Below are 72,089 nucleotides of genomic sequence, written 5' to 3' on the forward strand. Positions count from 1 at the left end.
CTAGCCTCTCCCACAAGGGGAAACAACCATTCTACACCTACCCTGTCAAGTTGCCTAAGAATCTTGTCTATGTCAATAAGGCTGCCTCTCATTCTTCCATATTCCATTGAGTGCAGACCAATCTATTCAAGCTTTCCTCATAAGGTAGACCCTCCATTCTTGGTAGGAGAAAATTACTGCAGATGCTGGAATCTGTACTGAAAACAAAAATTGCTGGAAATCACAGTGGGTCAGGCAACATCTACGGAGAGACAGCAAGCTGTTTCGAGTCTAGATGACTCTTCATCAGAGCGGACCACGAAGAGTCATCTAGACTCGAAACGTTAGCTTGTTCTCTCCCCATGGATGCTGCCTGACCTACTGTGATTTCTAGCAGTTTTGTTCGTCGCCCTCCATTCTTGGTATCAGCCTAGTGAACTATCTCCAAACTGCCCATTCATTTAACCTGTCTATAGCACTCCTCATACAATTAATACCATTTGCCTATCAACCTATTTTTGTGCCATCCACAAACTTGGCTATATTACATTCACTATCCAAATCATTAATGTATATATTGTAAATTATTGTAATCCCAGTACAGATCTAAGGAATATTACTAGTTACCATTCTGAAAATGCACTCCTTATCCCAACTCTGTCTATTAGTTAGCCAATCCTCTATGCATGCTAATATTCTACCTTGAACACCATAGATTCTTATTTTAATAAATAGCCTATTGTGTACTACCTTATCAACTGGCTTCTGAAAATCCAAATATATTACATCCACTCGTTCCACTTTATCTATCCTGCCAACTTCTCAAGAAATTCTAGTAAATTTGTTAGGCATGATTTCCCCTTCATGGAACCATTCTGACTGTGCTTGATCATTTTATGTATTGCTAACTGTTCTGTTATTACATTCTTAGTAATAGCAGACTCTAACAATTTCCCCCATAAGAAAAATAAAGCTAACTGGCCAAGAGTTTTGACATTTTCCCTTCATAAATAAAAGGTGCCACATTGGTAGTTTTCCAATAATCTGGATCTTTTCCTAAATCTAAAGGATTCCTGGAAGATTATTACTCTCACAGCCACTATCTCTGTAGCGAATTCCTTCAATATTCTATGATGCAACCCATCAGGTCCAGGGGACTTATCACTTTTTAGCCCCATCAGTTTTTCCAGGCACTTTTTCCTCTGATGATACTTATTATATTTATTTTCTCTCCTTGATTAGTAATTTTCGAATGCAATGCATGTCTTCTACTGTGAAAACTGGTGTAAAGTATTTATTCAACTTCTCTGCCATTTCTTCTTGTCAGGCTTTTGCTTGACTAGCCTGTGGACCAGTTCACCCAATTTTGGCACAAGTCCCAGCTGTTAAAAAGGATACTTTCCAGGGTCAATAGGGCGAGATTTGCTGTTGTCACTTCCCGTGCCTGGGTTGATGGTGGCCTGTCAGTTTAGTTCCTTTTATAAGACTTAGCACATAGATCCTTCAGAGTTTCTTGCTGGGCTTTTCAGAGGACACTTAAGAGCGAAGAAATTGCTGTGGATCCACAGTCATAAGCAGATGACACTGGGAGATTTTCATTCCTTATAGGATATTAGTGAACCAAATTAATTCTCACAATAACTAACAATGGTAATATGGTCACCATTAGATCAGCCTTTAATCCCAGATTTCATTTCATCATCGGCCATGGTGGGATTCAAATACATATCCCTAGAGCATTAATTTGAATCTGTTCAATGACAATACAGTATACCATTGTATCCCCTTGACATTTTATAATAAAATGGTTTGCATTTATGTGGAACTCTTTCATGACTTCAGGATTACCCTTGATGGGTAGTTATTACTTTCTGAGATGAGCTTACAAACATATATTTGTTCCATCACTGGGTCTGCTTATTGCCATGTCCATAACACTGCCTGACTTTGCGGCCCTCCTTTGTCTCGGCTCTGCTCTCCCACATTCTACCCTCCGCGAACTCGAGGCTGACAAAAACCATTGCCCTCGTCTAACTCGCACCATTCTTGTACTCATCTGGTTAAACAGCCCCTTAATTGTAAAACTGCTCACCCCACTGTAGCCATATCCCTCCATACCTCGGTAATCTCATTTCTACACTTATTCACTTGTGGCCTTTTCAGGATCTCTGATTTCAAGTAATACATTGGTGGCTGCACCTACAGCTGCCAAGTTTTGGGATTCCCTTTCCAGACCTCTCCACCCCAATCTCCTCCTTTAAGGAACTATTTAACATCTCTCTCTTTAACCATGCTTTTGGTTATTTGCATTATCATCTTATGCAATTCAAAGTCAAATACTGTTTTATCATGTTCCTGTGAAGTATGCAGTACAGATTTCCTGTATGCGCAGATAAGGTGTTACAGCTGGCTTCTGTATCCTTGCACTAGGAAGAGGAAAGCTACCATGCAGAGCTTTTGGTCGCTAACCAGTAACATGGTTGATAACCCCGAAGGTTTCAATTTGCTTCCTGTCCCTATATCAGAAATGATAGGAAAATCCCTCAAAATAATCAATTTACCTTCAGTATACCTCAAAACACAAACTTGATACAGGTTAGGGACTTTGGAGCAGATAGATACAAAAGGAAATTAAAATTACATTGCATTGAAGTCATTTCTCACAGTCAGAGGTTCCTCTCCTGATAGAATAGAAGCTTTAATTGTTTACATGGGGTGCATAAGCAGTGACTTCATTTATAAAGCATACAATTTCATTGTACATGAGCAAACGGTGACTTGTGGTTTCTGCCAAGCACTGAAAAAAGGAAGAAAAAGGCATGTACCAAAAGGACGTCAAAATAAAGCAATCATTGTTCCAATATGCAGCTCTGGGTCACAAGCCATTTCATTCCACACACTTGCAGCAACTGGCCCTGCATAAAAACCTCTCAACAAAATACTTACCTGGGTCAATAACATGATCCTAAATTAGCTTGTGAAAGGTTATTTCAATTAAGATTCATTGTGAGCTTAAAAAATCATTCTTAAGAAGTCATTACGAAATGAAGTAGATTTTATGCAGAAAAACTCAAGGTCTGTCAAATAAGAGATTTTTTTTTTTTTAAAGAGTCACAAAAAACAAAAGCATCTTGCATATACTGGGACCATTTCACATTCTTAGGATTTCAAAGGGCTTTGCAATAAATGAATTGCCTTTGAAACAACTTACCAAAGAACTCAAAACATCAAATTACTGAATGACCAACATTTAAAAATAAATCAGAGTCACATTAGGTTTTGCTATTAAGTATAATGTTGATCAGTCTCTGCAAAGTGGATCCTATAACCATGAATGTATCTTTGCTGACCAAGGTTTGTAGTGTAGCTCCCATGGTCTGTATTGGGACCCTTGCTTTCCCTGATATGTATTGACGACCTAGGTCCATTAGCATACAAAGCAGAATTTATAAATTTGAGAATGATACGAAACTTGATGATTTTGAACTTCAAAAGAACATTGACAAGTTGGTATAATGGGCAGACAGGAGGCAGGTGAAGTTCAACATGGAAGAATGTGAAGTAATTGGTCTTGGTAGTGAGATCATGGAGAGACAATATAAAGGGTACAACTCTAAAGGGGATGCAGGAGCAGAGGGACTGGAGTGTATTGAATTCATTAAATGAAAATGAAAATCTGTTTTTAATGTACTTTGTAAATGTTATATTTTGTTCTCACCAGTTTATCTGAGCTACTCCAGCTCACGGAGCTTGAACAGGACGAAGCAGAAACACGGAGAGTCAAAGTGGCTGATATTACACAGTACCAGGACAACAGGGTTGGGCTCAGACATGCTGCTAAGGCACATCCACCAAGTACATTGGCAGTGCACTAGGCAAGTATAAGTTCTGAACAGACTTACAATTTAAAGTGCAAGTTACTGGCCTCTAAGCTTCCAACCAAGCTTTCCATATCCCCAGCAACAAAGAAGTGCCGAGAGCAAAAGACCATGGCTCAGAGAGACTAGCAGGGCACACACTGCATTAGCATTGTCTCAGAGGAGGGGGTCTTGCAACCTGATTCAATGTTTCTGTTGACCATTAGTCTGGGAACCACAGCCTTATTAAGTGGATAATGCAATCTTACATGCTGTCACATAGATTTCTCCTACCTTCCAGAAGTAAAAGCTGTGGTAATATAAAATGAATTCGAAAAAAGGACTTGTGTTTAAATGGCACATGTCACACTTACAGGTGGTCTTGATGCACTTTAGAACCAGGGAGGTATTTTCGATGTGCAGTCACTTTCGTAGTATAGAAAACACGAAAGCCAGGGTACACAGTAAGCTCCCTAAACAGCAACATGATAATGTTGAGATGATCTGTTTTGTCACGTCAGTTGAGAGATATATATTGCCCAGAACACTGCAAAGAACTCGCATGCTCTTCAAAATATGGCCTTTTACATTTGACCGGAGAAGGCTTCAGTTTAACATCTCATCTGAAAGGAAGCACCTCCAACGGTGGAGCACTCCCTCACTAATACACTGAAGTGTCAATTTTTCGTGAATCCACCACTTTCTCACTCAGAAGTGAGTGTTAATAACCAAGCCATGATAGATGCAAACCAAAGGATAATTTATCATATATACACGAGTAATGGTTATGGCAAATTTTAAGTTATTTCATAAAATTGCTTGTCCCTGAAATAAGAAAGCCTGTCACACTATGTATTTATTTTCTGACATTTTAGCACTCAACATAAGCAGCAAAAACACAGCCACCATGCTTTGTCCTGAAATTTCCTTATACCTGCCAGTGCAGAGCAGCCAGAGATTTCTGAAGCCAGCAAACTAAAACATCTCTCTCAGCCAAGACAAAAAAAAAAGTTACATAAATAATTTTAACAAGAAAAAGCTTAGGTCTACTGGATCAATCACTGAAGTGAAAATCAATCAATCATCGCTTTACAGACAACAGTATACCATCATTTCTGAAATCAAAAGGAACTTAAGAGATGGTTTACCCCACCCCTATAACCTGGCTTTCGATCCTTAGAATTTTGTTTCCCCATCTATATATCTTCATCCATATGTGTCAAACTGTATGTCTTAATCATGAATCAGTATAAGTGTATTTGAAGTTTTTAAGGGATATAGTTTAAATCACATAATAGTAGATTAGTAGTCCTTTTTTCTCCCTGCCATTCATTAAATTTAGTGGTATTACAGTACACAAGTTATTTTCTGTTAATGATGAAACCTGGTGTGAACTGCTTTTATCCAGAATAGCAGGCAGGCAAATTGGTCATCTTGCTGGTCTCATGGGATTTTGGCCATTTAATGGCAGTTCATGGAATAGTGGGGCACAATTATTCAATGCACTTATAACACAAATATATGTGTGAACATCACCAATGGCATGAGGGCCAAATCTTCTCCTTTTCCTCATCTTAAAGTTAAGATGTATAAAAGTTTCAATGGTCACCTTATTTCCTCTAGGCATCACTGAAATTCCTACATATGCTTGGTCTGACAGAAGTAATGTCTTTCACTCCTTTAAAGAAAAAGATGTTGAGCCTTTGGAAGTTAGTCCTTAGAATCCTAGATCTGACATAAAATCTAAAATCAATTATAATTTAAAATAAAATTACTCCCCAGAACAATTGGTCAAAATCCCCAATTGTTACAATTCATTTTAGGCATGTTGGCTGAGAGAGAAGTATTGACCATATAATCTATGCTTCTTTTGGACGCTGCTATTGGAGATCTTCTAATAGAATGGAACAAGTAGTTAATGTCTCAGTTTAATTTATGTCTCTAAATTGCACTAACAAAGCAGCACTAGGTTAAATATCAGACTAGATTATGTGCCTAAACCCCGAGATAGAAATGGCAACATCAACAAGTGCGCCAATAAGACACAGTAAGGATGTTACAATCTTCCTTAACATTCCTAGATAAGACTGAAAATTAGGTGGAGTACCCGAATTCAGAAACCCTTGCTGAAAGTGTGTTCCATTGTTTGGCTACTCTGTCAGAGTGTCTGGATGCAATCACTAGAAATGGTGACATGCAGAAAAGGGCTACATGTAACTGTAGAATCACAGCTCAGAAGCTGGTTGAAAGCAGAGAAGGAAACAAACAAGAACGTCAAAAGTGCATAGCAGTTCCAATTTTTATTTACTACCAGTAAACTAGCAACAACATAACTATTAGTAATTTCTTTATATGACTAATGCGTTACCCAAAAAAAAGAAAAATGGACAGGATTCAATGATATTGTAGATCACCAATAATGTAAGACTTAGTTAAAATGAAAGCAATACCTATTCTAGACTACAAGATTAACTGATTTAAAACATCTCAAAATAATAGATAACTAAATGGGAGTGTAGATATTGCACATAAATACTGACTGAACAAGTAACACTGGTCATTAACTGACAGCAAGTGTAGAGTCAACATTCACCTTTAAACTATTTATTGTTTAAGTAATTAAAAGGTGTAATGTAATACAGAACAAATACTATTTTCCTTCACTAATTTGCTCTTCAGCTCAGGCAAATTCAACACTATGATGTAAAGTTCCATACAGACTCTTTGGTCTCGTAAACCTTGTCATTAAATTAAGCAAGATCTCACAATGAATGTTACAACTGTATTTCACCACATTAGAAGGGACATGTATCAAATGTGGTACTACCTTATCCTCACCATTTGTAACTTTCCAGTAATGGTCACCAGACAGAATCAGGATGGAGAACCCTACCCAAGTATCTTCTTTCTTATGTTAAGCACAATGCTCCTATCACAATTGAACAAACTTGACTCATATCAGAAAATAAAAAGGACCTCATATTCTGTACCCCTGTGACATTTCTCCAAATGTCACGCTGGTCAACTTACCAGATACTTGAACTGAAATAAACGCTGCACTGAACTGGAGGCACTTTTGTGCATTAGGCTCGCAGCAATTAGGACCTGCAGAGAAGCATTTATCCAAGTTATAGCTATGTAACATGCCAGTCGTTCCAGAGGTTTCATGCTACAACACAACAGCAGAAAACAGATACAGGATGAGAACAGAATTTTATTTCTGCTAAGATGCCCCTGAATGAATAGTCTATCAACATTCATCTTATGGCTTATGTAGACAGGGTAGATGCTGGAGTTGATTGTTTGACCCTTTTGGAATAAGAATCCATTGACAGTAAGTCAATTACAAAGGTTATCGCAATGATATCGGTCATCAGAAATACAAAAGTTCAGCTTTAGTCAAAAATATGAAATGAAAGGACTGGAAGTTATAATTGATGATCTTTAGCAATACCAGCCCCTATTTTAAAGCCCCTTCTAAATGATGGAGACATATGTTTGACTTAGGAGACTAAAATGGCTTTAAGTGCATCCATGACTGTAGAAAGCAAGGATAATTTTTTTGAATTGCAATTGTGGGACAACGTTTGAAAACACACAAAACAATGCTGAAGTTTCCCATATGACAAAATATTTATATCTTCATAGTCCAGGAATATAGATGAACAAAAGCAGATGGATTACAAACAATTACAAATAAGTGAAGGTCAACAAGCTGGGAACCTTCATACAAACCAAGTACTGCTTTAGCAGATGGCAAACCAATACTTCAGAATTAATTCAGTTACCCCCTCAGGCCAAAAGTTTGGGAAATGACAAAAAGGGAGCGTACAGAGCTAGATGGAAGAACTTCATTTTCTACAATGCTTCCCATCTTCTTCTCTGTACCAGGATTCTTGCCCCCACCTTCTCATACTTTAGGTGCACGAATCAATCAGTGCTGGATCTTCTATACCAGAACCTGGCCCTATAGTCATCACTGCAGGTCATGAAACCAGGATTGGTAGGAGAGTGCACAATACAACGAACAATATTGTTGTGTCCAAGAGACAGGAGGTTCTTGCGTTCAGCCGTACGCGAGTCCCAGCAGCAAAGACTTATTGTTCTTTCATCAGGGAGAAGCACATAATCTTCAGTATGGTTAAAGACAGCCTGGGTGCGATGTGTCTGTCTGCCACTCAATCCCGCTCCTAAATGGGAGGAAAGAAAACACAAATTCGAAGACTTGTCAATACTTGTTAATCTTTTATTTCATCTTTTTTCCTTTAGTTGTAAGTAATATACTACATTGTCAGTTAGTTATCCACCATCCTTATTTGTGAATTACAACAAAATTTAAACTTCCCTCACCATATTGCACGGAACTAGCAATTTAAGATAAAGGCAATTTGGTTGAAAGCAACTCAATATATTCATTATAAAGAATAAGGAATGCAGTAAATGTATAGGACTGACTATTCAGGACAGAGGATTCCAAGTTCAATCCTGAGTCTGTGTGAACTTGTCACCACAACTGACCATTATCCTAAACCAAAGGTCCAAATTAAATGACTTGGTTCCCCTCCTCAGTATTGATTGCCAGTCCTGGGCAAAGGCAATTATAATGTAATCGACCAGGAACGCTCTGGACATTTAGATATTAACAGCTTATTGCAATCTATCTAATGCTATCCCTGTGAAACTAACCCCAGCCGCCTGTCTGAATGTATCTTAATCCTTCAAGTATTGTTTTAGCCTAAAATAAAACCCAATCATATATTCAGGGATAAAAAGTAAACTATTTGACTATTTCGGTGAATAATTGATGAATAAGTATGTAATGTCTTCCTTCCTCTCCGTCCTATATCCACAAAACAGCTTCTACTTTTGGCTTTTCTAATGACACAATGTGGAGCAGGGGAACTGAGGAAGTTCCAAGGTGAATTCTTGGTCTGTGAAACTTAATTTAATGGGATAAATGTAATTGTTACAAATAAGATCATTGAAGGGAAAACCAGCCCATTCTCAACTGCATTGCAGGAATTGCTGCTGAGAACACTAGGTGAAGACAAGGCCACTTCAACTGTAATTTCTCCACTTCTTTTGAAAAATTCAATGGACTTTTCAATAGTCCTTGTCTAGATTTGCACATGAAGAATGCAGGGGTTGTCTCACAGGTAGTTGCAGAGCCACATGCAACCTCAAGAAGCCTGCTAATCCAGTGCTTGAAGCCCAGAAAATTCAGTTTTATTTGATCCCCAAGATGCAAATTTCTTATTCACTGTATTGGCTAGTTTAAATTTCACAAGGCTGGAGGCATTGAGAAGACTGCCTTTAGGAGTTTTGCACCTCTGACAGGTAAATCCTTAGTCAAACCACCAAAATCAGCAACTTTGAGCGGTAAATGAAATTAAAATTTGCAAACATTCCCCAAACTCCACGGTAAGTTGCATGGCGGACCAAAATAAAAGCTGACACTGAGGAACTTCAGTTTCTATGAAACTGTAACTTGGTAATTTGGAAGTGAATAGGGGAAAACTGGCGACAAAAATAAACTTTTTGATCTTTTGGTGATTTCTGAAAAACCTCAACTTTTAACACCACCATTGAAAACAGGATGACTGGGTTGGCTGTGTAACACAGTAGAAAAGAATTTGAAAACAATTTTAACTTGATAGTGAACAATTCTAATTCAATGTTTCTAGTTTACTGCCTCACAATGCAAGATTGACTCAGTATACGTCTCCAGTGTGCAATTCACCACATAGAACACACCATATTCTAGTTTGCACCAAGTTAGTTGATTACAGCTTTTAAGTCTTGGAGTTAAATTAGTAGGGAACTTCCGCCAGTAAGGAGATTCAATTAATTTCAGTGCCCAGGTCTGGGGATGATGACATCACCTAGTGATCCTAACTTCTGATCCAGCGATCCCTGCTCAAAGTGAATATCAACTGACATTTGCTGAGAACAGTATCAGCTTTGGCGTGAAGTCTCACGCCTTAAACTCAGTGCTTTTAGACAAAGAATAGTCAATTAGGTAAAGCACTAGGATGTGACTGGTGTCTATAAACATAGCCCAGCAAACGATTTCAGGAATGGGGAAGCAGAGGACGAATAGGGCAGCACAGTGCCACAGTGGTTAGCACTGCTGCCTCACAGCGCCAGGGACCCGGGTTCAATTCCAGCCTCGGGCGACTGTCTGTGTGGAGTTTGCACATTCTCCCTGTGTCTGCGTCGGTTTCCTCCGGGTGCTCTGGTTTCCTCCCACAGTCCAAAGATGTGCAGGTTAGGCGGATTGGCCATGCTAAATTGCCCATAGTGTTCAGGGAGGTGTAGATTAGGTGGGTTATAGGGGGATGGGTCTGGGTGGAATGCTCCGAGGTTCGGTGTGGACTTGTTGGGCCGAAGGGCCTGTTTCCACACTGTAGGGATTCTATGATATAAAGACAAGACAGCAGGTGAATGTGAATTTGCAAAGCATTTTGTTTCTTGGTTGACAACGAGTAAGAACGGTTATTATCTGAACCAAACTTCATATTAGATTTTCTTAATGCTCCATTCCAAAGTTCCTGTGATGACAGGAGAAAGAAGAAGCAAAGCTCAATTGCTGTACAACATTGGTATGACCACTAGAAACTAGCAGGTGTATGGTGCAAAAGGAAACTTTTCCTTGCCTCACAGATGGGCAGCTGTACAGAGTATCGAAACCCAGACTGAACCTAGATTTTCTGACTTGTCTAATTTAAAGAAACTCAAAATTGCATAGAAAATGCACGTCTTGTGTAAATGTGAGCAGAACACAAAGTGCAAAAGCATGACTTCATTTTAGTGACAATGATACACACCATTTGGACTTCTTTCTTTTGTAGAGCTCTCAATTTGTAAATTTCCTTTGTAATTTCAAAGATTTGCAATCTATCCACATTCCAAGAGTTCCTCAATATCTGAAAGCTCAATGACATTTTAAGTGTGGAATTGTGAAAAGTTCAAAGCTACCAATTTTCACTGTTGATGGAAAAGTAGATAAAATAGGACAGTATTTCCTAGGGAAAAAACTTTTAAATTCCAGTATTCCACATAATGAAAATTTAAATTGACTATTTGGACACATTCCTCTTTATACTGTGTAAATAAGAAAATGCTTTCTGATTTCAAGAAAAATAATGATGAAATTTCAGCATGCATTTTTTTAAAACGTTGGCAAATTTCCTTGTTTCCCATGTGATAATATTCAGTCAGGCTTAATTAAAGGAAGGACTTGCACTTGTTTAGTGTCTTTTTGACTAAAAATTCTCCTCGAGAACTATTTAATCAATTCATTTTGTGTAGTCATTACTTCATTGAAGTGAAATGCAGAAATCAATTTATATGCAAAATTTTAAAAACTATAGTGGAATGCATGACTAGTTTGTATTTATCATGTTTAAGGGATAAATATTAGACAGGACACGAGAAGAAATTCTTGCTCTTGTTTTCATAATGCCACACTATTTTCTACACCCACCTGTGAGGGCACACATTATGCTGGTTTAAAATCTCATCTGAAAAGCAATACCCGGATTATGTCTCTAGAGTGACTCTTGAACCTGTGATCCGATGACAGAGAATACATGAAATTTGCTTGTTATGCAATTTCTGTACATGGCCTTGAGGATCCGGACATCTCCAAAGGGCATATATGTCTTGTATCACAACTACAACCTTCCTGCATTCCAGCTTGCCCGAAACCATAATGTCCATATCTTGTTCTATAGCAAATAACACCATCCACCAATGATTTCTGTTCTCTCTGACCTTCATTGGCTTAATTCCCTGAAGTCAAAATTTAAAAATTCTCCTTTATGTTTAATTTCCTTCATCATCCTGTTCTGCTCCATTTTGGTAAATCTCAAGTTATAATCCTGCCGAATTCCTTTCACTCCAAGACCCATGTATCCCTCCAGCCCTTTACTCCATCACTGCTGGCAATGCACTCAGCTGCTCCTGCAGGAACCTCTTTGTCTTAGGATTTCCCTCACCATTTTTTATTATCCTTAAAAACCATATCTTTAACAATATATGAACACACATCATCATATCTCCTCAAGTTGAATGTCAATTTCCAGAATATACTTGTGAAAAACATTGGGTCTTCTTAACTATATTAAAAGACATTACACAAATGCAAGCTGTTTTAGTGACAATTAAATACATCTAGACATTGCCATTCCCATATTTACTACCACAAGCACAACATGAAATTCCCCAGAGGTGGAAGGGGATCGCCTATGGCTCATTCATTTGCTGTTATATCTTTACGTTTAATACCGCTGAATGAATTTCCCTTTTCGTTAAATTGTATTTTTATTAAAAAACTCATTTCCTTCCCCTTTTCTCTTCCCTATTTGTCACAATTTCCTTCCTCATTTTCTGTTTTCTTTCCAACTTTTCTGATCATTTTTATAAATTCTATACCTTTGCATATTCAACCTTCAGGCTGCCACTTTTCATTATAATCCTATAGAATGGTAGATTCTTGAACAGTCCTTCGAAAGACATTGGCCACATGTTGATGTGAGTTGCTGTAGTGTATAAGTGGGCTTCCTCAAACTCCAAGCACCAACCAGTTTACAGTGTGAAAAAACTGAAACATTTACCAGAGCTACCTGTGCAGCTTCCCCATCAGCAGGTGCCAAAACAAAAACATCTTTACTGCTTTACTTGGATCTGTGCAATATTGCTAATCACCAAAGTCAGTCAGTACAGACTGACAAAAACATTTATGCTCACTTGTCACTGCCAAAAATTTTCAATCTTCCTCATTCAAAGGCAAATATTATGTTAGCATAAGATTCCCAAGTGACTGGCGTACCTCTAATACTTTCGAATTATTTGTAACTTTTCAAATGTATCAAACAGCACAGCTGAGCTAAATCCCGTGACAATAACACGTAAAGAATTTCCAGCAGTGGAGTCTCTCCAGTAATCAACAGTAGAAAAAGTGCTCGGCATTTCTGCTTCTGGTGAAGAGACCATTTCAAACACAATTGATTCGCTTCCTGGCTGAGATCAGAGATGCCAAAACCTTCCTGATCTTTATGGCTCAGAACCATATTGGAAATTGCACTCATACAATAAGCCATCAGTTAGCTTGCTAACAATATTTTTCTTGTCACATTTTTGTCATTTTTTGTGTCTGGAAATTCGTGTCTTACAAACTTGTGGTGTTTTTTGAGGATGCGACCATGAAGATAGTTGAGGACAGTGGGGTAGACATTATCTACATGGACTTTTTTGTTTGCAGTTAGTGCGGGTAGCTTTATTGCATCCTAGATTTGGTTTGCAAACCACAGTTTTCATATAAAGTGTTGCAGGCTGGGCCCTTTGGTGATGTTCTAACCAAATGATGAATTGTTATGGTGTAATCAATTCAAGTTAGAGTGACGATCAAGAAATGATTAGGAAATAACATGACTCTGCTATGAAATGAGATAAGCTCAAAACAAAATTGACAGTGTTGTTCATTTTAAAAATGTTCTAAATGATTCTCTAATACTGCATGATCTCAGTTTATCAACAAATAAGGCAAAAACACCAAGGGTAGTCTTTTCCAAATCTCAACATCTACAGAATTCATACACTACAAAATAGCAACTAAAAAGAAACAAGGATAAACAGAATTGCATTTGGATTTCATGAACTAGATTACCTTAAATGATTGGCTGCGGATGCCCCAGTGGCTGTATTTTTAATTTTCCTCATTTGAAAAATGACTGCAAACTAGACATCTATTACCATAATCAATAAGCACGTGACTATTTAAGATACATAATATTAGTGATGTATTGCTCAAATACCACTGCAGAAAGCAACCAACAATACCACTGCAAAAACAATGGCAGCCCATTCAAATTTTGAAAATGAACACAAAAGGATGGAATCTATTATTTGTTCTTCCCTTTTGTTTAGTGTAACGGAATTGAATAAAATTCACATCACTTTATCTTATGGTGTCCAAAAAGAAAATAAATGTGACATGTAGTGTCACAGTACAGATTCTAAAGTTCAAAACCACAGTAATTTACAAAAAACCATAAAAGCATCAGGTGCTCACATTCAAGAATTTGAGAAAACTAACACCAGGCTTCAATGAAACAGCTTCTTTCAGCACACAAATTATAGATTATAGAGTCATACAGAATGGAAACAGTCCCTTCGGTCCAACTTATCCATGCCAACCAAGTTTTCCATATTAATCTACTCCCAGTTGTCTGGGTTTGGCCCATATCCCTCTAAACATTTCCTATTCATATACCTGTCCAAATGCCTTTTTAATGTTATAACAGGACCTGCATTTACCACTTCCTTTGGCAGTTTATTCCGTATACAAACCATCCTCTACGTGAAAAAGTTGCCCTTCAGATTCCTTTTAAATCTTTCTCTTCGCACCTTAAAATTATGTCCTCTAATTTTGAACTCCCCAACCCTACGGAAAAGACTTTTGCTATTCATCTTATCTATAAATCTATAATTAATTTTTAATTAATTAAGGTCATCCCTTAACCTCCTACCCTTTAGTGAAACAAGTCCCAGCTTATCCAGCCTCTCCTTGTAAACTCAAATCCTCCAGTCCCAGTAACTTCCTTGTAAATCTTTTCTGTATCCTCTCCAATTTAATAATATCCTTTCTTTAATAAGGCAACCAGAACTGTACAGTGTCCTCACTAATGTTCTGTACAACCACAACATGACGTCCCAACTCCTATACTCAAAGGTAATGAAGGCAAGGGTGCCAAATGCCTTCTTTGCCACTTCTGTCTGCTGGTGTCAAAATTTTCAATGAACTACGTACCTGAACATCTAGGACTCTGTTCTACAACACTCCCCAGAGTCCTATCATTAATTGTGCTAGTCCTCCTTTGTTCATCTTACCAAACTGCAACACCTGCAACATCTAAATCAAACTCCATCTGCCATTGGTCGGTCCATTGGCCAGTCCATTGGCCCAATTGATCAAGATCCCATTATACCCTTAGATAATCTTCGTCACTGTCTACTATACCAACAATTTTGGTGTCATCTGCAAACTTACTAACCGTGCTTCTTATATTCTCATCCAAATCGTTTATATAAAAGAAAAACAACAATAGACCCAGCATTAATCTCTGCAGAACTCTGCTGGTCATAGGCCTCCAGTCCAAAAACAACGCTCTACCACCACTCTCTGTCTCCTACCATCAAGCCATTTTTGCATCCAATTGGCAAGCTCTCCCAAAACCCCATGTCATCTAACTTTGTTAGCCAGTCTACCATGCAAAACCTTGTCAAAGGTTTTACTAAAGTCCATGTAGATAATGTCTACCACTCTGCCCTCAACTATCTTCTTGGTCACATCATCAAAAAGCACAATAAGGTTTGCAAGACACGAGTTCCCACACACAAAGCCATGCTGACTATTCTTAATCAATCCTTGCCTCTCCAAATCCTGTCTCTGAATCCCCTCCAACAACGCCAGACTCGCTGGTCTATAGTTCCCAGGCTTCTCCTGGCAACCTTTCATAAACAAAAGTGCAACATTAGCCACCCTCAAGTCTTCCTGCACATCACCCATGGCTGCAGATGATACAAATATCTTTGGTAGGGGCCCCACAATTTCTTTCCTAGCTTCCCAAAATGTCCTAGTACACATTTGAGCAGGTCTCAGAGAGTTATCCACCTTTATGCTCTTTAAGACTGCCTGCACCTCCTTTTCTGTAAAGTGTACAGCCTCTTTTAAAACGTTTCAGCTGAATTTACAGAAAAATAGCATTTTAAAACTGAATGGGTGTACTTTATGCACACTTGTGTACTACAGTCTCATCTATGAAACTATGATAAACTCTACACATGGGGATGAATAGAAAATTGGACAAGTAAGATTAGAACAAAGTAACAATTTTATGTATAATCTCTTAAGACATCTTGAAAATACTCAATAGAACTCTGTATTGGAACTCACACTGCATTGCTAACAGGTAAGGAGAGTAATATTCAGTGTGCTTAGGCTTCTCAGACACCACGTTCCATCAGGATTTTCCAGAATCTTAGTCTATTTATTAGACCATTCTTAATATCTCTTCCTCTCCTCCCACTTCAGTTCAAACACTGGAATCAATACCTAGCATTAGTTATTCCCAGTCTACTGTCTTCTCTTTTACCCTTTCTAGTCTCAGGTCATAAAAAGCAGTATGACTAAATTCAATTACACGCACTAGCATGCAAGAAATAAAAACAAACACAGAAGGTAGCCTTCTGTCCTCAAAGGCATCATGTATTCAAGGTGACCTAGCCATAGTTAAAATTTCAGTCCACAACTGAATTTTGATTAGCTTTTCTTACCTGTGTATTTAACCATTGTACGGCCAGTTGATATTTCCCACAGTTTCACAATAGAATCCTTTCCACTTGACAAAACATACTTCGAATTTCGTGAGAACATAATGGAGCACACCTCTGCACCATCATGTGCTTTTTCATAGGTTGTGATGCAGCGATTTGATACCCCATCCCACAGCTTAATGTTGCCATCTTTGCTGCATGTCACGTACATGTTGGCACTGGGATTGTAGCTCACAGCACAGACAGCATCTGTGTGCTGATCACGGGGATTGCTTGACACAAAACACTGGAAGGTATTGACATCATACAATCGCAGAGTGGGGTGCTGTGTTCCCACTAGAATGTAGTCTCCGGAAGGGTGAAAGGAGATGGAGCGGAGCATTTCTGCTTCCTAAAAACATATAAAAAATAAGTTGCAGAGATAATGATAATTAATTTCCCCCTTTGTTTCCTGCCGATGCCACAAAGAAAAATTGAGTCAGACTGCCTTCTCCTAATCATTATCAGTGACTCTGTGAGAAAAGTGTACACAGCTGAGGATAGGGTGCATTTGGTTGTAATGCTCACAGCTCATCAGACTAAAGAGTCAACAATGGGAACTGGCCATGCAGACAGGTACTGGAATGCTTCCATCATCTGTGAAACCAAACTTCAAAAATTCAATGGTCTGGGAAGTGAAAAGAGACAACTATCAGTCTAACTTCAATGCTAGTAAAGCTTCTAGAAACAATTATTCAGGAAGGAATCAGAAGAAAAAGATGGGTTAATTAGGAACAGTCAGCATGGATTTCTAAAGGGAAAATCACGTTTAACTAACTTGCTGGAGTTTTTTTGAAGAGGTGACAGAAGGGTCATTGAGGGTAACGCTGTTGATGTGATATACATAGTTTTCCAAAAGGCGTATGATATGCTGCCATATAACAAACTTGTGAAGAAAGACATAGGTGATGGTATAAAAGAGACAGTAACAATGTAGATACAAAATTGGTTGAGTGATAGGAAACGGACAGCAATGGTCAAGACATTTTTCAGGCTGGAGGAAGGTTTGAAGTGGAGTTCCCCAGAGGTCAACATTGGACCCTTGCTTTTCTTGATGTATACTAATAAACTGGATTTTGATGCGCAGATGACAATTTCACAGTTTGCAGAAGACACAAGAATTGAAACATATGTAAACTGTGAGGACAGTATGGAACTCCGAAAGGACATTGACAAGTGGTGGAGTAAATGGATGGGTGGCAGATGAGGTTCAATGCAGAAAGTGTGAGGTGATGCACTTTGGTAGGAAGAACCGTGAACAATAATACAAATTAGGGAGCACAATTCTAAAGGGAGTGCAGGAGCATTGGGATCTAGGTGTAAAGGGCATTGGATGATTACTTATAGAGTCATACAGCACAGAAACAGACCCTTCGTTCTAACTTGTCCACACCAAACATACATCCCAATCTGATCTAGTCCCATTTGCCAGCATTTGGTCCATATCCCTGTAAACTCTTCCTATTCATATACCCATCCAGATGCCTTTTAAATGTTGTATTTAAACCCATCTCCATCAATTCCTCTGGCAGCTCATTCCATACATGCACCAACCTCTGCTTGAAAAAGTTACTTGGATAGAACTACCATGCAAATGAATAGAGAAAAGGCAGTAGATTGGTACAAGATAATGATGCTTATTGAGAAACTGGTGCAGGCACTATGCACTAAATGGCCTCCTTCTGCACCATAATAATGCTGAAATTCTGTAAACAAAAGGAAATTTGATAAGAGTGTGGAAATGTCGATAAGATTATCATCTGGGTGTTAAGAAAAAAAATATGTATTTATATGGCATCAGAAATTTCAAAGTGCAGATTATATTTGAGGTGCAGTCACTGCTGTCAGATAGGCTGTTTTGGGTATACTAATGCACTACAAATAGAATATGATTAAGTAGCCAGATACCATGTTTTTTGCAGTGTAGGATAAGCAAAGAAGATTGGTCAGGAATGTGGGATAAAGCCATGCCATGGGACTTTTAACTTCTGTCTGAGCAAGCAGACAGGACCTCAAATTAATAAAAGGCTGTGTTTTAAACAGTACAGTGCTGCCTCACAATTGCAGTGGGGTGGGAATCTACAATACATGTTTAGGTCCACAGCTGAGCTTGAACACATACTTTTAAATCAATAATATCATCAAATGACCCACAAATTTTGATTTCTAACCTGAAGGTACTTGAATGCTCTTTTGGCAGAAGGCTTGGAATAGTCAAAAAGTTTCAGTGTGTAGTCTTTTGAACCTGATGCCAGTATCTGTTCTGTGGGATGGAAAGCAAGGCAGGTAACCTCATCTACGTGATCATACAGCGTGCGAATTACAGGATGGTTTTCCATATTCTGTTGTGCTGTCTCATTCATCATCACCTGTGTAAAACAATAATTAAAATTTATTGCAAATAACTTGACTTTTCTATTGCTGTCGACCAACATATGTTAGCAACAGTGACTTCACTTGTTTAGTTCTTGTCTCTTAATTTAATATAAATTAAAACTGGATAAAATGACATCATTCAGCCACACTGAGACCAGGAAATAGTTAGAACAGTCATGAACAGTGAATAAACAGATTCTGAGCAAATTAATTTGTTTTTAACAGGACAAATCTATTTTGTGCACACTGCTTTTGGTCAGAGTGCCCCCTTGCTGCTTTTAAAGTGCAGTACAGAGAGTTTCACAATAGTGTGTAGCTTGCAGAAGTAAAATAACCACTTCTTAAACGATTGTTTAACTTGAAAGATGCAAACATCTGTTCATCAATACATCTGCAAAGATTGCTTTAATTATTTCTAATGCTACCAGAGACCTCCCAATGCCACGGAGCTGAGAGTTAACAGCTTTGGGAGAAAAAAATCGGATAAAATAATCGGATTAAATTCTTGCAAAACACTTGTGATCATTTTACTGCTGTACCTCAATGGGCATGGCACTCTTTGCTAACATCCTCTCTGTATCCAGAATCTTGATAGATGCATCAGCAGACCCTGTAGCAATCAGCTGTCCATCCCGGCTATAGGTGGCAACACGGCATGGCCCTTTGTGTGATGTTACATAGCATGTCTCATACTCAGCGGCCTCTGGGGACATAGTCTGAACATCAGCATCAAATTCCATGTCAATGCCTGTACCAGGAGCCACAGTGTCTGACCGTCCAATAGCATACTGAACAGTGTTGTCGTCATTTTCCATCCCTGTAAGTAACAATCATTCTTGAATAAAAGAGGCAAAGGAAACTTAACCAAAGTTGGTTTACAGCTAAAGCAAAATAAAATTTAAAGCGTGAACTTAGAATGTCAATACATAGTTCAGAATTACAACTTAGAATTTTCTGAACTCTCATAAAAGATCTATTCAGTCCTCCTCTCTTTCCCAATCTCTAGCACTTCTGTTGATAGGTTGGCCATGTATCACTGATTCGCATTGGTATAAGTGTAAATATTTTCCAATCACCCTGCTCAGAGATGTTATGAGACATCTCTGGAGCAGATGCGACTCGAACCCAGGCCTCTTAGCTCAAAGGTAGGGGCACTGCCACTGCGCTAAAACAGCCCACCTGGTGTAAATGTAATTCATGCTCCAAAATCTGTGCTGGGTTGGTGCCTATTTAAAGACTTTTTTTTTTAAAAACAGAAATTAACAACTCAAAATACCTTTAACATAATAACATACCTCAAATGTGCCACCAAACCATGTAGAAATACAGGAATAGGTGTCCACAAACTTCATCAGAGGTAAGTATTAAGAAGTATTCTAAAGGTTGCAAGAGAGGGTTTTATGGGTAGGGAAGCTTGAGAGACTTAAAGAGGGAATTACAGAGCTTACAAGCCAGATGAAGACACCCCAATGGTACAGCAATTAAAATCAGAAATGTACAAGACACTAAAATTGGAGAAGAGTTGGAGATGAGGAAGAGATAACAGAGATTGCAAGAATATAGAAATGGGATATTTGAAAACAAGCTATTAGGAACGTGTCTGTCTTTAATCCTTCCAAAATGTGATCATCATTATATATGTTCTATAATATGAGTAGTTCAGTAAGTAACTAAACCACACTTAAGAACATAAGAAATACGAGCAGCAGTAGGCCAATCAGCCCCTCAAGGTTACCATGCCATTCAAAAGATCATATCAGTTCTGCCCTAGGCCTCAACACTCCTTTCATATCAGCTCAGCATAGCCATTAACTCGCTGATATTTCAAAAATCTGCCTCTTAAAATATTTGCACTGACCTAGCCTCCTTAACTCTCTGTGCTAGAGAATTCCTGACATTCACTACCCTCTGAGAGAAGAAATTCTTTTGCATCTCAGTTTTAAATAAATGTCCCTTATTCTGTAATTATGTCCCCTAGTTGAAATCCCCCCAATAGTGGAAACAACTTCTCAACTGTCAAGCCCCTTTAGAAAATCTCATTATGTTTCAATAATTTCAGCTCTCTTACTACTAAACTCTTAATGAATATCCAATTTAGCTGTCTTGACAAGTCAACCACGTTATCCCAGGAATCAGCCTAATGACTTTCTTTCACACTGCCTTCAATGCCAATACGTTATTTCTTAAATAAGGGGACCAAAACTGCATGCAGTACCAGTACAATGTACAGTTGTAACAAGACTTCCCCATGTATAGACACCAATCTTCTAGCAAGAAAGGCCAAAATTCCATTTGTCATCTTAATTACTTGCTGCAACTGCATGCTAACCTTCTGTGTTGCATGCACAAGATCATACATTTCCTCGTGCTGCACTTTTTTTTGAGTCAATTTAAATAATAGTCTGCCTTTTGATTCTTCCTACCAACGAGCATGATTTCACACTTTTCTAATTTCAATTCCATCTTCCAAGTTTCTGCCGATTCACTCAATCTACCTACATTTTCCAGTTGATTCCTTAAGTTCTCATCAGGACATACCATCCCACCCATTTTTGTATAATCAGCCAATCTGCATGCATTACATGCTGCCATAACCTCCAAATTATTAACACGGATAATAAATAATTGAGGCCCTAGGACTGATCCTGGTGGCATTCCACAAGTTACATCTTTCCAAAATGGAAAAGACCCATTAGTACCAACTTTCTGTGCACTAACCAATCCTCAATCCATGCTAATACATTAACCCCAAAACTGTGACCTTCTATTTCGCCTGTAGCCTTTTATGTGGCATCTTATCAAATGCCTTTTGGAAATCCAAATACACTATATCTACTAGTTCCCCTTTATCAACTCTGCTTGTTTTATCATCAAAGAACTCTTGAGTATTTTGTCAAACATGACTTCCCTTGCATAAAACCATGCCGAATCTGTTTGAGTATGTTAAGATTTTTCTGAATTATCTGCTATTTCTTCCTCAAGAACGGACTTGAGCATTTTTCCAACAAGAGATGCCGGCCTAACTGGCCTATAGTTTTCTACTTTATGTCTCCTTCCTTCATTAACTAGGATATCAAACTGACCATTTTCCAATTCGATGGAACACTCCTGGAATCCGAGTTCTGGAATATTTTGATTAATGTCCCCACTATCTCTCCCGCAGGTCATCAGATCCTTATGACTTGTTAGCCTTCAGTCTCATTAGTTTGTCAAATAATTTGTCCAAGGTGATAAGATTATTACAACATCTTTCTTTATTACTTATCTGATATCTTTGGATTCTTTATAGTGTTCTTGACCATGGTCATCCTGGAGACTGATACAAAATGCTAGTTTAATTTATCTGCCATTTCCCTGTTCTCCCTTATCAATTTCTCAGTCACATCCTTCCAGGGTCCTACACTCACTTTTAGCTACTTTTTTAATCATATACCAGTAGAAGCTCTTGCTATTTGTTTACACATTTCTTATCAAATTTCTTTCACAATCAATTTCTGCCTTTTTATTAGAGTTTTAGTAATCTGCCGTTGGTTCCAAAACTAAAATCCCAATTCTCTGGCCTACCACTAATTTTCACTGCTTTGTACACTTTAGTGTTTGTTTGGATATTCTCCTTGACTGCCTTTATTAACCACCAGATGGTTTATCCTTCTCACTGAGTTATTCTTTTGATCTAAAAAATATTTTGCTGAATGTTGTGAAATATTTGCTTAAATGTCTGCCACTACTCATCTACTGACAATCCCCGGATTCTTATTTTCCCAGGCTGCTTTGGACAAGAATTTTCTTCGTGCCTCTGTAATTGTCCGTATTTTAAGTTGAGGAAACTGGTTTGAGACAACAGTTGCTTTCCCTCACACTTTATGAAATTCTACCCTGTTATGATTGCTAACCCATAGAATCTTATCACGTTACACATTACTATATCTAAAATAGCCTGAACCTTGGTCATTTGTATAATGCACTGCTCTAAAAAAAATGTGACCCTTGGCCATCTGATCTGTCCAGTCAATATGCAGATTAAAATTACCCATGACAGTTGGAGTGCCCTCCATTATTTCCTGATTTGTACTTTGTTCAACAATGAAGCATGTCTTCAGAGGCCAACAGACAACTCCAATCCGTGATTTCTTTCCCTGGCAATGCAATATTGCCACCAAAATCAATTACACATCATAACCTATTGCACCTGTATCACTACTCACCACTGCAGTGATGCCTTCCTTTATTAGTTACCCTGCCTTCTTTACTTTTTTGTTTATTTTTTCCAGAATGTTGAAAATCCTTGAGTATTGAACTACCAGTCCTGATCACCTTACAACCATGTCTCCATAATAGCTATCAAGCCAATTAAATAAGTTCTACTTGCGCCATCAACTCATCTATCTTGTTACAAATGCTCAGTGCATTCAGATAAACAGCCTTAAGCTTTGACATTTTACCATCAATATTTATTCTGGTTTTCATTTCAGCTTCACTTTTTTTTTTACATTTTCTGCCCATTTCTGCCAAATTCTAGTTGTACATTCATCAGGACACCAATCCCAGCATCGTTCAAATGAAGCCTTTCCCAATTCTCTAACCCCAGTACTGGTGCCCTAAATGGAACCCATTTCTGCCACACTAGTCCTTAAGCCACGCATATGCATCTCTAATCTTACTTATCCTGTGCCAAGCTACACGAGACTCAAATTATCGCACTGTGACTTTGAATATATTGCTAAGTTTGATAATTTCAAACTCTACTCTTTAATCAAAACCAAAACAACTGCGGATGCTGTAAATCAGGAACAAAAACAGAAGTTGCTGCAGAAGCTCAGCAGGTCTAGCAGCACCTGTGAAGAAAAACCAGAGTTAACGTTTCAGGTCTGGTGACCCTTCCTCAGAACACTTCTCTTTAATCATCTAATAAACCAAACTTTGAAACATGACAAGCACAGCACATTATGAACTACCTTCATTTTTAGATTTAGATTTTAGATTTTAGATTTTATTGTACTCCTGTACTTGAGTACACGTGACAGTGAAAAGTGTATATTTTCGCCACATGGCGCCATCTTAGATACTAAAGTACATCGGTACAAAGCAATAACAGGAACAAGAGTTAAAAAGTTAAGCATTACTTTGTAGGAGAAAAATAAAGAAATAGGTTACAGTCTATATTAAAATCTTTCATAGTTTAAACTAGGAAAATAAAGGAATAAGTTAAAAGTTCAACAGGCTTTGATGAGTCCCCCGTTTATCTCTCTTTGAAGTTCTTGAAGCTGCGCCACAGATAAACCTACTGCGCCACAGATACCGCTGCTTCTCCGATCTCCCCCCGTGCCTCAGGAACATGCCCTGGCAGGATCCACTCACGTGCTGAGCCGAGACACTGCCATAAGTCACCGAGACACTGAACGCCATACCACCAAGACACCAGGCCGGGACCCACCACGAGTCACCGATAGACCAGGTTGAGAGCCACCGAGACCCCAGGCTGGGACCCCCCTATTAGCTGCCAAGAGACCAGGCTGCGAGACACCGGGAGACCAGGCCAGGATCTGCCATGAGACGCCAAGACACCAAGCTGAGAGCTGCCATACCATCAAAAGAACAGGCCTGGGACCTGCCACAAGCCACCTGGAAACCAGGCTGGAACCCACCAAGAGACCAAAGGGGAACAAAAGAGAAGGAAAGAGACAGAGGAGTGGAGGAGTTCCAATTGGAGCATCCTACACCACCGCCATCTTGACCATAAGTATGACCATGATCGTGGATCCCAAGAGAAATGAAGCTTTCAGCATTCAAGCATAAAACTGGCCACTTTTAGGTGCTGTCTTGACTTTAGACAAAGATAGGATTGGACTTAACCAAAATGCCCTCCAGTTACTGACTTTCAACATTTAAGCTTACACTCGAAGGTTAGCTACCTGGACAAGTCATCTGGATGCTATGTGACAGTACTCAGTGAGGAGCCAACAGGAGAGATCATAAAATATTTTAAAGCTCAGTTGTAAGTGGGCTAATAACACAAATTACTTACCAAGCTTTGCAAGATGCAATAATTGCTCGGAGGGAGAGCAAACTGATGGTGGCTTGATCTCATTGATCAGGTTTGATGCAATGTTCATGTATCCATCATATAGCAGCTGGCCAATAATGAGTCGGTAAAGGTGCTGCCGATCTTTTAGAGTAACTTTAGGTCGAAACATTTCTCAAGAGTTTCTCTTTTGTATGATTATTCTGGAGGATTAAAAACATATTAAAATGAGTTTACAACAAACAATATAACCAAGCATGATGTGATCATCAAAACAAAACCTACTTCCATATCCTACACACTTTTAATTATATGCTGCTCATCTTAAAACACTGACCACACATCCAGTGTAACTTGGGAATTCTAGCTAAGATTTCTGTCCCTAATCTCGAGAAGCCCTACTGCAGAACCTCCAGTGCTATTTCAGTTGATATCAGGTAACACTGTACAAACAGTGAAAAAGAATCTAGCATCCAGCGTTCTGAAGAATCCTTCAAAGGGAGGCAAAGGCCTAGTGATATTATTGCTAGCCTATTAATGCAGAGACCCAGGTAATGCTCTGGGCACCTGAGTTCAAATCCTACTATGGCAGATGGTGGAATTTGAATTTAACAAAAATCTGGAATTAAGAGTCGAATGATGATCATGAAACCTTTGTCAACAGAGGTTTATAGAATCATGAGGGACATAGATAAGGTGAATACCAAAGTCTTTTCCCTAGAGTGGGGCTGTTCAAAACGAGGGGACATATATGTAAGGTGAGGAGAAAGATTTAAAAAGGACCTGAGAGGCAACTTTTTCCACACACAGAGGGTCGTTTGCATGTGGAATGAACTTCCAAAGGAAGTGGTGGATCAGCTATGTTTACAATATGTAAAAGACATCTGGACAAGTACATGAATAGGAAAGGTTTAGGAGGGCTATGGGCCAAACACAGGCAATTGGGACTAGTTTAGTTTTGGAAACTTGTTTGGTATGGACAAGTTGGACCAAGGGTCTGTTTCTGTGCTGTATGACTCTATGACTCCATTGAAAACCCATCTGGCTCACTGCTGTCTTTTATTCAGGGAAGTAAACTATCATTGTTACTTGGTCTCGCCTACCTGTGACTCCAGACCCACAGCAATGTGGCTGACTCTTAACTGCCCTCTGAGCAATTTGGGATGGGCAATAAACACTGGCCTAGCCAGCAATAACCACATCCTGTGAATGAAACAAACTCAATGGATTTCTGAATCTCAGAACTGCATTATAATCCCATGAGTATACAACTGCGTTGTGTTTGTCCATAAGGCTTTTTGAATACACACATTTTCTGCACGTTCAACATAAAACACCAAAAAAAAGGCATGCACTGAAAGTTGCCAATCAACAGCAATTTTAATGCAACAATACTAGATTTGTGTTACCTAAAGAGGCTGCAGCATTTTCACAGCTCAAATCACAGGATAAATATGAATTTGTAAATAATGCCCATATGAAGTTCCTGATGTTAATCTTAAACTTGCATAATTAGAATTCATGATCCATTGTCCTATCTTGCAAATTAGTTTAAAGTATTCCATTCTGTTGTTGTCCTATGTTACATTCTAGATTCACCACTCAAATCACCCCCTTTTCAGTCGACAGTTTTCCAGTACTTCCCCACACCGTAGTCATTAGCGACTGGTTTAATGGCTTACTCCATATCAACTTGTTTCTGGCTGCACTTCTTGACAGATTTAACTTGTGTTCAGTGGACTTTAAAATCCCATTATTATCTTTTCAGTGCCATGCCATTTTGTTTGAAGAGATCACTTCTTCCTGCCTCTTCTCCACTGTGGACATGATTCACTGACCTCATTTCCTCTGGAGACCTGGTACTCCAAACCCACACAGCATGCTCCTATCTTCTTTCCAAAATCTACAAACAGGACTGACCTGGCAAATCCATCAGATAAACCTGTTCCTGTCCCACTGAACTTATTTCTTAACTTGATTCTATTTCTCTCCACTTGCCCAATCTCTTCCCACCTACATTTGTGGTTCTTCTGACACTTTCCACAATTCCCAGTTTCCTAGACCCAGTCACCTCCTCCTCTCCATGAACGTGCAATCCCTCTACATCTCCATTCCTCACCAAGACGGTATGGAGTCTCCACTTCTTCCTTGATAGAAGGCCTGAACAGTCCCCTGAACAATCCACATCACCCTCTGACTGGCTGAGCTTGTTCTCATTTTGAACAATTTCTCCTTCAACTCACTCCAATAACTTTTGTAAGCGGCAGGTGTTGCCTGATATGTTTAGCTTGTAACCACACTGTACAATCTCAAATTTATGTGAAACTGTATGCGTTTTCAATTCCCTCCCTTTTCTCAATCTTACCTGGTCCATGTCTGAATCATCCCCTCCTTGACTTCTTGACTATCCCCTTCGTTTATGGGCATAGGCTAATATCGGACTCCCACAGTTCCCTTGACTGTACTTTCTCACATCTTATTTCCTGCACGGAGTCGATTCCATTGTCTCAGTTTCTCAACAACAGTTTTTCAAATGATACAAGCTTTGACAGGGTGCTTATGACAGGCCTTCCTTTATCCTTAACTGACAATACCCCACGCAGCCACCATGGTTGGCAAGAAAACATCCTCAGTCATGTCTGACCCATTTCCCATACTTCAGTGCTTTTCCTCCTTCCCAGACCAAATGTCAGGAAGCTCCCACCCTTTCTCACTTTACCAGTCTCTGCTTTTAAAGACCATTCTCCACCATTACCACCACCTTCAAATAGGATGCCATCACTAAACACATCTTCCCATCCTCCTTTCTGTCAGCATTAAGCAGGGACCGATTATGTTGCAACACCATGATCTTCATTATTCTCAACACTTCCTTAGCCCCAGTGCATCCTCCCACACAATCGCAGAGACTTGCCCCTTTACCTCCTTCCTCCTCTTTGTCCAAGGACTCAAGCACAGCTTCCAGTCAAAACAGGAATTTACTTGTACTTCTTTCAATCATGCCTACCATACTCATTGGTCACATTACAGTCTCCTCTACACTGGCAAGACGAAACAGTCTGGGTGACCACTTTGCAGAACACCTCCGCTCAATCAACTAGATAACTCTGACCTTCTAGGGACTTGCCATCTCAATACACCATCTTGCTCTCGTGGTAAGATTTCTGTCAGGCCTGCTGCAGTGCTCCAGCTAAGCCAAACACAATTTGGAGGACTAACACCTCATTTTCTCCTTAGGCACACTGCAGCCTTCAAGACAAATGCTTGCTTGTGGCAGTTGATTTACAAGCCCAAACAGTGCATATGGCCATGGTATTATCATCAATGCAACAGACACATGTAAGCATTTCCACCAATCTTACAGAATAACAATTTGGAGTGGAATTTTGCTTTAAAATCCTTTGATCCCTGACCAGTTGTGCCAGTCATTTCAATACTTTAAACAAAAATGTGCATAAGCTGAAGCCGAATACCCAATCTTAGCATGAAACAGCATTCCTTTTATCAGGGACTAAGTGACAACCTTGGATACTATGGTTTGAGGTTTGCTTTTGTAAGCGGCAGGTGTTGCCTGATATGTTTAGCTTGTAACCACACTGTACAATCTCAAATTTATGCAATATACTTGAAACGAATCAGAAAGGTTTAGAATGCTAGCAAATGAGACTAGGTCAGATTGGGACATCTGATCGGCGCAGACAAGTTGAACTAAGGGTCTGTTTCCATGCTATATGATTCTATGCATACAGTACAAACGAGTGGCATGGGTAGCTCAGTGGTTAGCACTGCAACCTCACAGCGCCAGGGACCTGGGTTCAATTCCACTCTGGGGTGACTGTGTGTGGAGTTTGTACATTCTCCCAGTGTCTGCATGGCTTTCCTCCAAGTGCTCCAGTTTCCTCCCAAAGCCCAAAGATGTGCAGGTTAGATGGATTGGCCATGCTAAATTGCCCATAGCGTCTAGGGGTGTGCAGGCTAGGAAGATTAGCCATGGAAAGCCCAGGTTATGGGGGATAGTGTTGAGGGTGTGTCTGGGTGGGACGCTCTTCAGAGGGTCAATGTGGGCTCAACTGGTTGAATGGCCTGCTCCCACACTGTGGGGATGCCATGATTCAACAATGAGTTCAAAAATTTCAGAGAATGAACTCTGTACTCCATTTTGATTAGCACTCTCTTTGCCATTTGTTCTGGGGCACATTCACCATCTGTTTCACTTGCTCCTCCTGCCCTTCTTTGCAACAACATTAAACCCATCACTTCCCAGTGCCTTCCATTCCAAAAAGACAAAGATATTCAGCACTTTGTCATAATTGTTTCAATACGTTGTTAATCTAGCATTTATTTGTGCATGTTCAGGACAGCCAGATACATTTTATGGAATTTACAAAGAACAGTACATTCCCAAAAATTACACTTGCCTTTCTAAAATACAAAAAGTACTATACTTTTAAGTGACATTTTGATTTAAGCCAGTGCCACATACTTTATGAGCACCTGTTATGTTTCTGAGTACTTTGTACCATTCTTTAGAACTTTTCCACTGTCATTTTTAACTTACTTAAGCTACAAGTGGTGCTTAACACCACAATCATCAGCAACCAGCACCACTTCTGACCTCATGATGGAGGAAAGGTCACTGATTAAGCAACTGGAGATGGTTGCATCTAGGCCCTACATGGAGGAACTTGCACAGTGGGGTTCTGACACGGAGATGTGCGGCCTCCAACACCCTCAATCACCCTTCTTTGTGCCAGGTAGTGTTATAATTACTTGAAAAAAGGGTGACAGGTCTGTTGTCCACTAGGTGAAATACTAGCTTTAGTATCGAATGTCAAACAACCCCAGATCAGGTAGAGCCAAAGACAGAACTTTCAAATTAGATGGATGCATCAAATGTGTATCTCAAAATGCCATCACCCATTTATGATCCAAGAGGGGATTATGTGCAGGGTTTTCATCAGCCAGAGTTAGTGTACACAAATCCATTGTTTTATTTCAAATTCATCCCCCACAAATGTGCAGTTTCTTTGGGATGTCATTGGATGGTAACTAATGCAGAATCAGATCTTTTTGACAATCCCTCAGCTACTTGATTCAACTTCTCATGAAAAAGCTCAGCTCATCAGGAGCCTGGTTGTTTTGGATTATTTTAAATGTTAACACCATTTTCCTATGCTTACCCCCTCATCCCTTGATATTTTAAGCATCTAGAAACCCACTGGTCTATGTCTCAAGTATACTGAATGAACGAGCATCTACCCTCCTGCAGTAGAGTGATCCAAACATTCACCATCCTCATCTCAATACTATTCGGCCTCCTTCTTATTCTGAGATTGAGTCCCCTAGTTATAGAAACCCTAGCCAGGGGAAACATACCCTCCCACATTTATCCTGCCAAGTTTTGTAAGAATATTGTATGCATTAATTGGAACACCTCTTATTCTGCTAATCTCTTGAAAATGTAAGCCTCCTCAAAGGACAATCCCTCTATCCAGGGGTTTATTAGACTTTCACTGCATTCCTATGGCAAGTATATGCTTCCACAGTTACAGGTCAAATCCGTACAATACTCTAGGTGTGATGCCATCAAGTTCTATATAATGGCAGCAACTTCAATCCTTCTGTACTCAAATTCTCTTGCATAAAGGCCAGCATACCATCTGCCTTCCCAATTGTTGTTGCAATTATAGTACAGTACTGCTATTTCCTTATGAAAAGAAAAACATAACAGGATTTCTAGCTTTGCTACTCATTCAACAGTCTTCAGAGATGCTGAATGGAGAAATGAGGTGTCAGCTGGCAGACAGATATAAAATGGGCATCATGGTCACCCTTCATGTTCCACCTTTGGAGGTGGCCATATTGTCACTGCCCAGTGTGGATTTAGTTGACCATTCGCAACCTTTGTGTGGCAACTGCTGGACCATGTAGCACAGGATAAGCCACTGCTGCAATAAGAAGTGCTTTGGCTGCATGCAGAGTGATGCTAACAAGGTGGGTTCAATCCCCACACTGGCTGAGAACACCACCTTCTCAAACTCCTCCTTCGTCTGAGACGTGGTGGGTGACCTTCAAGTTAAATTACTCACCTCTCTCTGGCTTGACAGCGGCTTAAGGGTCAGTTGGTCTACAACGACTGTACTTTTACTCCTTCATTAGCCTTTAGAGGGGACGGGGGGGGGGGGGGGCGAAGGAAGAAAAGTAATTTTTTGTTTTGCCAGCAACAGTACGAGGCAAGACTGGAGAGAACCAATGGCAACTGGAAGAATCGACAACACAAATATTTACACCTTAAAAACTGCCTCAGCTTTCTCAGTGGTTTTCTCCCAGCTGTTCCAAAGTGTGACCGTGTGGATGGTTATTTTTTGTTGCTGAGATGACTATACTCCATACCAGGGCAGATTTGGGGATAAAATCCTGACCCACGCCATGTACAAAGATATCCTTTCTCAGCATCTGGACCAATTCCCTAAATCTGGACCATCACGGCCCGGTGGTCCTCCAACAGAACCCGACCTCAGCACCTTAGGTCTGGGATATCGCTTTCTCGGTTCACCTTTACCTGACAGGGCCCATTAAAGGACTAACATTAGGCCCAACCCGGTCCCCCCACCGCCAACCCAGACTTTCACTAACTCACTGATCGGACGGTTCGACCTAAAATCACCGCCTGGAGCCAGGTGCAGATAATGGCGACTCGAACTCACTGAGCGGGATCTCACTAATGGCGCTGCTCGCTCCCGCGGCAGGCTCGCACCAATGGCGCTGCTCGCTCCCGCGGCGGGCTCTCGGTAATGGCCGCGGTGCTCGCTCCCGCGGCAGGCTCGCACCAATGGCGCTGCTCGCTCCCGCGGCGGGCTCTCGGTAATGGCCGCGGTGCTCGCTCCCGCGACGCCAGTGAGCTGTGCATGACATCAGCGCGTAATAAGCGCCCGCAGCCAATGGCCTGTCGGTCTGAGATAACAAGGTGGAGAGCTGGATGAACACAGCAGGCCAAGTAGCAGGAAGGCTGACGTTTCGGGCCTAGACCCTTCTTCAGAAATAGGGCAGGGGGTTCTGAAATAAATGGGGAGAGAGGGGGAGGCGGATAGAAGGCCTGTCGGTCTGTTGCCGGGTAACTGGGCCTTGCACAACAACAATAACTTACGTTTGTCTAGCGCCTTTAACAATCAATTGTTCCAAGACATTTCACAGCAGCCCAAAGAGAATAAGGACAGAGGTAGGTTTTGTCTGTCAGACATTCCTGTCCTGAGCTGGTTGTCTGCGCCGCTGTGATCAGTAAAACTGCAGTGTGCTCTCCAGGACGCAAACCACCCCACCCCCGTATACACATTTCGAGTTGAGTTTAAAATAACGCAAAATATTACAGTAGACACCGAGATAGTAGGAACTGCAGATGCTGGAGAATCTGAGATAACAAGGTGTAGAGCTGGATGAACACAGCAGGCCAAGCAGCATCATAGCCCGAAACGTCAGCCTTCTTGCTCCTATGATGCTGCTTGGCCTGCTGTGTGGCCTGCTGTGTTCATCCAGCTCTACACCTTGTTATCTACAGTAGACATCGAAGTGGAGAAAAATACCAGTGACCCTTCCTCAGAACGGACCCAAAACGTTAACTCCGATTTTTTCTTCACAGATGCAGCCAGACCTGGTGAGCTTTTCCACCAACTTCTGTTGTTGTTGTTGTTTATTCATTTAACCTTTCTCTCTTCCAAGCTTACGTCTGGGAATTTGTTTCGTGAGAGTCAGGGTGATCCATGGGCTGGTGTTTCTGCTTATTACATACCTCATGGCGGGGGAGGGGGCTAAGGCTCCTGTAGGATCGTATGAAGCTTTAGCCAGAAGTGGACCCAGTTTCTGTGTCACCATGAGGAGGCAGACGATTTGCAAGTGGAAAGGGTCTGTATTGTAGGAGCTCATATATATTATACATATGTGTGCCCCGCCTTCTCATATTTTTACTAACCTGCACTAAATGCTGAAAGGGGGACATTAACATTCATAAGGTGGTGGCAGAGTAGAACACTTCAGCTGGAGTTTGTTCGGTCTGTCCATTTCTTTCTCTTTTCTTCCTCTTTCTTTTTCTCTCTTAGTGATTCTTTTCTTCACTCCCAAACTCAGTGCGGACCTGGCAAGGCATCCTCTTGGTCTGGCCTGTGTTGGTCTTTCGGCCCAGTATCTCGGCCTGGCCTGTGATGGTCTCTCGGCAGCATGGTATTCTCAGCCCAGCATGGCGGCTTCCTGGCGTGCAAGTGTGTCCCACCCAGGCACGTTCCAGAGGCAGCAAAAGGAAATCAGGGAGGTGGTAGCTTCAGCGGCAGCAGCAATGGCATTGTGGTCCAACGCAGGAAGAGCAAGCGGTGAGGGAGCTCTCCCAGTTTCTCCAGGGCAGTGTCAAGAACAGGCAGCTGAGGTCACCCAGACAGCCAGCTTGGGGAGGACTCAAAGACTGCTGATCTTTTAGCTCAATTCCTTTATTTTTCTAGTTTAAATTAAGAAGAACTTTAATGTTAACTATGGCCTGTGGAATTCATTTCCACAGGAAGGAGTTGATGCCAAAACATTGAATGTATTCAAGAGGCGACTAGATATAACACTTGGTGAGAATGCAATCAAAAGCTTTGGGGAGAAAACAGGATTAAGCTATTGAATTGGACGGTCAGCCATAATCGTGAAGAACGGCAGAGCAGACTTGAAGGGCCAAATGGCCTCCTCCTGCTCCTAAACTTCTATGTTTCTATGTAACTTATTCTATGAACGTAATGCTTAGCTTTTTAACTTTGTTTGTTTTACTATTTTTACTTAAGTTTTTTGTACCCATCACACGATCATTTCGTGAGCTTTGTCCTGAGCATGCGCAAAGTTAGTGCCAAAAGAGTTTCCATGCCAGCATCATGTGATCATCGCTCTTTCTGTGAGAGTACAATACTCCATTTGTATTTGCAAAATCTGCCGTATTACCCACAAAAATGCGACAAAGTGACAAGAATGTTAGCAAGAAGCGTCCTGGTGATAAAATTGCAGATGGTGAACATAAAAGGCTATAACACTGGAAGAGAAGCTAGATGTTATAAAGCGTTTTGAGTGTAATGAGACAACATGTGATATAGCATAACAGGAATAAAGGAGTCTACCTTATGCATCATTAGAGACAATGCAGAAAAGATTAAAGCAAGCTGTATTGCTGGAACAAATCTAAGTGCTGGCAAATTTGTCAGGTCACAGACAAAGAAACTTGAAGAGACAGAGCGGCTTCTAAATGTGTGGACAGAAGATCAAACGAAAAAGCGATCTGGGACCACCCTGCTCACCATAAAAGAGAAAGCCTTATCAATTTATGAAGACCTAACAAAAAAAGCTGAAAATCATGCATATGTGCCTGCCTTTATGCTAACAGTGGCTGGTTTTCTGGTTTTAAGAACCACTGTGCTTTTCATAATATAAAGTTATGTGGCAAAGCTGCCAGTGCAGACAATGGCATTTCCTCCCATTGTAAAAAGTTAATTGACGAAGAAGGCTACAACTTAAGATAAAATTTTCAATCTGGTTGAGATGGGACTGGAAGGGAATGCCATCGAGAACCTAAATTTCTAGAATGAAGCACACACTCCAGACTTTAAAGTGGCGAAGGATCATATGACTGTGCTGCTGGGTGCCAATGCCAGTGGAGACTTAAAGCTTAAGCCTGTGGTGGTGTATCACTCTGCCAACCCGGGAGCCTTGAAAGTTTACTTTAAGTCTACTCTCGGTCAAATAAGAGAGGTTGGATGATGGGGCAAATTTTTTCTGATCTTATTGTTGATGTCTTGGAAGATGATTTTAGAGAGCATTGCGGGAAGAAAAATTTGGATTTCAAGATTCTCCTCATCCTGGATAATGAGCCTAGCCATCCTCCCACCATTGGTAAGCTTTCTGAAAACATCAAAGTGCTATTTCAACCCCCAAACACAACCTCTCTCCTTCAACTCATGGACAAGGGTGCAGTAGCAGCTTTTAAAGCTTATTATTTAAGGCTCACATTTAAGAGTTCGATTGCAGCCACGGGGGGGATAAGGACAGTGTTCTTCAATTTTGGAAGAACTTTAACATCAGGAATACATTTGACATAACCGTGGAGGCCTGGGGTGATGTCAGTAAGGACTGCTTGCATGCAGTTTGGCAGAAGCTTCTCCCAGATTTTTTTTTAAGATTTTTTAAAACCTTTGATCCCCATAAAGTCATCTTGACAATTTTTCAAGATAAGGTGTTAAGTTTACTTTTATTTTAATTATTAGATATGAATTAGACATTTATTGACACTGTGCTATCCTTTGTGTTAGGCTTTTGAGTGATTTTTGAGCAGTTCTGAGTGATTTTTTTAGTGGTCTGCCCCTAACCCCACTTTTCCTGTTATTTCTATAGTGTGATTTTCTATAACGCAATATTGCACAGGAACACAACTGTCGCATTATAGCAGAATCCCATGTACTTGAATACACATGACAATATCTAAATCAGTTCCGTCTTTGGGGTCAATTTCAGCTATTATTCATTGAGCCTTGATCTCTTCCAAGCTTGTATCTGGGAGTTTGATTCATGAGAGTCAGGGTGATCCATGGGCTGGTGTGTCCACATATTAAGTACCTCATGGGGGCTAAAGTTCCTCCACGATCCTCTGAAGCTTTAGCCACAAGTGGACCCAGTTTTTCTGTATCACCATGAGGCAGCAGATGATTTGCAAATAGAGAGGCTCTGTGCTCACATATATGCCTGTCTTTTCATATTTCTGCTAACCCACAGTGAATGCTGAAAGGGGGGCATAGGAGGCCAGAATTAACGGAGCACAGTTATCTCAGATGGTTATGGACCTCATGGAGATTACGGAGATGTGTGTTGGGGGAGGAGAGCTGGACTCAATATGGGTCAATGAGCATAGAGGGAAATTTCTGCTCATGCAACCAGATAAGCAGCTGAATAATTTAGCATCAATGGAGAAGGTGAGAGCTGAGGTGGAACTAACTATAGTGAAAAGTAATGCTGTGCTTTCAGATGGCATTGCAAAAGGGTAACATTAGGTGAGAAATAGAAGGGGATTGAGGATAGAACCTCGTGTGACACCAGAAGTAATCGCGTGGGAGGTGACTGTTTACTAACAATGGGTGGTTTGTGTTTGCACCACCAGGTCAAGTACAGCATGAGGTTAGATTAAGGTCACTCTGCTCTTTTAAACTGAAAGCAAAACTCCCTCTATTTATTTAAAGTGGAAGTAAAGCCTCCTCCATACTGTCCCCATCCGACACTCCCAGGATAGATGCAATACGAGGTTAGATGCAGAGTAAAACTTCTTCTACTCTTCTAAATTGAGTGTAAAGCCCTCTCTACTTATTTAGACTGAACATAAAGCTCACTCCACCCCAATCCTTGCAGTGCCCATTGGTCTCTACAAGTCTGTATTGTGCCGATGAGCACTACGTGCTCCCTGTCCAGGGAAGCATGAACACAGATGTAACCGTGAAAGAGGGGCAGTTAGGAAACAACAAGCCTCTCCACAGATCGTTGTCTGGACCTGTCAGTGGCCACCTTGGCCAGGCCAGGAGTACACCAGCAAGAAAGCCCTCTGATTTGACTACCCCTCCCTGCACAGTGTGCCCCTAGATCAGGAGTGTGGGGCTGAAGGGCTAATCTATTTATCAGTGGTCAAGGACAGACCTCTGTTGAGTCTTAACAAGAAGAAATACTCATCTTAAATAAGGTGTCATTTATTGTATGATAGCAATAGGTACAATTAACATTAGCCATTAATCAGTTAGGCATAATTACAATTATGAGGAGTCAGCTATGTCATGTCAGTCTCCACTGGGATCTTGTTCAAGACTAACTGTTTCTCCACCCAAAAACTGTGACAGATTATCACACTGGGAGGAGATAATGCAACTTGAACTAATTCATTTTGGAATCATTACTGTACACAACATCCCCCAACCTTTTATTCCTCCATGATTAATGACTATACATTGACATTCATAACTACTTTTATGTTTATGACTACCCCACTTTCCCTTAGTCTCTAACTTCACAAAAGTAGGCAATATGGGAGTTGCACAAGTCTTCCCAAATGCATTCCCTCCTGACTTGGAAAATTAGTAACTATTTGGCTTGAGGACTGTTGACCTTGATTCTGATTTTCTGTAAATCATTTACATGCTGGAGGATCTTCTATCTGATAGAGTCATGGAGCTGTACAGCATGGAAATGGATCCTTCAGTCCGACTCATTCATGCCTACCACATATCCTAAATTACACTAATCCCATTTGCCAGTATTTGGCCCATATCCCTTTAAACCCTTCCAATTCATGTACCCATCCAGATGCCTTTTAAAATGTTGTAATTGTACCAGCCTCCACCACTTCCTCTGGCAGCTCATTCCATACACGCACCATGTCTGCATGAAAAAGTTGCCCCTTAGGTCCCCTTTTAAATCTTTCCCCTCTCACCTTAAACCTATGTCCTCCAGTTTTGGACTTCCACAGGTAAATGACCTTGGCTACTCACCCTATCCATGTCCCTCATGATTTTATAAACTTCTTTAAGATCACCCACACAGTCTCTGACACTCAAGGGAAAATAGCCTCAACCTATTCAGCCTCCCCCTATACTCAAACCCTCCAACCCTGGTAACATCCTTGTAAATCTTTTCTGAACCCTCTCAAGCTTCACAATATCCTTTCTAAAGCAGGGAGACGAGAATTGAACGCAGTATTCCAAAAGTGGCCTAACCAATAGTTGTACAGCCGCAACATGACTTCCCAGCTCCTACACTCAGTGCGCTGACCAATGAAGGCAAGCATGCCAAATGCCTTCTACATTCTCCTGTCTTTCAAAGAACTATGAACCTGCACTCCAAGGTTCTTTTGTTCAGCAACATTCCCCAGGACCTTACCATTAAGTGTGTAAATCCTGCCCTGATTTGCCTTACCAAAATGCAACACCTCACATTTATCTAAACTAAACTCCATCTGCCAATTCTTAGTTCACCAGCCCATCTGATCGAGGTCACATTGTACTTTGATGTAACCTTCTTGGCTGTCCACTACACCACCTGTTTTGGTGTCATCTTCAAACTTACTAACCATACCTCCCATGTTCACATCCAAATCATTTGTGTAAATGACAAAAAGCAGCACCGATCCTTGTAGTACATCGCTTGTCACAGGCCTCCAGTCTGAAATGCAACTCTCCACCACCACCCTCTGTCTCCTTTGAGTCAGTTCTGTATCCAAATGGCTAGTTCTCTTTGTATTCCATATGATCTAACCTTGTTAACCAGTCTACCATGCAGAACCTTATCGAACGTCTTAATGAAGTCCATATAGATCATGTCCACCACTTTGCCTTCATTATTCTTTGTTACTTCTCCAAAAAATTCAAGTTAATGAGACCGATTTCCCACACATATCCCTAATCTGTCCTTGCCTTTCCAAATACATGTAAATTCTGTCCCTCAGATCCCCTCCAACAACTTGCCCACTACTGATGTCAGGCTCACCAGTCTATACTTACCTGGCCTTTCCTTACCACCTTTCTTAAATAGTGTCACCATGTTAGCCAACCTCCAGTCTTTTGGCACCTCACCTGTGGCTATCAAAGATACAAATATCTCAGCAAAGGGCCCAGCAATCACTTCCCTAGCTTCCCACAGAGGTCTAAGGTACACCTGATCAGGTCCCAAGAATTTATCCACCTTTATGCATATTAAGACCCCCTCCAATGCCAGCACATCTTTCCTTACAAAACAAGGCCGAAAACTACTCACAATATTCCAAATGTAGTCTGACCATAGTTTTACCCAACATTAGCAGTATATCTCTGCTCTTGTACTCTAGCTCTCTTGAAATGAATGCTAAGATTGCATTTGCCTCCCTAACTGCCAAGTGAACCTGCATGTTAACCTTAAAAGAATCCTAAACTAGGGCTAAGCTCCTTTGTGCTTCAGATTTCCAAAATGTTTCCCCATTTAAAAAATAGCCTACACCTCTATTTTTCCAAGAAAACTGCATAATCTTGCACTTTTCCACACTGTATTCCATCTGCCACTTCTTTGCCACTTCTGGTCTGTCTAAGTCCTTCAGCGGCCTCCCTGCTTCGTCAACACTACCTGTCTATCCACCTATCTTTGTCATCTGCAAACTTAGCAACATTGCCCTCAGTTCCTTCACCCACATCCTTAATATATAATGTGAATAGTTGTGATCCTAATACTGACCCTTGTGGAACTCACTGGCTGCCATCTTGAAAAAGACTCCATTATCCCCACTCTCTGCTTCTACCAGTCAGCCAAGTCTCTATCCATGCCAGTACTTTGCTCTTATCTTATTTAGCAGCCTCCTATGTGGTACTTTGTCAAAAACCTTCTGGAAATCCAAACAGATCACAAGCCTTGTCTAACTTGCTCATTACCTGCTCAAAGAATTCGATCAGATGTATCAGGCATGACATTCCCCTGAGAAAGCTGTACTGAATCAACCCTATTTTACCATACACTTCCAAGTACACTGCATTTTCATCCTTAATAATAGACTCTAAAATCTAAACAACGACCGAGGTCAGGCTAATGAGCTTATAGTTTCCTGTCTTCTGCCTCCCTCCCTTCTTAAACAGGGGTGTTCCATTAGACATTTTCCAGTCTATGGGACTGTCCCTGATTCCTGAAAGATCGCCACCAATGCCTCCACAATCTTCTCGCTATCTCCTTCAGAACTCTGGGGTGAAGTCCATCTGGTCCTGGTTATTTATCCACCTTCAGAATTTTCAGCTTCCCCAGCATCTCTTCAGTGATGGCCACTACACTTACCTCTGTTCCTGACTCTCTAAATTCTGGTATGTTGTTGGTATCTTCCACCATTAAGGCTGATGCAAAGTACCTATTCAGTTCCTCTGCAATTTCTTTGTTCGCCATTACTACTTCCCTGGCTTCATTTTCCAGTGATCCAGTGTCCACTCTTGCCTCTCTCTTACCTTCCATATAATCTAAAAAAACTCTTGTAATCTTTTATGTTACTAACTAGCTTACCCTGATATTTCATCTTCCCCTTATTGCGTTTTAAGTTAACCTCTGCTGGTTTTTAAAAAAGCTTCCCAATCCTCCGGCTTCCTACTAATCTTCACTACATTGTATGCTTTTTCTTTGCTTCTTTGCTGTCCCTGACTTCCCTTATCAGCCCTAGTTGGCTCATCCACCCCTTAGCATGTTAGTTTTACCATTATAGGCTGTAACTTTTTTCTCATCAGCCATGGTATCAGACCTGATAAGATAGCAACACTTGTTTGAAGTTAAAACTAATTAGATATTCATTGACATACATAAATAGGTTAGGTTGTGTAATTTCTCCATGAAATCACTCTAGCATCTTTTCTAATGGAGGCATATTATCTATTGTACCATTTCTAACAGTGGTGGACACGTTAACCTGTGGCAGAGTGAGCATTTGGCTTTTTGCTGTTTTGAAATTGTATCCCATTTCTGCACATTTTCTTTCAAGATCAAATGGAGTTTAAATCCATACTGCTACTCACCATGTCATATCTTTTATATGTTAACCATCTGATGGCCTGTGGTTGGGGTAGTTCACTGCACCAATCTTCCTTTCTTATTGAGTATAAGGGCCTGCGTATTTATCAGTAGTGGAGGAAAGACTTCTGTTCTCTATAGTCCTGATAAGATTAGGCAATAATTACAATAATCAGAAACTAGGTATGTCACATCTGACTTCTTTGGGAATTTGTGCAAAACTAACTTTCTCTACTCAAAGACTTTGTAATAACATTAGATTGGGTGGAACTCATGCAACTTAAACATTAGCTCTCAAAACCAGTACCTCGTACAAGTACAATCTCTCCAGCACGTTAATATTCTCTTTAACTAACACCCTTCTCCTCTTCCTTTCCTACATTTGCTGGATGCCTTGCACTGCTACCTTTTTTGAGCCAAGTCTATTTATCACCAATATGTCACATGTGAGTACCTGAGCCTACAGCTCACGAACCTTGCTTATTATGGCTTGTGCCCTTGCAAACATGCAATGTAAAGCTAATTTAGACTTATTTGCATTGTCTTAGCTTGACTTCAGCTCATATCTTAATTTTTTCTTTCAATGCAATCTATCTCTTCCAATCATTTGCATAACTTGTTTTTCCATATTAAGGAAACATCCTGGTTATCTTTCCCTGTCAAGTTAGCAAACTGCTGCATGAGAATATACCAAATGACAGACAAATGTGTGAATGTACAGATGGTGCAGAAGGGAGGTTTTTACATTCCTGAGTCATTGGGACCAGTTTTGGGGGACGTATGACATACTGAAGCCAACAATTCGCACTTCTTCAGAGTCCTAGTTCATTATTACCACACCTCATCTTCCCTGTTATTGTCTCTAGATACCTGTCAGTATTCTCTATTGAATGTTCCTCTAAACATTTAATATTCTAAGGATACTTGTTTCCTTTCCTGGACAGTATTTTAACATATCCCTTAAACAGGACGTTTGATGAGATTAATAGTTGTTCATTTATGGAATTGCTGTACTTTTGCCTTATTTCTTTATGTTTCTATTTTGTACCTAGGTACCTTTGTACCTAAGATGGTGCCGTGAATGGCAACTTTATACAGTTTTCACCATACTCCTGTACTTGAGTACACGTGGCAATAAACCTAATTCTAATTCTTTTTTGATATTGTTACCTTCAAAAACAACCTGTGATCATTTAAGAACAACTATTTTTGACAGATATTTTTGTTTATTCGTTAGACAGAATTTACAGATGACTGGAGACTATTGTGTTCATGATTAGTGGTTTGAGATGTTTATACTGGGGCTCAATATTCACATACAGAGTAAAATACTGATCTCTCAGTTCCATGCGATGTAGCCTAGTAACCTCCAACCTCAATTGTTCCAGAGTTTTCGAGGAAGTGAAGTTCATCTCCTTTTCCCCTGTGTAATCTGGATCCTCTGGATAAAGTTCATCCCCAGGATACAAAATTGCATAGCCATCAGAAGCAAGGAGATGGATTGGAAGCCATCGCTCACAGCCTTCCAATGCCCGATGATGGCAAAACTGCTGCAGATCTTGGAAACGGGGTAATCGGCAAAGTCTGCTCAGTTCATACCATTGTGGGGGAGCGAAGTAAAATTTCCCCAAATTATAGCCTTCAATAAAATCAGATGGGGACATCCAGTTGTAAGAAACAGTTTCATGGCCATCTTGCATTGTGAAAGGAATCTCTTGCAAACAACAGATGAAGAATGCAGTATCAAAACGTTTTCTCTTCATGTACGTGGGGGTTAACCAATTACTCCATTCCTTCAATGCCCAAATATTTGGTATACAGTCCAGCTGTTTGCAAAGTTTTATAAAATTTGCTGCATTTTTCTGTACAAGCGGCTTCCAATTTGCAAGTTCTTTTTGATCGTACTGTGGAAGCTTTATGGCCCCTTGGCTGCTCAAACATGTTTCAGGGGTATTTGGCTTCACAAGTAGAATCCCTGATTCTTCAAAGGTTTCCCTAATAGCACAAATACGGAAAGCTACTTCTCCAGGGATTTCCGATCCGAGCTTTCTCCTGTCCATTGCAAGAATTGGAGGTCTCTTGGATGTTTGCTTGACTGTACCTAGTTTAAAGTTCGGTGGCTTGCAAAAGGGTTGAAACATCTGAATCCACTCACTGGAAAAATCAGACGGACTGACTGTACCTCCAGGGAACACCTGAGCATGAGGCATGAAACTGCTTTTTGCGCTCCGCCGTAACATAAGTACAGCATAATCAAAGACAGGCATCTCCAACCATGAGTGAATTACATCTGTCTCTTGTTTAGACACTGAATGTGGAGGCTGACAACCCTGTGTACTGGTGGAACCTTTATCCACAAAGCAATTTCGAATACCTGAAGTTAAGATGACAGTGGCTGCTTCTTTCCAATACTTTAAGTCTCGGTTCATCTTTGCTGCAAAAGGGTACAATCTATTAATTTATTAGTTGTTGCTGCACTGTACAGCTCTTACAGCTCATCAGCAACCCCAATGCCATCTTGCTCAAACCAGCCACCCCAGCAATTTCTAATACTGGGGGCTCAAATCTTCCCCAAAGAACTCTTAAAAACAGCAGATTTACTAGAAAGCTTGTAGACCTTGTTAAGCATAAAAAAACCCCAGCCCTACATAATATAAGATCCCCACCGAACACACTCCCCATAATGCCACCTGGTCAACTTTGCAAGATCCCCCAATCCCAACCAAAATAATACACAGTAATTGTGCTAGTGGAAATTTGATCACTGATCTGGATTTCAACTCCTGAAGAGGGCAATTAGGCAGTGCATTGGGTAAAATGAGGATTGTAAATCACCCTCTTTAATTCCATTCATGTTCTGCCATGTCACAATCTTTCTCACTTGATGTTGCTGCAACCTTATTACAATATTGCCTGGAGACCTAAAGAAAGAAGAACCACTAGTTTACCTGTTACAACAAAGTTACCAGGAACTGGATTATAGGCCAATCAAGGCCCAGGTAAATATTGACTTTTTTTAAAAAAAAAACTTGTTTCTTTGCGAACCACAAGGATAGGTCCTCTGGACTTCTAGAGAGGCCTTGGGTTTCATCATGCGATTCTTCCCAAATACCTCTCACCATCAATGAAAACATCCTCCTCAATCTAACCCACCACTCTGCTCCCACAAACCCTACTGCAATTCTTCAGGTAAACTCAAACCCCAAGCCACCACTCCTCACCCCCCACCCCCCGAACCGAGCTTCTTAAATCAGCCCACGACCCCCTTTGTCCTCAAACCCCATTCCTTCAACACCACATTCTTGTTTCCCTCTTCAATGCCCCCCATACTCTATGACAGCCAGCAGCCGTACTCCCGAGTGCCCAGCCCCTTACCACGACTTTACCATTTTCACTTGTAGGCCAGTTTAGGTTCACATTCCGAAAGCCTGTACACTGCTGAAATGTGGGATAACAAGGTGCAGAGCTGGATGAACACAGTAGGCCAAGCAGCATCATAGGAGCAGGAAGGCTGATGTTTCGGGCCTAGAGGTCTAGGCCTAGGTCTAGGTCTGCTGTGTTCATCCAGCTCTGCACCTTGTTATCTCAGATTCTCCAGCATCTGCAGTTCCTACTATCTCTGAAACATTGCTGAAATGTATTGGGGGAGGGGTGGCCGGGGCTTTCCTATCCCTGGATCGGGCGACAGCTTCGGGGTTTTATCTTACCGTGCCCACCCTTCCCTGTAGTTTGTATATAAAAAGCAGCGGGTGCAGTGTTGGAGTTATATACCCACCGGCTGAAGTATTGACACTGATTCTAACTCCTCGCCCGTTACGTGCGACACGTTTTGTTTCCGCTTCGTTACCGAGGTTGGTTCCGGATCACAGTTTCGTTAAGTTTCCGAAGCTGCTGACAACCTGTCTTCACCGGCTGTGCACAGATCCGGAACATGAGCAAAAACAACGCTCCAGCTCTGAGCTTGCACAGCCATTTACAAGGTTACCTCACCGAGTGCGCCTGCGCACGGTCCCAGGCACGACACTTCTGCGGCTCGTTCAAACTCTGCGTTGCCCATGTGCACAGCCAAGGCGTGACACTGACTCAGCAATTTGGGGAAACAGTAACTCATGCAGCGTCTGTGGACAAAAAGCAGAGTTAACATTTTGGGTCCAGTTGACCCCTCTTCAGAACCCAGGAATTTTGGGTTGGTGAGGTAGATATAAAGAATTTGTAGACACAATAAAAAATCTGCACATGCTGGAATCCAAGGTAGACAAACAGGAGGCTGGGAGAACACAGCAAGCCAGGTAACATATGGAGGAAAGGAGCAGTCAACGTTTCGGATATAACCCCTCTTCAGATACACCTGGCTTGCTGTGTTCTTCCAGTCTCCTGTTTGTCTACCTTGGATTCCAGCATGTGCAGTTTGTTATTGTTTATTCTTTTTTATTATTCTTTGCAGACAAAGCTGAGGCTGGAAGAACACAGCAAGCCAGGCAGCATCTGGAGGAAAGGAGCAGTCAACCTTTCGGGTATAACCCTTCTTCGGATGCTGCCTGGCTTGCTGTGTTCTTCCAGCTTTGTCTACAAAACTGAGGTGAGAGTAACAGCCTTTGACATCAAAGCCGCATTTGACCAAGTGTGGCATCAAGGAGCCCTAGCAAAATTGGAATCAATAGATATTGGGGAAAAAGCTCTCTGCAGCTTAGAGTCATACCCGGCACATAGAAAGAGGTCGTGGTTGTTGGAAGTCAGTCATGTCAGACCTAGCACATCTCTGCAGGAGTTCCTCAGGATAGTGTCCTCGGCCCAGCCATCTTCAGCTGCTTCATCAATGACATTCCTTCTATCATAAAGTCAGAGTGGGGATGTTCGCTGATAATTACACAGTGTTCAGCACTATTCACAACTTCTCTGATACTAAAGCAGTCCATGTTCAAATGAAACAAGATCTGGACAATATCCAGGCTTGGGCTGACAAGTGGCAAGTAACATGATTTAGATTTAGATTTTATTATCACGTGTACCGAAATACAGTGAAAATCTTTGTTTACGAGCAGTACAGACAAATCACGGCAAGCAAAGGATGTACAGATCAAAAAGACTTAGAGGCATACAGGTTACATTGCTGGGTTCGTTATTTGAGGCTAGAGTCCATTCAACAGTCTGATAGTGGGCGGAAAAAAAAGCTGGACTGTGCTATGCACACCACCTTCTGTAGTTTCCCACGGTCCAGGGCAGAGCAGTTGCCACACCAGGCTGTTTTGCACCCAGACAGTATGCTTTCGATGGTGCATCTGTAGAAGTTGATGAGGGACCTTATGAACATGCCAAATTTCCTGAGCTGAATGAGGAAGAAGAAGCGTTGTTGTGCTTTCTTAACTGTCACATTTACGTGGAAAGTCCAGGACAGTTATCATCACTCCAAGGAACTTGATGTTCTTCACTCTCTCAATCTCAGTTCCGTTGATGTAGATGGGGGGGGCGTGTTCTCCTACTTTCTTTCTGAAGTCGATTTCAGTTCTTTAGTTTTGCCAATGTTGAGAGACAGATTGTTTTCATTGTACCAACACAAATGCCAAGCTATGACCATCACCAAGAAGAGAATCTAACCACTGCCCCTTGACATTCAATGGTGTTACCATCACTGAATTCCCCCACTATCAACATGCAAGGGGGTACTATTGACCAGAAACTCAACTGGACTTGCCACATAAACACAGTGGCTACAAGAGCAGGTCAGAGGCTTGGAATACTGCGGTGAATATCTCACCTCCTGACTCCCAAAGCCTGTCCAATGTCTCCAAGGCACAAGTCAGGAATGCAATGGAATGCTCCCCACTTGCCTGGATGGGTGCAGCTCCAACAACACTCAAGAAGCTTGGTACCATCCAGAAAAAAAACAGTCCACTTGATTGGCACTATATCCGTTCGGTCCACCACTGATGCTCAGTAGCAGCAGTGTGTACGATCTACAAGACACACTACGGAAATTCACCAAAAATCCTCAGATAGCACCTTCCAAACCCACAAGCATTTCCATCTAGAAGGACAAAACAACAGATACCTGGGAGAATCATTACCTTCAAGTTCCCCTCCAAGCCACTCACTATCCTAACTTGGAAGTGTATTGCTGTTCCTTCATTGTCGCTGGGTCAAAATTCTCGAATTTCCTCCCTAACAGCAGTGTGGGTCAACACACAGCAGGTGGACTGCAGCGGTTCAAGAAGGCAGCTCACCACTACCTTCTCAAGGGCTGGTAGAGATGGCAATAAATACTGGCTAGTCGGCAACAGCCACATCCCACAAATGAATAAATAAAGATAAAAACAGCCCACCTCTGAGCTGGCACGTTACACACTACAAAACATTACTCCATCTATGGGTCAGGATGACCATGCAGCAAGAATAGAAAGAGTTGCAGCTGGCATTACAACAGGATCATATTTATAATAAAAGAATTAAATTTCCTATCAGGTTGCCTTAAATGTATATACTAAATTGGGATTGTCCCTTTTTCACTTTCCATTTTGTCTCTGTGAAGTTCCATGCTAGCATAATAATTTAAAATCTTTAGAGATTCTGAGTTGCTTTTTGACATTAGGAAAACCAGGTACTTTGACAAAGTCTGAGCAAAGGAAGGGTAACTAAAAGCTGACTTGAAGAAGTGGGGTTCAAGCAGGGACTTAAAGGAGAGGAAGCTGGTAGAGCAGTAGGTAAGCAGCTGAAGGCACAGCATTAATTGAAGGGGCATGCACAAATGGCTGAAATAAGAAGGGTAGTGGGGAGGTTGTAGGGCTGGAGGAGCAGTCCTACAAAATAGTCGACAAGCACAAAATAGTCAAACAACAACCTGACATAGTCATGTTCATGGAATCATATCCTCAGGACAATGTCCCAAATACCACCATCCCTTGGTATGCCCAGTCCCACTGACAGGACAGAACCACCATAGTTGGTGGCACAGTGGTATACAGTCAGGATACAGTTGCCCTTGGAGTCTTCAGCATTGATTCCAAACCACAAGTAGTCTTTTGGCATCACGCCAAACATGTGAAGGTAATCTGCTGTTTACCATCCATGATGCCACCCACCCATCCAGCCCCCTCTGCACCCAAAAAAAAGCTGGTGAATGAGTTCTCCATGTTGGAGGAGGCACTGAGGGATTCAGGGCAATAGAATGATGGGAGACTTCAATATTCATCAACAAGCTTGGCTCTGTAGCACCAATACTGACCCAGTCCTAAAGATCATAGTCTGTAGACTGGGCCTGTGTCAGTTGGTGAGGGAACCAACAAAAGGAAAAGATGTCCTTTGACCTCATTCTCATTAATCATAAGAACTAGGAGCAGGAGTAGGCAATTCAGCCCATGAGCCTGCTCTTTTAATACATGGCTGATCTCACCTAGGCCTCAATTCCACTTCCCTGCTTGCTCTCTGTAACCCTTCGACCAATTACTGATTAAAAATCAGTGTATCTTCTCCTTAAATTTGCTCAATGTCCTGGCATCCACCACTCTCTGGGGGTGGTGAATTTCACAAATTCACAACCCTTTAAGAGAAGTCATTTCTCCACCTGCAGCAGACGCATTTGTCGTAGAGGTATACAGCCCTTCGGTCCAACTGGTCCACACCAACCATGTTCCAAAATTAAACCAGTCCCACCTGCCTGCAAATTGCCCATATCCCTGTAAACATTTTCTATTCATATACTTATCCAAATGTCTTTTAAACGTTGTACCTGTACTTCCACCCACCACTTTCTCTGACAATTCACTCCACATACTAACCACTCTCTGTGTAGAGAAGTTGTTTCTTGTGTCCATTTTAAACCTTTCTCCTCTCACCTTAAAAATATGGCCCCTAGTTTTGAACTCCCCCATTTTAGGGAAAAGACCTATGCTATTCACCTTATCAATGCCCCTCATGATTTATAAACCTCTATAATTTCACCCCTCAACCTCCTACGCTTCAGTGAAAAAAGTCCTAGCCTATCCAGCATTTCCTATAACTCAAACCCTCCATTCCCGGCATCATCCTGGTAAATCTTTTCTGAATCCTCTCCAATTTAATAATATTCTTCCTATAACAGAGCCGCCAGAACTGCACACAGTACTCCAAAACAGACCTCACCAATGTGCTATACGACTCGAACATGAAATCTGAACTCCTAAACTCAAAGGGTTGAGCATTGAGAGGAGGCATGCTAAACACCTTCTTAACCATCCTTTCTACCTGTGACACAAATTTCAAAGAATTATTTACCTGAACCCCTAGGACTCTCGGTTCTACACCACTACTCTGCCATTAATTGTATAAGTCCCGCCTTTGTTTGTTTCACCAAAATGTAATACCTTGCATTTATACAAATTAAACTCCATCTGCTACTCCTCAGCCCATTGACCCAATTGATCAAGATCTCTTTGTAATCTTAGATAACCTTCCTCATTGCTCATTATACTGCCAATTTTGGTGCCATCCGTAAACTTACTAACCAGGCCTCCTGTATTCTCATTTGTATCATTTATATAAATGACAGACAAAAGTGGACCCAATGGAGACAGTAAAGACTGCAGATGCTGGAAGCTAGAGTCAATAAATGTGGACCTGGAAAAGCACAGCAGGTGAGACAGCATCTGAGGAGTAGGAGAGTCAATGATGAAGGGTTTCGGTCAAAATGTTGACTTTCCTGCTCCTCAGATGCTGTCTGACTGGCTGTGCTTTTCCAGCTCCACATTTATTGACAAAAGTAGACCCGATACCAATCCCTGTGGAACACTGCTGCTCACTGGCCTCCAGTCCAAAAACAACCCTCCACCACCACCAACTGTCTCCTACCATAAAGCCAATTTTGCATCCAATTGGCAAGTTCACCTTGAATCTCATGTGATGCAACTTTACTTATTAGTCTACCATGACGAATCTTATCAAAGGCTTTATTAAAGATCAACTAAACAACATCTACCGCTCTGGCCTCATCAATCTTTTTGGTTACTTCCTCAAAAAACTGAATCAGGTTTGTGAGACACAATTTCCCTTGCACAAAAAGAAGTGACTCTTGAACACACCTGTGGAGATGAAGTCATGCTATCACACTGAGTATTATGTCCATTGTGTTGTTTGGCATTACCACTGTGCAGAATAGAATAGATTTTGAACAGATTTAGAAATTCAAGTCTGGACATCCAGAAGGTGCTGTGGACCATCAGCAGCAGCAGAACTGTATTCAACCACAATTTATAAACTTACAATCCAGTGTATTACCCACTCAGCCATTACCAATAAGACAGGAGATCGACCCTGGGGTCAATAAGAGTGCCGGAAGCCAAGCCGGGAACAGCACCAGGCATACCTAAAAATGCAGTCTCAACCTGGTGAAACTACTACTCAGGACTTTGTACATGCTGAGTGATCCCGCAACCAGTGAATGAGATCTAAGCTCTGCAGTCCTCCAACATCCTTTGGTGAATGGTGGTGGACAATCAGTCAATTCACTCAAGGAGCAAACTCCACAAATATCCCCACTTTCAATAAGGGGGGAGCCCAACACATCAATGCTGGAAGAAAAAGACAACACTGAAACCCTTGAAAGCATCTTCAGCTAGAAATGTCAAAGTGATTTTCCATCTGGGCCTCCTTCTGAGGTCCCCAGAATCATGGATGACAACCTTCAACCCATTCAATTCACTCCACATGATATCAAGAAACAGGCAAAGGCATTGGATACTGCAAAAGCTATGGGTCTTGACAACATGCAATACAATTGAAGACTTATGCGCCAAAACTAGCCACACTCCTTGCCAAGCCATTCCAGTCCAGTTACAAAACCAGTATTCACTTGACAAAGTGGAAAATTGCCCAAGTATATACTGTAATTAAAACGCAGGTCATATCTAACTTCACCAATTCCTTTCCTATTAGACTACTCTGAACATTACCAATTCCACCCCATCAGTCTACTCTGCAACATCAGCAAAGTGATGGAAGGTGTTGTTAACAGTGCTATCAAACGGCAATCACTCAACAACAATCTGCTCACCGATGCTCAGTTTGGTTCCACAGGTCCAGTCAGATCCTGGCCTTACTACAACCTTTTTCTAAACATGTTCAAAAGTTCTGAATTTGAGGGGAGTAGCGAGGATGATTGCCCATGGTATTACTGCAGCATTTGACCGAGTGTGGCATCAAGGTGCTCTCACAAAAACTGCAATCAGTGGGAATTGCAGGGAAACTCTCTGCTGGTCGGAGTTGTACCTAGCAGATCAGAAGTTGGTTGTAATTGTTGGAGATTAGTCATCTCAGCCACTATCGTACTTCCTAAGCGTAATGTCCTAGGGCTGACCATATTCAACTGCTTCATCAATTACCTTCCCTCTGTCATGAAGTCAGAATTAGGAATATTCACTGACAATTGCACAACCTTTTTTGAATCCTCATATACTGAAGCAGTCTACATCTAAATGCAGAAAGACTTGGATAACTTTTAGACTTGAACTGATTAGTGGCAAGTAACATTATTGCAAAACAAGTGCCAGGCAATGACCATCTCCAACAAAAGAGGATCCAACCATTACCCTTGACTTTTAATGACATTACCATGGTTGAATCCTCCACTATCAACATCCTGGGGTTTATCATTGACTAGAAACTGAATTGGACCAGCCATATAAATACTAAAGTTGCATGACAAGATCAAAGACTGCAAAGCCTGAAGTGGATTACTCACCTCCTGGTTCCTCAATGCCTGTCCACAATCTACAAGGCCCAAGTCAGGAGTGTGACTGGGTTAGTGCAGTTCTAATAATGCTTAAACTCAACACCATCCTGGACAAAGAAACCCGCTTGACTTTCACCGCATCCACCACCTTCAGCACTCACTTGCTCCAAGGCACAGAGGCAGCAGTGTGTACCATCTACAAAATGCACTTATACAACTCACCCAAACTCCTTAGACAGTATCTTTCAAACCTGTGACCTGTAGGTTCCACTCTAAGCCATACACATTCCTGACTTGACAATAAATGTTCGTGGGGAAATGGGTTTTATGGTAAAACGTATTGTATTTAAGAATTATTGGTAAATTTTAAAAAAAATTATTATGACCCACAGATGGCCCAGTGTGTGCACATTCAGGCTCCACAGTATATTAAAGATGTGGGGCAATAGAGAGCATGTTGCATGGTCATTAAGTTGCTGTTGTGCAGAAATATAAACAAAGTTTTCAAGGATCCGAGCTGAAATTTTTTTAAGAACTGTGAGGAATTAGAGTTATTTGTAATTATAAAAGAATGGGTAGATTGAGAGGTCAAGAACGAATGAACACAGATTTAAGATTATATGTGGGATATTTTGAACAGGAAAAAGGAGAAAAGTTTTTACTGGGTGGGTGGTGATGGAAATGGATTGAAACAAGGGTCATACCAAAATTAACAATAGATTTGGAAGGTGGTCGAATAAAAGAGAAATCAAGAGATGATGGGAACAAGATAGGTGAGAGGTTTGGCCACTGCTCATGATGCATGGAAAATAGGAGATGGTTGGGCTCCAAGGTCTATTACTGTGTTGCAATTTCTGTAGCAACACTTCTTGGAATTATTAATGAGGTGAATAATCAGATATTCAATTTTTGGTGGCTGAATACTTTCATGAGATCTATAACATTCATCTGAACGAATGCCTCACATTTAAATCTAATCAGAATGATCGCAGTTCTGACAATATAGCATGATTGTGCTCAAAGTCTGATGTATAGGAAGAACCCAAAGGCAAATAGTATAGCTAATTGAAGCAAGATGAGGTAGAAGTGTCACCTTTTGTCATATTTTTGCTTACTTGTGAAGTTCACCCCAACCTCTCCCCACACACTAAATCATTTCTTTCCTTAAGGAACTGACACTGGCAGCAATCCCTCAGGCTCTCTGTAAATTTACAGCACCACTCAGGGGCAAATAAAATCTGCAGAATTGTTTTTACATCTAATTAACACATTTTCAAGCTGTTACTAGGGAATCCCAGCATGCCATTTGCATGCGTATGTGCCAAGAAATTGGAGTAGCAATGACAGATAATTGATTATTTAAACAGCAGTTTTATCCACAGTAAAACAGCAAAGGGTGCAATTTGTAAAGATAGTAAATGTTTTTCAGTAATCATTGAGAACATCAATGCATGGGTGAACAACACAATGTGAAGCATGCATCCTAAAGACCCAGAAAGTTCCTGCGTCAATTCCCAGCCTAGGTCCAGTATTCTTAGCTTTGACAACATAAATGCTCTATGATAGTCCTAAGTTCTCTTCATGTCAGGGAAAAGTCAAAAGGTCTTGATTAGAGTTTAGTGATTCCTATTAGCATACACGTTTAGAAAGGTTTGGAAATTGGGATTGATTGGTGTAAGCTGACAGCTACCTGTCACAAACAGCTAATGGTGTCCTATATGTAATAAACTTGAGTGCACAAAAAAGGGCTTAGACTTCTAGAATGAAAATCAGATTTCAACGTGGAGTTTAAACCTAACCAGACTTACATTCTTAAGTAGGTCATAAAGCCATATTGGTGACTTAGATCAGACCCAGTTCTTACCAATAACCCTATCTTCTACAGTTGTAAAACCTGCTGACAAACAAGGAACAATCACTTGAGAAAAAATATACCAGAAGGCTGGCCATATCTATACGCTAACATCAGTTAGAAAAGGAAGAATATGTATTTATAATGGTCATTCCTTATTCAGATATTTACTAACAATTGTCCTGGATATGTATGTAAAACATGGAATGAACTATTCAGCTCAAATAGTCAAGTAACATTGTTTACTTAACGTGTTCAAACTCATCTAATTAGACTTACCCAACCAATTCCCACATCTATTTAACTTCTTTGCCTTCATCCACCTTCCAATCCAATCTGACAGTCAGCAGTCACCAGCTCAGATACTGATAATGAATATTAATTAATGGCTGATATAATTGAGAGATCATAACATGGTTAAGTATTGGACTACAATCATATCAGGAGGAGAGACTGACTCTTTTATCAGATCACCAGAGGGCAAAGTAGCTGACAAGTTTTGCTGCAGAAAATGCAGATGAGAACCTAAAGAGAATGGCATACAGAAGAACACTGATGCATGCCCACTGAACTGCTGTGTGTATTGGCTGTTCTGCCGTACAGCTTCCTAACATTTTCAACGAGCATGGAAGTCTGGCTTCGACTCAGTGGTGGACATTGCGCAGTGCAGTGATTATGGTGAGGTCAACCAGGTGGATCCATAGAATATGAGTACCCTGATTGGGTCTGTTAATCTGGACCAAACAGGGAGCCCTGGCTGACAGATAAGGAGTGTCAGACACCCTGTTCAGTTTGACAGCTGACTCTGAGGGAGCTGGATCAGTGTGAAGGACTTTCCACGTGTTAATAAAGGGTGACTTGGTGACAGGATACCCACCTCTGTGGAGTTATTTCAGTGGTGATGAGAGAAAAGCATGCTCCTAAAGAAATTCACTCAGTTGTCTTTGAGTTGGGATAAGCATTTCTGGCAACATGCCGTTATTTGGAAAGCTTAACTCATTTGATCCTGCTGTTGAAGATAGGCCCAGTATGTGGAAAGTTATTTTTTCCGGACAAATGACATTGGAGCAGATGAAAAGCAATGGGGGAGCCTCCTGACAGCTTGTTGACCATAGCTTTTTCGGTTATTAGGAGCCTAACTTTCCCTGAGGCATCTTCCAAGAGCTGATGGATTTAATTAAGTAATATTATGACCCAAGCCTCCTTTAATTCTAAGATGCTATTGTTTTACTTGGCAATTCAAGAACCAGGAAATATGTATAGGAATTTTTGACTAGATGACTGGCAGAGGCATGTGATTTTGATCTAACCTTTAATGAGATGCTGAGAGACCATTTGGTATGTGGAATTAATGATGTGACCATGCAAAAGAGCCTACTAGCTGAAGCCCAATTGGACTTCAAACAGACACTGCAACTGGCTCTTTCATTAGAAAATGGGGCAAGTGGAGCTTATGAGTTACAGGGTATTCCTATGAAAGTGCATAGCCTCAGGACATAATCTGAACAGAGGGATTCTAGGTCAAGCCACAGCATAACCCAAAACAAAGCTAAGCCTCAGCCAAACGGTTAAAATTTCCTTCAGGATCTGGGCAGGCAAGCCATCGTACTTGCTACTGGTGTGTGGACTCAAGACAGCAAAAAAGAGTCCCACTAGACCTAAAGTGAGGAAGAGAACTCTTGGGCCAGTGTCTAGGAGACTGCACACCCTGGAAAGTCCGCCTATGTCTGGTTTGGAACAGTTAAATTGCTTAGCAACATCCAAATCAGAACCAATAAAAAAAATCTGATTAAATAGTCAGAGATAACAAGGTGTAGAGCTGGATGAACACAGCAGGCCAAGCAGCATCATAGGAGCAGGAAGCCTGATGTTTCGGGCCTAGACCCTTCATCATTTCTTGTTATCTCAGATTCTCCAGCATCTGCAGTTCCTACTATCTCTGATTAAATAGTCACCCAGTTCTAATGGAGTTTGATGCCAGCACGGCTGTTTCAGAGATCACAGAACCAATCCTTAACAAAATTTGTTCCAGATTCCAACCCTTAAGTTTGCCTAAGACCTTGGCTAGACTGAGAACCTATACTGGGGACCCTTTACAGATTAAGGATACAATTGTCAAAGGAGCTAAGGCCATCTTGCATGTTGACCATGAAGCAATTCCACAATTTTGCAAGGCCTGCCCAGTGCCATTTGCCTTACGGGCAAAAGTAGAGGAAAAATCAGAAGACTGTAAAGCAAAGGAATCATCAAGCCAGTCTGGTCTGCTGAACAGGCAGCACCGGTTGTATTGCCTTCCAAAGATACATAAAACCAACACACCTGGGTGTCCAATTGTATCTGTGTGAGAACCTCCCTGGCTATGCTGAGGGCATCTTAGAACCCATTGTACAAGGAACCCCCAGCTTCTGTCACGACACTACAGATTTCTTACTGAAACTCAGCACCCACGGACCAGTCGAACCAGCAAAATTCCTAGTCACAATGGACATTTCAGCACTCTACACCAGCATCCCCCACAATGACAGTATCACTGGAACAACTTCAGTACTCAATACCAACAACTGCTAATTTCCAGACAGCATCCATGATTCACCCACTTCATCTTCAACTACAACGTCTTCATCTTCAACAACCAGTTCTTGATCCAAACACATGGAACAGCCACGGAGACCAAATTTTCACCCCAATATGCCAACATTTTCAGGCACAAATTTGAGGAAGACTGCTTTGCTGCGCAGGACTTCTGACCAACGCCATACGCCAGATATTTCAACAACATTTTCTTCCTTTTGATTCTTGGCGAGGAATCACATAGCAATATCAACAAGTTTCATCCCACCCTCAGACTTACCACAGACTATTCTTCAGAATCAGTCTCATTCTCAAGACACACACATCTCCATCAAGGATGGACAGCTCAATACTTCACTCTAGCACAAGCCCATGGATAACCTCACAATGCTGCACTTCTCTAGCTTCCACCCTAAACATATTAAAGAAGCCATCCCCTACTAACAAGCCCTATGCATACACAGGATTTGCTCAGATAAGAAGGAAGATTTTGAAGGACACCCTCATAAGAATGGGATACAATGCTCAACTCATCGATCACTAATTCCAACATGCCACAGCGAAAACCCACAATGACGTCCTCAGAAGCGAGACACAGGATACAACCCATAAAGTGCCCTTCATCATCCAGTACTTCCCTGGAGTGGAGAGACTATGCCATATTCTTCGCAGCCTTCAACATGTCATCAATGACAATAAGCATCTCACCAAGATCATCCCTACGCCTCTACTTCTCGCATTCAAATGACCATCAAATCTGAAACAGGCCATCATTTGCAGCAAATTACCCTGCCTTCAGGACAACATCGATCACAATACCACACAACCCTGCCATAGCAACCTATGCAAGACATGTCAGATCATCGACATGGACACTACCATCACACATGGGAATGCCACCCACCATGTACATGGCAGATACTCATGAGACTCAGCCAATGTTGCCTATCTCATACGCTGCAGGCAAGGATGCTCTGTGGTATATTGGTGAGACCATGCAGATGCTACAACAGATGAATGGACACCGTGCAACAATTGCCATACAGGTATGTTCCCTCCCAGTCAGGGAACACTTCAGTGATCAAGGACATTCAGCCTCTGATCTTTGGGTAAGCGTCCTCCAAGGCGGACTTCGAGATACACAACAGTGCAGAATTGCTGAGCAGAAACTGATAGCCAGGTTCTGTACCCACGAAGATGGCTTCAACCGTGATCTTTGGTTCATGTCACACTACATGTGACCCCACCACACTGTTCTGTAGCTGTAAAACCTTCCTTACTGTCCTGTTTTGACACCATCAACTTCATAAATTATGATGAACTCTCTACCTTAATTAGTTTGTACAGTTTTGGATTACTTATTACTTTGATTAGACCCTCGGCATGCACTCATACCAGTTGTATGGTCTTTTGATGTCTCTGCCTATAAATTCTGTGTCTGTATGCTCTGCTCTCTCACTTCACCTGATGAAGGGTCTGTGCTCCAAAAGCTTGTGATTTCAAATAAACCTGTTGGACTATAACCTGGTGTCATGTGACTTCTGACTTTGCACAACCTTTAGGGTTTGGGAATTCCAAAAATTCACATTATTTGAGTGATATGATTTCTCATCTCAGTCCTAAACGATCACCCCCTTATCCTAAGACTGTCCCCTGTGCTTAATATTTCTGAATCAGTGGAATCAACATCTCTGCATCTACCCAATCGAACATCATCAGAATCTTGAATGTTTCAATGAGATCACCAGTATTCTTCCGAATTGCAGAGAAGGCCCAATTTACTCAATCTCTCTCATCATAGGAAAAAAATAGGATTCCAGGGACCAATTTAATGAAACTTCACTGTACTGCCTTCAATGCAGGCTCTTCAGACTGACCAAAACTGCACGGCATTGTGGATACAATCAGCCCCATTCTTCTCATAAAAATTAGAGCCATGTGTTTTTCCCCATTGTAAAACAGTACAAACTTGGATAATACTTGTAGCTGAACTTATGACAAGTCCCTGGCCTGCTAATTATTGAGTCCAAACTCTTGTGGTCCCATATTACAAGATTTGTTTTAGACTTTTTGGATTTATCAGTTTTTGTTAAGTTTCCTAAGCTGTATGCACGTCTGTCAAAAATTGCTCATGTTTGTTTCACTATTAAGCAAAAGAAACAGAATTTTAATCCAAGCAAAATACAGCTCTTTGCTTTAGAATGGACGAATAAACAGACAAAACTGTTTACTCAAAGTTATTACCAGTAATAACTCTTCCTTATGGTTCATCTTCTCTGCCTTGTTTATGCATTGTAATGATAGAGCTGAATTTTTTTCTTTGTTAAGAGTTTCACTGCTTATGATCGTCCTCTGTAATTGAGCCTTTAAATGGGATATTAATAGGATCTAGAGTATCTCCCTATATTTGGAGAGCATCCTTATTAATTTGTACCCTATAACTAACCCTAACCTTGCACTAACCAATCAAGGCACTTTTTACGTAGTACTGGTACTATCTCTTCTTAAAGAATGGGATTTGTATGGTCAGCTACAAAACTGCCTTACCAAAATATAATCAATAAAATGGCATTCTATTTTCAGAATGCTGGTTCAGAAACAATGCACAGATTAGTTTTTGAGATTATGTGTGAAGTCAGGCTTAAAATTGCAATGTACTTCCACTCAGAGGTAGACCACTTTTTATTGTGCAATTACATTCCTCTCAGCTTATTACATATGCACACACAGAGTTACAACCCTGGTGGGAATAGTGCACTGGAAATCAAGCCTCACTATTCCACAAGTCATTGCAAGTCTAACTTATGATCAATTTAATCACCAGGGTAGCTTATTTGCCTGATTGTGACCACTATCTAATGTATAAGAAATAGCATCATCAGAACAGGTGAGACAGAGTCGGAGAACTGGGAGAATGGGCCCTCCAATCCACCTGCCTCTACATCCAAAGAATTATATACTGCCATTTTTGTCACCTCCAACAAGATGCCACCACCCTCCACCAGCACATATGCATTCACCTCAGTGGGTAATCTATCTAACAAAGGCTTGGAGTCACATTCTGATGAGCTCAGCACTGACATGGGCCTGTAAACTGAGGAGGAAGAGAAAGGCAAGGTTTCTGACACTTCGAAAACTGCTGGAGAACAGTACAGAATAAGCCCCCGAACTCAACACTAAATGAGCTGATGGAGATGCATGGGTGAGGGGAACATCTGGCAGTGGTGATAGAGATTATGCACAGACTACAGTGAAGGGCCAAGGAGCCTGCTCAGGTTTTGTCTGATATTGTGCCTCCATGGAAATGTGGTGGTCACCACGAAGAGACAGGTCTAGCAGAACAATCGGTATTTGCTGGATATGTGCAAGGACCTTCACAGCATTACTTGAACTATGCATGTATTTATTCACTAGCTAGACGAGAGTGGGCTGAGGGACCTTGACCACCCTCCAGGTACCCATCCCCATGAAGGGTGAGGAAGTGCCATTGTGCACCAACAGGTAAAAGGAGAAAAAGACAGGCATTTGGGAATTGTCATCTCAGGACAATCCAGAGGTACCCTGCCACACCATCTCACCTCTGCCGGGAACCCAAACGCTTTCATCAGATCGGGCCAAGAAGGCTGCACCTACACCTAAGCAACAGACCCCCAGGCCCCAGTGTATTACCACCAAAGTTATCTGAGGCAAGCCAACAAAGCAGTCAGCAGATCTCTTCAACCTCAAGTGTGGCTGCTAAGGTGGCACCAAGGTGAAAGCATTTTGGACGTACAAGCGACAATCTGCTGTACAAGCTAAAATTGACACAAATATAGCACATTGTTTGACAGTCCTGTGGTCTCTTTCAGTTGTTCAAGGCTTCTGGTTGTTTTCCTTATACACTGCCCTGAGGGGCACTGACCTCCATACACAGTCAGGTATGCATCGTGTAGAGCAGCGTAAAGAGCACTGACCCTGTCTGCTACCCTCTGGGAAGAACATAACCTGTAGAAAGCAGGAATTTAAGCTAGATGGGTTTTGGGAATCAATCAACAAAATATAGTCCCTCTATATCAATAAAGATGAATGACCCTTACGAGTTGAAGTATTTGATTCATATAAGGGCAGACTATAATCCTGCATAGCTCCATTCTGACACTCTGGCTAGGAAGCAGAACAGGAATTTATTGGTGCAAAGGGAATGAATGAACTTACAATAAAAACCGTATACCTTAGTCTTTTAAAGATAGAAAGCAAGCATTCCCTTGGGGGGTGGAATGCTTCTGTGCCATAACTGGCTCATAGTTCTGATTGTCCACAAATGTTAATACAAAGTCATTCACCAACAAACTAACCGTTATCAGCTTCTCTTGGGCCTTACTGCCGTTTTTCAGTACTGCCTTGGCTTTTTCAGCATCCTTGCTGTCTGGCTTGGCATCCTCAGCATCTCTGTCAGACTCTCCTTCCTCACTCAAAGAACCAGATGCTGGTCCATCTCCCCTCTTTAATTTTTCACCCCATCAAAAAGCAAGGTTGCATAGGAGCGGCAAACAGTACTCTTCCCAACCAGTCTAGACAATGGTAGCACATCTTCAAAAGATTAATTTTCTATACAATGATGGCCTAGTGTATGCACGGACAGCACTGCAATGATGCAGTTCTGAGGGTTGTCTACTATGGTAATTAGCCATACCTTCTGTAGTACGCTTTGTCACCCAATAGCCAGTCCTGAAGATGATGTAGGGTAACGAACATTTGAGGAACTTGGGAGTTGTGCAAAATGTAAATACCAAGACATTTCCCAGATAGCAGGTACACATCTGCAGGAATTGCTCTTTGTGGTCATAAGTGAGCTGGATAATAAGTGAAATCCCTGTGAGCTGGATAATAAGTGAAATCCCTGTTCAGGAATCTGGCTGGATGATGGCATGGAGCTCTCAGCACCACATGCATGCAGTACACAGCCCCTAGAACTTGACGGAACTGAGTGGTAGATGCAAATCCCACAGCTCAGTCAGCTTGGATTTCTGGGTCTATGTGAACCGGACAAGCAGTATTGCTTTCCAATAAAGGGCATTGATGAAACTGCTGGGTTAAGTTGGTCAAATGTCTGGCATGGAATTAATGATCTGTGAAGAATTACCAGGACTGTTTTGTTCCATTTGAGATCTTGACACAGACAAGCTACGCTTCAGATATAATCAGACTGCTCATGATGGTGAAAAGTCTCACGCACCAGTTGACCTCATCAGGCTCCACTCCTTACATGAAGTGCTTGAGTACAGAAATGGCTTGGTTTTGAAGAAGCCACTTATTGTAATTATCATACTCAATGAGCGTGGAGTGAGGAGTTTATCCTACCAGGTACAAACCATGGCTGCGGGACGTTGGTGGCTGCGACAGTGGAGGGGAGAATGGTGGTGGCGGCAGACGTGGTTACTGTCAATGTCACTGTACTAGTAATCCATAACTCCATCCAAATGCCCTGGTGACATGGGTTTGCATTCCACCATATGGTGATGGGTGAAAATTGAATTCAAATAATCTGGAATTGAAAAGCCAGCCTAATGGTAACCATGCAACTATTGTCATTTAAAAATATATCTAGCTCAATAATGCCATTTATGGAAAGACATCTGTCGTCCTTACCTGGTCTGGCCTATATGCGACTCCACAGCAATTTGGTTGACTCTTAAATACCCTCTGGGCAATTAGGGATGGACAATAAATGCTACCCAGCCAGAGACACCCACATACCATGAATTAATAAAAAAAGTCAGTAATGTGAGTACACTTTTCGTGTTCTTGCTTAAAAAATTGTTTCAATGAATCTAATTCCAGTGGGCTGACATGTTAAAAGTTAGAAGTCACACGGTACCAGCCCAATGGGTTTATTTGAAATCACCAGCTTTCCGAGCATAGCCACTTTGTCAGGTGAAGTAAGAGAGCAGGGCACACAGACACGGAATTTATAGGCAGAGATATCAGGGCAGACAGATCAAAAAATCATACAAATGGTGTGAGTGGAGTATCAAATTATAGGTCTCTGCAGGTGACGAAGGAGCTACGCTCTGAAAGTTTGAGATTTCAAATAAAGCTGTTGGACTATAGCCCTGGTGTCGTATGACTTCTGACTTTGTCACCCCAATCCAACACCAAGACCTCCACATCATGTTAATGAGTATTCGTGGATGCTAAATAATGCAAAACAGGTTCCCTACCATTAAGTTAAAAGTTCTGAGAACTTAATACCAAAACTATAACACACCTTTGGCAAAATGAACTTTTGCCTCCTCCCAATTAACTTCTCCTTCCCACCATTCAAAAATGTTCAGGTGAGCCTAGTAGATTCTGCCAAAAGTGTTCACTGCTGTCCTTTGAAAATAGAAATTCATCTACCCTTTTAAATAAACAAGATTCTAAGCTGGTTACACTGATTGGTTCTTTTATATATTAATTCAAGATGAAAGGTAGCAATCTTACTGCGATTGTTCAATCTGTTTTGTTTGTCATCAGATGTTGCATTCCCTGTCTGTCAGAGTACTAGTTCACGATTACCACACCTTGTCCTGTTACTACTTCCGGATAACTCTCATCATCCTTTCCTCAACGTTGTCTGCCAAAATGATACTCTGAGGAAACGTGCTTCTCTGGATGACCCATGCTTCAAATGGCTACCCAGAGTTTACCAGTTTTTGGCAGGTTTAATAGTTGCAAATTTGTGGAACTGCTGTACTTTGGCCTTGTCAAATGTGCCTTTTTTTAAAAATATTGTTACTTTCACTGGTACTATATTAAATAACCACAAATAAGTTTTGATCATTTTCAAGAATACTCACTAATATTTATTTCAAAAGAACTTTTTCTACACTAGAGACAATTTACAGGTGACAGTTTTGACATGATCCCATAGTTAGTGGATGGAGATGTTTATACTGAGGTTCAATATTCACATACAGCATTATATCATGCGGATCTCTTAGTTCCACGCGATGTAGTTTGGTAACCTCCAACCTCAGTTGTTCCAGAGTTTTCGAGGAAGTGATGTTAATTTCCTTTTTGCCGGTGTAATCAGGATCCTCTGGATAAAGATCATCTCCAGGATACAAAATCGCATAGCCATCAGAAGCAAGGAGACGGATTGGAAGCCATCGCTCACAGCCTTCCAATGCCCGATGATGGCAAAACTGCTGCAGATCTTGGAAATGGGGTAATCGGCAGAGTCTGCCCAGTTCATACCACTGTGGGGAAGGAATGTAAAATTTCTCTGAATTGTAGCCATCAATAAAATCAGGTGGGGACATCCAGTTGTAGGAAACGGTTTCATAGCCATCTTGCACTGTGAAAGGAATCTCTTGCAAACAACAGATGAAGAATGCAGTGTCAAAATGTTTTCCCTCCATATAAGTAGGGCTTAACCAATTACTCCACTCCATCAATGCCCAAATATTTGGTATACAGTCCAGCTGTTTGCAAAGTTTTATGAAATTTGCTGCATTTTTCCGCATGAGCGGCCTCCAATGTATAAGTTCTTTTTGACCATACTGTGTAAGCTTTATGGCCCCTTGGCTGCTCAAACATGTTTCAGAGGCATTTGGCTTCACAAGTAGAATCCCTGATTCTTCAAAGGTTTCCCTAATAGCACAAATACGGAAAGCTACTTCTCCAGGGATTTCCGATCCTAGCTTTCTCCTGTCCATTGCAAGAGTTGGAGCTCTCTTGGATGTTTGCCTGACTGTACCTAGTTTAAAATTGGGTGGCTTGCAAAAGGGCTGAAACATCTGAATCCACTCGCTGGAAAAATCAGATGAACTGACTGTACCTCCAGGGAACACCTGAGCATGAGGCAAGAAACTGCTTTTTGCGCTCCGCTGTAACATAAGTACAGCATAATCAAAGACAGGCATCTCCAACCATGAGTGAATTACATTTGTCTCTCGTTTAGGCACTGAACGTGGAGGCTGACAAGCCTGTGTACTGGTGGAATCTCTATTCAAAAAGCAATTTCGAACACATGAAGCCAAGATGACAGTAGCTGCTTCCTTCCAATGCTTAAAGTCTCGATTCATCTTTGCTGCAAAAAAAAGGACAAGCTATTACCTTAATAGTGGTTGCTGAACTGTAGAGCTCTTACAGCTCATCAGCAACATCACTACTGTTTTTCTCAAACTAGCAAACCTTTTACCTTCCTGCTTGAACTAGGAACCCAGTGCTTGAGACCTTGCAAATAACATCAAATTTGAAAACATGGAAAGTAAACATTGGAACCCAGCAACCCCACCCCCTTTCAAAAGAGACTAGGATCATTATCTGAAAAGGAAAAGGGCTATAGGAGAAAGGTCAGGAGAGTGGCAACAGGCACACTATTCTTCCAGAGAGCCGGTGAAAATCCAGCCAGCCAAATGTCTTCCGGTAACAATCCAATTAGTCTTTGAACTCTGACCCCGCATTAGTTCATCTGCTCCAGGAACCTGCAATTGAGTCTTTGTTATCTGGGGTCTTGGCTCCTTTCACACACTCCTATCCACCCATATTCTTCCTACTGTAAATTAGAGATAATCCAAAAATCTGCTGTTTGTGTCCTAACTTCTGTCAAATCCCATTCACCTGCAGAGTTGTGCTGCTCACCTGCATAGTTTCTTGGTAAAGCAAACCTTACGTTTAAATTTCTAATCCTTTTTTCCAAATTCTTTCATAGCTTCATGCCTACCTATTTCTATCATTTTCTTTTGAGATGTCTAAATCTGGCCTCTTGAACATCCCCAATTTTAGTAGTTCCACCATTTGTGGCTGTACCTTCAGTTTCCTGGGAGCTCTGGAAATCTTTTCATCCATGCAGCTCTACTTTGACTTCTTTTAGGACATCTACCCCTTTGATCAAGTTTTAAGCCATCGGACCTACATGACTTAGTGTCTGGATTTTGCTTTATATTGCTCATATGAGATACCTTAGGACTTTTTTTTTCATTTATTCTTTCATGGGATCTGGCAAATTATTTATTATCCTTTCCTGATTGCCCTTGAACTGAGTGCTTTGCAAGGCTGTTCCAGAAAGCAGTTGACTGGAGTCACATGTAGGCCAGACCAAGTAGGTCAACAGATTTCCTTCTCCAAAGAAAAGCAGTGAACCAGATGGGATTTTTCCAATAATTTCATGGTGACCACTACTGGGACTAGCTTTCTAAGTCCAAGTGAGATTGAATGAATTTAAATTTCACCAGCGCTAGCTGGTGAGATTTGAACATATGTCCCCAGAGCATTGACTGGATAACTAGTCCAGTGACATTACTTCTACGCTACTATGTATTACTGAACAATTTGTTATTGTATCACTGTCATAAACAAAATTATATTGCCACTAGTTCAACGCCCTCAGTTCATGCCAGACTCTGCTGCCCACATCCAATTCCATCATGAGTCCTGTTTTCATACCTTTGCTGACCTACGTTGGCTCCTGATGCCTCTGCATCTCGAATTAAAAATGATCTTCCTCAATTGCCTTGATATCCCTTAGCTCATTAACTCCTGTAGTGTTACAACCTGTACCACACTATCTGTTTCATTGAGTCAGGCCTTTTGCACATCGCCTACCCCTACTGATCCCATCACCTGTGAGTAATGGCTGTGTTTTCAGTGGTGCTATAGATTCTGCTGTTTGAGGAATCTATAGCACAGAGGAACAGTCTAAGGATAAGGGAGAGTTGATTATTTAAGAAAGTGATGATGAGAAAGTACTGCATTCAAAAGGTTGTGCATTTTTGTAAGTTTCTGTCCCAGAGGATTATGGATTCTTAATTGTCAAGTAGATTTAAGACTGGAACAGACAGATTGTCTATCTGTCTCAAGGAAGCAATGGAGATGGTAGTTTGAGAAAGGGGAGAACAAGTCCAAAATCACCAATGATCATTATTGAATGGCAGCTCAGGCTTGATGGGTCATATTTGTCTGCTTCTGACCCTGTTTGTTGTATTTTGGCATGAAGTTTGAAGCAGGCATTAAATCCAGGTGCCTGGTATCTTATTGGGCAAGATTTATTTCCATATGTTCTGCTGAAGCTCCACCCCATCAGGTAAAGAAAATACTAGAAATAACATCTAGGAAGAAAGAAAGAGGGCTGATGTGTATACTGATGACATGTCGTCAGAAAGTTTTATAAGTAAGAAATTTCAGCTTAAATTGCTCACGGACAGAAACTGGAATGTGGTAGTAGAGTGACGGAGAACCTCTTGGCAGTCAGTTGAAGGCAAAGATGAGTAACTAAAACAAGTCTAGGGCAAGGAAGACGAGGGCTCCATCCTGAGACCTAGAGGAGCAGTTGCATATTTTGTCTGCCTATTTAATTAATTAAAGACAAAGAGCTCTGCTTTCTAAGACTAAAATTCTCAGCCCTTAACCTGATAGTAACACAGATTGTGAGCAAAAAATGTCAGTTTTTGACAGCTTAGAGATGTACATGCCAGCTCAGGAAACATAACAAAAGCTGACAGATTTAAAGAGCCATGACAACAAGACTTGTAACTGCTACCCTCCTTCGTCCACAATTAAACCAATATTAATTATTTATGAACTTAACTGACGAGGATTCAACTTTCTAATAGATTAATCTTCACAGGAAAGCTCAGTTGCTCATACTACTGACTAATACGGCATGGAAAAACGGGTCAAGATAAGATCATGGAGGAAATGAAGCAGGATTGTACAAACTATTTTACTGCACTCATTTTAACTGCTGCATTGCCAGTTTCCACTAATCGGGAGGTAATACATGAGTGACAGTGACAAAAGATTCATGGCACACAAATAGGTCACCTAGGTTGGAATTGTACATAGGTGACATGTTGTAACTCTTGCTGATTTTTCATTTTTTTAAACATTATTTTTGGTTTGGAGCTATAAGCCGAGAGCTGAAGGTGACCTTTGGACTGTGAGCATCAGTTTCATGTTTTAAAAAAAACAAACTGATATTTGCTTAAAAGCCCAGGCCTAAAAATTAATTGCAGGTTGTTACTTGTTCAAAGAATAGTGTAGACATTTCAGTTCCAGAGATGCATTATGCCCGAACAGGTGGCAGATGTTGAATGTTAACTGGGACTGCACAGAGGGTCAACCAATCTAACAAAGAGGAACCAAAGCTTGAATTGGTCTTGAACTGTGTGTTTGTGGCAGCCAAAGCTGCAAAACAGAATTTTGATTACTTGCTGGTTATCCTCTCAATGTATTGAAAGTTCAGAGAATAGATTCCCAGATGTAAGTATGAAGTGAATATTCCTTGGAGACTTCACACACCTCTAAAGAATTAGGGAAAGATTTTCACAACAATAAAGTGCAGAAGTAGCCTGAAATTGCAAGTCCCACCTCCAAACACCGCATTTCGCATTATTGCAGGACCGGAGTGGCATCAAACTGAGTTTTGCATGGGGAAAATCTTAAGGAGACACTTGCTGTTTAAATCACGAGCTGTCTCTACTGAAGTGGAGTTTTGACATTGGAGTGTGCACATTAAACCTGTTAAGAGCAGCTCTGAAGTTTGTGGATTTGTTTGAATAACCAGGATGCACCTTTGGAGACGGTCGCAAATGCCTTTAGGGCAAACAGATAGCAGGTGCTGTCAGGAAAGGCCAGGTATCTTTTCGGTAGTGCACAGATCTGGTACTGGAGCTGGAACAGGTACACTTTGGAACCGTTAAAATTATAGATGAATATGCCAAAGGGTGCATAATTCCATTAGAATTGTCAAAGAACTGTCAAGTTACTTAACTCCTGGGCTTTTTAATTAAGGAGAAGTCTGTAGTTTTTTTAAAAAATCATTGTACTTTCCCTCTGTCTGTTGACGCAGCGCAGCAGTTACAAGTATAGGATTTGTGCTTCATGACTGATTTCACTACCTAACATTATCATAGTTGGATGCCCATTCGGTGAATAGTCTGATTGACAGCTCCAAGTGGTTGTAAAATACAAGTGTTTGCTTTTATAAGTAATTTAGTAAGAGTGAAATGTTTATTTTCATAAAGGATTTGTTGAAGGAATTACAGTGTTGAGTTTTTTTAATCAATGACAGTTTGTTTTCAAATAGTGATGTCATCAACAGACACAACTTTCTTTTATGTCAGTATGGCTCCTAATGTTTGCCCATGGTAGAATATAAGTGATTGGCATGGAGAACAGCAGAAATAGGCTGGCATGTTAGCACTAAGCTGCAATAAGGAAAATAAAGAGCCATGACATCAACAATATGGAAGAATATGGGGATGGTAAAGGTGCATACATTTGCATTGAGGTGGATACAGGGGCATAAGTTGGCAGTTAACGGTGTAGGGTTCAGTGCAGAGTATTCAGTGACCTGAAAGGTATGCTGGGCTATGAGAGAGGGTAGAAGAGCACAGGGTGACATTAAGGGAATAAGTTGGCATAGGGATGGGTAGAGGGAAGACAGGCACGATGAGGAAGAGGGAATATGTATGGAATGGAGAGAGTATGATGGGCTAGGACGGATGGCTGATTTTGGTGTCATTTTATTAATTTATTTTATTAATCATCCACACAATGTAGTGCATGGAAGCTTCCACAGCTGGCAACTTCTTCTCGCTTGCTCCAAGATCACTTGGCCAGACTCCAGAAAAACTATGCACCAGAATGGAAATCATATCTCTTGGGCCAGTTTTCCCTTGGTTCGGTTTGCACAGCCTAACTATCATCTCCTCTTCATCAATTCTGAACTCATCAAGCCTCTCAACTATTTCCTGTTTCATCATAACTTAAGACACATCTTTTTTGTTAAAAATACATGCAAAGTACTCATTACATACCTCAGCCAAGCTCTCTGCATTGATGCATAAATCTTGTTTAGGTTCCTGATCAGCCCTACTCCCAATTTTACCACTATTTTACAATTTATATGTCTACAGAAGACTTTGGATTCCTTGTTATGTCAGCTGCCAATCTCTTCGTACTCTGTCTTTGCATCTCTTGTTTTTAAAATTCCCCTCTGAACCATACATATCAAACCTGATTCTCAACTGTATTATCCAACTGCCATCCGGTGTATAGAACCTCTTTTTGTTTCATCTTACCATCTCTTTCATCATTCAGGATACTCTGGGTTTGTTTGTCCTACCTTTTTCCCTTTGGGAATATACTTTGACTATATCTAAATGATCTCCTTTTTTAAAGGCAGTCTATTATACAGTTATTTTGACTGTGAATCTTTTTATCTAGGCCAGGTCCATTCTCTCCCCCAATTAACTTTGACTTGCCCCATTTATTCTTACTCTGGATTGCTCCTTATCCTTTTCTGTATCCTCATGATACAATGATCACTGTCCCCGAAATGATCTCCGAGTGACATTTGATCTAATTGGTATCTCATTTCTAAAGAAACAGATCTAGCAATACTTACTTTATTCTTAGGATGCAAACATACAGATGTAGAAAATTCTCCTGATCAGGCACTAGAAGCTCTTACCTATTCCCACCCTTACATTATTACTATCCAGTCAATTTTAGGATAATTGAAGTCCCCTATTTTAATGACTCATTAAATCTTGCACCTCTCTGTAATATTCTTGCAAATCTGTTCGCCTACATACTTACCACTAGCTGGTGGCTTATAGAATACATCAAACACTATAAGAGTATTTCTATTTCTTAGCTCTAGCCAAATAGATTCTGTCTTTGAGCTCTCTGGCACGTCCTCTCTTTCGCCTTTTCTAACAGTTTTCTTATGACCACAAACCATATTCCTCCACTTTTTCATTCCTACCTAGTTTTTCCTAAATCCTCTGTATCTAGAATATTTATCAATCAGCCCCACACCTTTGAGTTAGGTCTCTACGTTCTCCATAACATTACACTTCTACACGGAATTCTGCGCTAAAGTTGCTTATCTTCTCGGAATGGACCACAAGACAAGGTTCATTTTTCCAATGGCCAAATAAGCCTTTCAGCTTCTAGCAACAGCTTGGGGTAAAAACACCAAATATGCCTGGATGAGCCTCAGAAAGTTGTCAAGTAGGGGATTGGGGGTAAATAGCATGCGAACAGAATTTGTGGCAGGGGGCAAAAAACATTTGCTTCAGTTATCCCAATTTTTAATCAGAGGAATTTTCTGGACATCCAGTATTCGTTGCCAAGTGGGTATTTAACTGGAAGGGTTTCAGCAGTGAGGTAGTGGGCACTTCAAGAATTAAATATGGCAAATATTGACTCCTACGACGGGTACAAGCGTATGTCGGAAATGCTGGAACAAGTTTAAGAAACCACACATTAATTGTAGTTGGCCTGACGAAACCAATTTACTTAGACCATACTTCGTAAGGAATCTGCTGAAAGCATCGAACTCACACCTGCAACCGTCACGTCTCGCCTGCCCGTGCCTCGCCTTTTCCACAGTCTGCGCCTGCGCCGACCAAACACCGCTCACCGAAATCACCGTCTGCGCCTGCGCTGACCCACGCGCCGTCGCCAACCTCATCGTCTGCGCCTGCGCGGACCTGTCCGTCATCGTCAACTTTCCAACGTGTGTCTGGAACCGTGTGTTCGAGGATGAAGAACTTCGGAGGATTGCAGCTTTAGTGACCTCGGCGAGGGTCGAAATGTTTTGTGATGTGTCGGGGGAATGTTTCTTTGATGTTTCACTTTGTTTAGTTGTTTGACCATCAAAACTTAAAGAATGGGTCTCTGACTACGTCTATAACCCGAAACCTCAATCTTAATCATTGTTCTCAGCCAGTCCCTCCTGTAGGATGACTTGCGTCTAATCCATGGCGTCTGAGAAAACCCAGAGTTTCAGCATCTCCCCACTACCTACCCCCAAATATCCGAATATCCTAAATCTTATTCATTAACTCAGTGGCATCACCGTATCCAAAAATAGGTTTGCATTTACCTTTTTCACAATCTCTATCAATTAAGGGGCATTACAAAGAAATACTTTAAGCTGCTGTAATGTGGGAGATGAAATGGTCAGTTGTCCACTGTAATCTCCCACAAACTTCAGGCAGCACCCGTGGTGAGAGAAACAGCTACGCATTTCAACTGTGGGAAGTTAGAAAATAATAGATGTGAAACAAGAGAAAGTGGAGAGTATGGAACAAGTACAACAGGGCCCTGTAATAGAATGGATAGCAGGGCACATTAAGTGACAAAAGAGATGGTGGGGCAGAGGGTATTAGGAGTTGTGATGGGATAGGCATAGAAACAAAAGCTGTGACTAAAGGAACAAAAACAGAAGTTGTTGGAAAAGCTTAGGAGATCTGGCAGCATCTGTGAAGAAAAAATATCAGTTAATGTTTCAGGTCTGGTGACCCTCAGAACTGTTCTGAGGAAGGGTCACCAGACCTGAAACATTAACTCTGATTTTTTTTCTCCACAGATGCTGCCAGACCTGCTGAGCTTTTCCAGCAACTTCTGTTTTTGTTCCTTTAGTCACAGCATCCACAGTTCTTTCAGTTTTTATTTAGTCTGTGACTAGAGGAGATGGGATGACGGAAAGTTGAACAAGCTGTCATCCAAAAGTGGAAAGAAGATTAAAAACAAATTATCCAGATGAAAGGAATTAAAAAGGGGGGGGGGGCACACTGTTTTGTCTGGAATTATTAAACTCAAATTGAGTCCAAATTGTTGTAAAGTGCTATTCAAAAATTTGAAGCTGTTCTTCAAATTTGCATTTGATTTCACTGCAAATTTGCAGCTCAGAGTAAGAATGAGGTGGAAAATTAAAATAGCAGACAAGTGGAAATGTTCCTTGAAGCAATCACCCAGTCTGTTTGATTATAAAGCAAACCACATTGTGAGCATTGAATGCAGTAATATCTGAAGAAAGGTTTTAGGGCAGTGAGTAGACAGAAGGCAAAAAGATAAGTGTTACGTCTACAATTGCACAGAAAGGGACTGTATGGAGAATATAGTGTTTTGGAGCTGTTTGAGGAGTGGACTACAGGGCAGCAGAGGGAAGAGTGACTTTTTAATGCTGAAAGTGGATGGAGTGCATGTTGTGTTTGGTGGTGTCATCATGGAGGTAATGGAAATGGAGGATGATTCATTGATTGCTGAAACTAATGGTGAAAGCTGAAGACCAGGGATTCCTATCAGTTCGAGGAAAAAAGGGAAAGATTGAAAGTGTAAGTGCAAGAAATAGGTTGGACATGGTTGAGGACCCTGTCAATAATGATGGGGAGAGGCAATATCTTGATTAAGGATAACGGAGACATATTTGAAGGGCTAGTCTGGGTAAGAGGAAGAGTGTTCAAGATGGTTGTTTGTACATGTTAACTTATGATGGATATTTTTTGTCAGTCCCTTTCCAGAAGAGGAAATAGAGAAGTTGAGGAAGGGATTTCAAGACTGGGGCATATATTTAAGTGAGAGGATAAAGATTTAATAAAAGACGTGGGGTAATTTTTTTGTTTTTTTTACACAGAGTGGTTCATGTGTGGAATGAACTTACCGAAGAAGTGGTGGATGTGGGAACAGTTATGATGCTTAAAAGACATTTAGGTAAGTACATGAATAATAAATGTTTGGAGGCATATGGGCCAAGCACAGGCAGATGGGACTAATTTAGTATGGGATTATGGTTGGCATGGACTGGTTGGATCAAAGGATTTGTTTCCAGACTGTATGTCTCTATGAAAGGAAAAGTCAGTGATGGACCATGTAAAGGTGAGAGAAGGATGGAAACTGGAAGTGAAGATTATGAATTTTTCAGTTTAAGGTGAGTACCTGAAATAGCACTGATAAAAATCATAAAATCCACTGGAATAAAAGAGGTGAGGTAGGGAACAATAGTGGCAGTGGGACTGGAGCAAGGAACAGATGATACACAGACTA

General features: G+C 41.0%; 3 protein-coding genes across 9 annotated transcripts; all 3 read right to left on the reverse strand.

The window, feature by feature from the left end:
• Positions 1 to 6,117: 6,117 nt before the first annotated feature.
• cstf1 (cleavage stimulation factor, 3' pre-RNA, subunit 1) lies at positions 6,118 to 44,047 on the reverse strand. 5 transcript variants are annotated; one of them, XM_048608143.1, is made up of 6 exons: positions 43,937 to 44,047; positions 24,616 to 24,815; positions 19,130 to 19,407; positions 18,386 to 18,583; positions 16,176 to 16,566; positions 6,118 to 8,026 (listed from the first exon to the last, which is right to left on the reverse strand). In XM_048608143.1, exons 2-6 carry the CDS (start codon positions 24,782 to 24,784, stop codon positions 7,767 to 7,769), a joined length of 1,296 nt encoding a protein of 431 aa, XP_048464100.1. In that variant the 5' UTR covers positions 24,785 to 24,815; positions 43,937 to 44,047; the 3' UTR covers positions 6,118 to 7,766. The 5 variants fall into 5 exon arrangements, with proteins under 5 accessions (XP_048464100.1, XP_048464102.1, XP_048464101.1 ...); XM_048608145.1 differs by lacking the exon at positions 43,937 to 44,047 and adding an exon at positions 40,167 to 41,291; XM_048608144.1 differs by lacking the exon at positions 43,937 to 44,047 and adding an exon at positions 31,320 to 31,426.
• On the reverse strand, positions 41,368 to 44,144 carry LOC109930151 (acyl-coenzyme A diphosphatase NUDT19-like). Of its 3 annotated transcripts, none has more exons than XM_048608142.1 (2): positions 43,937 to 44,144; positions 41,368 to 42,612 (listed from the first exon to the last, which is right to left on the reverse strand). In XM_048608142.1, exon 2 carries the CDS (start codon positions 42,588 to 42,590, stop codon positions 41,406 to 41,408), a length of 1,185 nt encoding a protein of 394 aa, XP_048464099.1. In that variant the 5' UTR covers positions 42,591 to 42,612; positions 43,937 to 44,144; the 3' UTR covers positions 41,368 to 41,405. The 3 variants fall into 3 exon arrangements, with proteins under 3 accessions (XP_048464099.1, XP_020385279.2, XP_048464098.1); XM_020529690.2 differs by having other exon boundaries at positions 41,368 to 42,595; positions 43,937 to 44,052; XM_048608141.1 differs by lacking the exon at positions 43,937 to 44,144 and adding an exon at positions 43,548 to 43,748 and having other exon boundaries at positions 41,368 to 42,595.
• A 17,999-nt stretch (positions 44,145 to 62,143) lies between these two features.
• LOC109930152 (acyl-coenzyme A diphosphatase NUDT19-like) lies at positions 62,144 to 69,646 on the reverse strand. Its single transcript, XM_048608184.1, has 2 exons — positions 69,605 to 69,646; positions 62,144 to 63,336 (listed from the first exon to the last, which is right to left on the reverse strand). The coding sequence occupies exon 2, from the start codon at positions 63,329 to 63,331 to the stop codon at positions 62,144 to 62,146; it is 1,188 nt and encodes a 395-aa protein (XP_048464141.1). The 5' UTR covers positions 63,332 to 63,336; positions 69,605 to 69,646.
• Between the last annotated feature and the right edge of the window lie 2,443 nt (positions 69,647 to 72,089).

The sequence above is a fragment of the Rhincodon typus genome, chromosome 19 (assembly GCF_021869965.1).
Source record: "Rhincodon typus isolate 14 chromosome 19, sRhiTyp1.1, whole genome shotgun sequence".
NCBI lineage: Eukaryota > Metazoa > Chordata > Chondrichthyes > Orectolobiformes > Rhincodontidae > Rhincodon > Rhincodon typus.

Coding starts and splice junctions, on each gene's coding strand:
- cstf1 (XM_048608143.1), bottom strand. CDS start 24,784: ATGTTTCGACCTAAAGTTACTCTAAAAGATCGGCAGCACCTTTACCGA. Junction 19,408..24,615: donor ATTGCATCTTGCAAAGCTTG/GTAAGTAATTTG, acceptor TGTTACTTACAG/GGATGGAAAATGACGACAAC. Junction 16,567..18,385: donor GAGCATTCAAGTACCTTCAG/GTTAGAAATCAA, acceptor ATATGTTTTTAG/GAAGCAGAAATGCTCCGCTC.
- LOC109930151 (XM_048608141.1), bottom strand. CDS start 43,659: ATGATGCTGCTTGGCCTACTGTGTTCATCCAGCTCTGCACCTTGTTAT. Junction 42,596..43,547: donor CTGGCCTACAAGTGAAAATG/GTAAAGTCGTGG, acceptor ACCCTTTTGCAG/CAAAGATGAACCGAGACTTA.
- LOC109930152 (XM_048608184.1), bottom strand. CDS start 63,331: ATGAATCGAGACTTTAAGCATTGGAAGGAAGCAGCTACTGTCATCTTG.